General features: G+C 42.1%; 1 long non-coding RNA gene across 2 annotated transcripts; it reads right to left on the minus strand.

The window, feature by feature from the left end:
- Positions 1-35413: 35413 nt before the first annotated feature.
- On the minus strand, positions 35414-47735 carry LOC307025218. 2 transcript variants are annotated; one of them, XR_013804120.1, is made up of 4 exons: positions 47563-47735; positions 45155-45315; positions 37119-37188; positions 35414-36760 (listed from the first exon to the last, which is right to left on the minus strand). It is a non-coding gene; the product is annotated as an uncharacterized lncRNA (long non-coding RNA). The 2 variants fall into 2 exon arrangements; XR_013804121.1 differs by having other exon boundaries at positions 35414-37188.
- Between the last annotated feature and the right edge of the window lie 24354 nt (positions 47736-72089).

A 72089-nucleotide genomic window follows, 5' to 3' on the forward strand; every position in this document is an offset into this window, starting at 1 on the left:
AAAACTACAACATGTTCCTTTGCGATTACACCTTCCTGATCCTTGCCTGAACGAAGTTTTTCTCAGGCTTTTACCACCCGTCAAAGAAGCCTTAACATTGTGGCAGGATATCTGTGGCACACACTTTAAAAGCAATCAAGTATGCATTTTTATATTTCAAGCTGTTCAGCACGGGTCTTCTGTGCTTTTTTGTAAAGAAAGCACTGCTTCCTATGTTTCTCCACTTGAGTGTCACCCACGACTCATCATAGAATAGGGAACGCTGGCTTGAGATTAAAGGTATCTCACATTACTTGAATGGACCCAACATGAAACAGCAAACAAAGCAGAATTATGCTTTCTGTAAAAAGCATGCGAGCATCTTCACATTTATTAGTGGCGTTTCTGCTGGTATGGTGGGGCTCTCATCTTGGCCTTTCTCGCTCTGTTCAAAAGGGACTTATGGGAAATGTACCAGCTTTCAACACATGGACAATTGCTGGGCGTTGTGGGGGAGTTTTCTGAAGTACCTTGTGCTCTAAGTGATGCGCACCACTTCAAAGGCGCATTATTTTTCGGAATCCTTCGACATTATTCCTGTTTGCCATTGAAACAGTACATGACCACAACAGCCTGTCCTCCAACAAAAAACGACCATATAGGTTGATTGTTCAGCAGCGTATTACGACCCAGAGTCACGTTTTAAAGTGTAGCACCTCTAGTGGTCGTGTAAGAAACAACATGCTCCCGTTGATTGCAAATGCTCCGGAGATTCTTTTATTCACAAATAACCCTCTCTGGAAAATCCTAAATTGTGCAATAGTTTGGCCATTAAAATGCTTTTTGATTAGATTCCTAGCGAGAAGTGTATATTGTGCTTCTATAATCTACGTCCAGTGGGTGTGTAGGATCTATAGTTTGATTAGATATTACGAAGATGACTTGAGGTCTCGCCAGGAGAACGTGTAGCAGCAGCTTCCATGTAAAGTTAGCGTCAACCAAGCCCCCAGGAAGTGCGCCGGACTCTGAGGAAAATATTCGTTCTGGCCAAACGGCGGTACTACACTTCCGTTAGGTTGCTGGGCCCGGAAACACTTTTTCCCATTGACTTACATTGGGAAAGAGACGTCTGTAAATCGTTGGATAATTTTTTTGAAACTAAATAAACAATCCAGTATGAACATTTGTATAGCCCTTATTAAAAACATTCAGTCCTCAAGTTGTAAAAGGTGCTAATAACGTTATTCTGAGAGTCATTTTCCTCTGCATTATGAACGTGCATCTAACCCACGGAACTGCGCCACCGGCACGTTCATGTTACGTGTTCAGTACTACATGCGTTTTACCTTTACCCATGGAAACACAATAAGAACGGACCCATATCCAGGGTTGCCAACTCTCATGCATCTGGCGTGTGACACATGCTTTCACTCTCAATCTCACGCTCTCACGCTGCCCAAACTATTCTCACGCCAAAAACAAGGTGAACAAGGCCTCTCACGATAATTAATTTTATTGCATACATTTTCCCGGAAATTATTGCGATAAACGATAATATTGTCTGCACCGTTGTATGACCATTTTAGACACCTGACATAATGAAAATATATAATAATAATTCAAGTACATCCTTTCAAACTGCTAGTCACATCCTCATGTAAATGGCAATTTATCGAAGTCAGAAAAGTTATCGAGTTTATTTGTATTTATCGTACGATAAGTCAATTATTTGCTTATCGCGACAGGCCTATGCACACAATAAAACAGTGGAAACAAACATGTGTTTGACTTTCATTAGTAAATGAAACTGTGTGCCCTTTATAGTCTGTGTCCAATATTGTGTATTGTATATACATCCTATATATATGCTGAGGTCCCGCTACTGACACGATAGCAGTCATTTAGTGCGCATATGTGTAATTAAACCCATGATATCAACATCACACTACAGCCAGGTACCCAAAGTTGGCAACCCTGCCCATATCGCCTTACCGTTCGGGTGTTCAGAGCAGAGGTTCCTGTTGGAGCGGCAGAGCGTGATGTGAACAGAAAAATGTTTCTGTCGCAATATTAAGGAATCGTTGAGCTAGCTAACTAGCATACATTGTCACTATCTGCTAACGTTAGCTTTCGCCTTCGTTTTCTAATAGTTTTTTTCATAAGCTATAAACAGCGGTGGTATAAGTATAGATCTTGTACTTGATTAAAAGTAGAAGTACTCAGATCTTGTAGGCCTACTAGGGTAAAAGTAGAAGTACTCAGATCTTGTACTAGAGTAAAAGTAGAATCTACTCAGATCTGGTAATTTAGTAAAAGTAGAAGTATTCAGATATTGTACTTGAGTAAAATTCGAAGTACTCAGATATTGTACTTTAGTAAAACAGAAGTACTCATATATTGCACTTGAGTAGAAGTAGAAGTACCAGAGTGTAGGAATACTCTGTTACAGTAAAATTCCTGCATTCAAAATGTTCGTCAAGTAAAAGTAGAAAAGTATTCTCATCAAAATGTACTTAAAGTAGCGACAGTAAAAGTAGCCATTGTGCAGATTGGTCCATTTCAGAATAATATATATGATATGTTTTATAATGATTGATCATTATGTGTTCTCAAAGCTGGTAAAGGTGCAGCTAGTTTGAATGACTTTGTATACTGCAGGGTAGCTTGTGAATTTACTCCAGGTGGAACTAAAGTCTGATTTAACACTTGATTATATTTCACATCATTCATCCACATCTGTAAAGTAACTAAAGGTATTAGTTTAGTTCAGTTACCTCTGAACTGTAGTGGAGTAGAAGAACAAAGTAGCAAAACATTGAAATACTTAAATAAAGTACAAGTATCTAAAAATTGTACCCAAGTATAGTATTTGTTGAGTTTATGAACTTAGTTACTTTACACCACTGGCTTTACAGATAGAAAGACTATGCCTTGAACAGAGGCATGAAAATACATTTTCAAAATGCTCAACAGTCCTGCCAAAATTATAAACTGACTGCTACACAATTAAAATAAATGCTTTTATATATTTCTATTAGATGTGACTCTTTGGCGTTTCTGTTATTATTAACATTGCTGCTTTGGTTGTTCTGACTGCTTTGGTTGTTCTGACTAATCAAATTCATTTCTCACTTATTCTGACAATGTACTTAACCCCAAATAAAATAACCCAATAAAAATAGTTGTTAAATAATAGTGAAGTCACGTTGTAGTAACAATAACTCATTTCGCTCTCGTTTTATTTTTGAGCTTTGCTAAAAACCACTATGTCCATCTTGGGTTGCCGTCCGGAGTTGTCCAATATGGCGGACCATCTCTCACATGCGCAGTACCGATCGGGCAGGGGGACGGATCGGGTAGTGACAGTGACAATGTGAACGAGCCTTTTGGGGTCCGTGGTTAAAGTTGCGCATGCGTGAGCGCACATACGAGTACTTCTCAGGCATGACGGGTAATCTATGACGTTTCGCTCTTTCAAAAGTTGTGCCATTTTATCTTCATGCGCCAATGAGCAACTCTCATAGGAAGGAATGAGGCCCCGCCTCCCACGCTGTATCCAGTTCTTATTATACATCCATGGTTGGTACGGCCGAAAAGACACGGCGGTGCGGGACACCGGACACACCAATCTGAGTAGGGCGACAGGACGTTCATTGACGGCCAGACATCTGAAAACAGTATTTCCGGTCTAAAAGTTTTCATAATAAAACCGGAAGTATTCCCTTCACTGTCAAATAATTACACAGTGATATCTGGATTACTCATCCACTAATGAAAACATCAGTTTATCCTTGTTAATTACACAATATTGATTGGTTTAAATTGTGTACAATGCTTTTGTGTTTTTAACCTTCGATTCGGAGAAACACATTTTTTTCCCCGAGTTTAGACACTACAGAGTTTCCGAAGACACTACACTACCCATAATCCCCAGCTATCGTTTGCGACTGCAACATCCGCCTTGCTTTACAAACCCTGTGATTAGCCCTCAAGCTTTGTGATTGGATGTTGGAGTGGCAGTGCAACAAGGTTACGCCGAGCGTCAAACAGCTCTTTGAAATGGAATGGAACCACAGCAGACTATCCAAAACTGGACTCGGACGGGTCCAGCCCAGCCCTCCCCCTCCCCCCAGAACTACACATGCTGGCTATTTTGTGTGTCGCAACATGTTCTATGGCACGCCTCTACTGGGAATTGTAGTTTTAAAAGACGTTTTCGTATTTCCCACAATTAGAAGTTGCCAGTATTAAACTGTTTACACCCCTGGAGGTTTAGGGGATACGAAACACATGGTGTGATCAAATTTAAAACATATAATTAATAAATGGGTGAAAATTGCTTGTGTCCATAATGGGCAGCATTAATATATACTCACATGACAGCTAAGGTCAGAATAGCTTTATTTAGTAGCTGGTCTTATGTTTGTGACCCCTCCTGTTGTCAATTGATAAGCCTAAAACATGCACTTGTCAAGGTTCAGAGGGACATTTTGCAAATATGGCAGTAGCCATCGATCATCTTAAGATAAGATAAGATAAGATATACTTTATTGATCCCAAGTTGGGAAATGTTTTTGGTACAGCAGCATGTACTACTTTGTTCTACTCCACTACAATTCAGAGGTTAACCTGGTATTTTTACTCCACCACATTTATTTTGGTTACTTTGCAGATTCTAATTAATCATGTGAAATATAAACAACCCTTAAATCAGACTTTAGTTACACCTGAGTCAAATTCAGGGAAGGTGATTGTCAAGTGCCAAAATAAACTATGCAATATATTAGACGTTAAGTACTTTGTCAGACTTAATATTTATCTGTTGATTCCCCCAACGTTTAGTTCTTATTCAAAAGAAGACCTTAAAGGTAGGTAATTTTGGAGAAACCAGCTCGAGTGCGCTAGAATTTGAAAATTCACGGCCGGAACAAATCTGCCACTTTCTTACAGAGCGCCTCCTCCAACACACACGAACGCGCACATGAACAATGAGGGCAAGAGATAAGTTTGTGCACAGATGGAAAGCTGACAAGCAGGTAGGCCATCCAGTTATTTTAGCCGGCCGGCTAAAATGATTGGTCGTGCTTTTTACAGTACTACGGCTTCCACAGATGACATTTTTTTATGGATTTTTTGTCAAAGCACTTAAGCTGTTCATTGCTATTGGGATGTTAAGAGCATTCCATGGAATATAACAAACAGTGTATCTCGAGCCGTTTTCTCAAACTTACCTACCCCACCTTTAACTTAAAGTATTCTTACATTTTTAAATAAAGCCTTATTAGTTTGCCTTTTTTGCACATCCTCCTATTAATATTTTTGGACGTCCTGCACTAAACTGTTTTGTTGTAGAGATCACTACAGTATCTTCTTGATATTTTCTATTCTATATTTATATCATTGACCTTATACTTTCCCCTTATTTTGTATGTATGTTACTCTTAATATTTAAATGTTTTCATCAAATATAACTTATTCAACAACTAAATTCAATAACGTGCTTTAACCGCTAGGCGGTGCGGGTTAAAAAACCAGTGGTGTAGTTAATAAAACATAATAATATCAAACATAATATTACTATTAACTTTATTGTGAAATTAAAACAGAACGGTAAAGGAAAATACAGTTTCAGTCTCTCGATTTGAAGCTTATGCATTGTACCATGAACCTGTATAGACATGTAACAGTCAACTGCATGAGGAGTTGGAAAGGTAGTTCAGTAAATCAGTAATATCTTTAAAAACTACAAGTCCCTTTCTATCAGCTGTGCACCGTTATGTTGTAAATATAGCCTATCTACCAATTGGATCAAATCTAAAAGTCAGCCGAATTAGTGTTGATACTGCGAGGAGACGTATTCTGTGAAAAGAAATGGAAGATGTTGTGTAATTGCTGATATATTTATGATCCACGTCACGCATTCAGTTTCGGCGGCATTTCTTACAGTTTGTCCAGAAGTCTTCTCATCAGGGAGAACTACGGCCGATGTGTAATATTTAATGCAGCCGAACCGTGAGAGAAAAAGCAAGCACACAATTTTTTTTCCCCGATTTCATATCGCTTAAACACCATATCCCATATCCATATGCGGCTAAAACATCCAGGATTGTGGGTAATTCGATGTTTTAGCCTATCAAAACCTCTGAAAAAAGAAATGTGTCTCTCAGAATCGAAAGGGAAAAACCTATGGGAAAAACACAAAAGCATTGTACACAATTTAAACCAATTAATGTTGTGTAATAAACAAGGATAAACTGATGTTTTTTTTTGGACGAGTACTGCAGATATCACTGTTAAATCATTTGATCATTGGTTTTACTATGAAAACTTTGAGACCGGAAATACTGTTTTCATCCCGTGAGGGTTGACGCTAACTTTACATGGAAGCTGCCACATATGCACATTCTCCTTGCGAAACCTCAAATCATCTTCGTAATATCTATCAAACTATAGATCCTACACATCGACTGGGCGTGGATTCTAAAAGTACAATATACACTTTTCGCTAGAAATCTAATCAAAAAGCGTTTTAATGGCCAAACTATCCTACAATTTAGGATTTTACAGAGAGGGTTATTTGTGAATATACGACCCACCGGAGCGTTTGCAATCAACGGGAGCACTAGAGGTCGAAAACTTTATCTTTTTAACATGATTATAGGTCGTAATAAGGGCTTGAACAATCGACCTATTTGGTCGTATGAATTGGAGGACTTGTTGGACCACAACCACCTTCTCTGACACACACACACACACACACACACACACACACACACACACACACACACACACACACACACACACACACACACACACACACACACACACACACACACACACACACACACACACACACACACACACACACACACACACACACACACACACACACAGAGCCTTACTGGGTGTTTTTTCTCAGTCCCCCTCATTCCCTCACTATTCATCGGGTCCAAGGCTAAGAAGAAGAGGAGACCGTCCTCTTCTAGTGGGAACCACTCAAACCTTGCATACTTCTTCCGTTGACAATAAATGAAGAGGAAATCAATTTTGGCTGTGTTTCTCTCGTAGTGGGCATGGATTATTTGAGAACAACCAAGGTGAACGTGCTCAGCAACAATGCAGGCCTGAAAAAATACACACATTGTGAGAAACATAGAATGGCTAACCTTGGTCCGAACACCATGGTAACAGGGCACATGGTGATATTTTTATAAAAAATGGGAACTAAACACCTGAAACATTGATTATTACAAAAAATTGTCGCAGAGTGAGGAAAAAATGAATGCTAACTGCTAAGCCCTACAAATAATTAACCCTATTGTATGTTTGTGTTGCAAAGCACCGGTATTGTAAGCAGAGATACTATACTACACATTTTGACAATTGTATACGGCCAGTACAATAAATACTGTCACAAGCTGCACAATTTACCCCAGAATGTTTATCATAAATACCAACTGAGATCATAAAAAAACTTTTTTTTTTACAAGATGGCTTTTTCCTGCTACAAAACCATTTCATCATCCGAGGGGCCTGTTGGGTTTTATCTCTGCCTGGCTTACTTTGAAGCACTTGATCCTCGGTCATGTCTGCCATTTGGGGCTCATTGTGTCATGGAAGAGGTCACAGAGAGGGCGATATTGCTGGTTGCTCTTCCTCCTCCAATGCATTCATCTTAAACCACTGTATTCCCTGCGTTATAGAAAGATAGATAGCATGTGGAGAGAAAAAAGGGGAATTGAGTGAGGAGGAGGGGGCAGACAGATAGTGGCAGGCTGAGCTGAATCAATTAAGGCACATCAAATCAAGAATTCATGCATGCTGAAAGTGACAAATATTGGCTAAGGCGGTCAAAGCTGTCAGGTTCTTGCCATAGCTTACCCCCCCATCATCATCATCCCGATTGTCATCATCTCTGTCTCTCTATTTCCTTCTTTCTCTTGCTGGTGTCGTGTGTGTGTTCCTTTCTCACACATCCACAGAAATATACGTAAGTGAACCCCGAATCCAGTCTCTGCCTGTGTCTTTAAGGAATGATATAATTAAATCCAACTGGTTAAGCCTAATTTGAGAGCTGAACCTGACCCAAGACTTAAAGCCATTTTCCTACATTTTCATTCCGTTGTTGACGATTAGCATGCCAAGCTAATGGAACACATTGACTTTAAATTGATGATCAAAACTTTCTAGCAGCGGCTTCACCAAAAGCTATCTTCACCCCTTGTTGGAATGCTTAGCAGTGAATCAAAAAAGCATGTAAAAGGAAAATTCTGTGTAAAAAGGAAGGATACAATAAATCAGTTCAGGCCCTCAGATCCAGGCAAACTGCTGAACTCAAAGTATCAACCATTACAACATTTGTGGGATTTATCAACCCCTTTGTGCCCCCAGTCTCCTCTTACTCCTCCAGGTCATCCCGGTGTCATCAGCTGGCGTGAGCATATGTCTGACACCTCCGTCTGTCCGTCTTTCTGTCTGTGTCTCTCTTCCTTGTCTGCTCTCCAACCCCCAACACTCGTGTCACTGTCCCTGTCACTTCTGTCGGCCACGGACCGTGTCAACATGTAGCCACCACTTGATATGTTTGTACGGGGATTTCAGGATGAATGTTACCGTGTTTTGAGAGAGGAACATCTGGCGGGGGGAAAAGGTTACAGTATAGGGATACCAACAGAGCCCTGTGCAGATTTCCTTCTATCAGATAAATCAAGCCAGCAAGTCAGTGCAAAACGGGAGGGGCAGGGGAGGAATGAGCGGGTGAGAGGGAGGGAAGGGATGTTAACTCAATCCTGCCTGAGAGGAATGGAGTGCTTTGTAGAAGATGGGCCTCTGTAAAATGTCCATCTCTCTTTCATTGTGCTTGTCCAACCCCAATTATACATTTTTTTCCTAATGTACCATTGGGTTTTATTGGGCAAGCTTGGAATTTTGCTTCAAAAAGATCTGTATCATCCACCCGATACAGTATTGAAACATGAAACAACACCATTATGCCATCAATCGGTGTCCCAGCTGTTTTGAAAATACATGTTGCTATTCCAATTCCATTCACATTCACTAAAGGGAAGTGGAGGCAAAGATCTCTTGATGAATATAACAGCCTCTCCTCATATGTTGTCTTTGAGCATTAGGAAAAGCGCTATACAAATCCTATTTATTATTATATTATTATGTCTTATCGAGATATCCTCACCTTGTGTGCAAAGTGCTGCTGTGGTGCAACAAGACCCAAACTGCTCATTTCGGCGCATCAGATCTTTATGACCTTATAACAGCAAAAAACTTTAAAACTGGAAAATACTGGGAGGGCCATTCAGTACAGCATTGGCTGAATGATTTACTCTTCACCTCTAAAAAAATCTGTTTTTCTCCAAATGACAAACTTGAGGATTTTGGGTAAAATGTGGCTGTCCTTCTAGAGAGAAGTCCATATTGAAGCACTTATATCAAATGTATAAATACTACAATAAAGATTTGTATGGCAGGTTGAGTTATATAGGTAACTAGTTTATTTTTCATAACCATTTCGCAACACTAACAAATGTCCTTTCTCAGCCCCACTGTAGGCGAATGATACAAATTGTGACCACTGATAGCATCAAGCACTTGCCATCATAAAATCCCTCCATCCATCTCAAAATCTCCCTCCTATCATCTTTCCGTCATATACAGAGAAGCGAGGCAAGGATGAGCAAAGCACATGTCAGGAGACGTAAGGGCTTCTGTGGTGGCCGACGAGATGAAGCTGTCAGAGGAAATGCTGTCAGCGCCGACACCCAAGTATCAAGGGCATCTCTGTGTCTTCTCCTCCTCTGTGCCTGTCCTCTGTTGCCTTGCTTAATTACACTGCATGTACGCTAAGACTGCTATTGTCAGGGGCTTGACGTGCCTGCACTGTTGGCATGCATGAAGCCACGTTTTGACACAGTGCCCTGAAGACTGTGCTGTGTTGTTTTGATGTGCTGTTGAAGGCTCGTGTGCAGAGGCAAGTGAGCTGAGACCAAGAAAGGGGTTGTGTGCTCTTTGTGATTGAAAATAGTTCAAACCTGTTGTTTAATGGGAGAGTGATGTGCATTCATTTCAGTCTGTTTTGTATGTGGGTTTCCTAGCATGCTTGTGCATATAGTTGTCACACACAATATATACCTCCTTGGTGTTAACTCACTCCTAAATCAAGTCAATCCACTCAGGTTTCAGTTTGAAAATGTCATGCTGCTCAAGTTTTTCGTAACCATGTAATCAGGGTCGGCGTCATGGGGGGTCATTCGCGGGCCATACCCCCCTAAATGAGTCACTGTGCCCCCCCCAACGCAGGGTGGGTAAGCCTTGCCACTTTGCCGTTTTTTTTTTAATCATATAAATGAAAACGTTTCCACTAAAGTTTTTTTGTGTGAAATACATCAGAAATAAAGAACACTAATATAAAACACAGCCTGAGGTGTGCTCACTGCTGCTCTCTGATTGGTGTGTTGCTTGACCAATGACCCCCGACCTTTGTTTTGTTATCATTACGTGGCTGTGTGTTTAGATGAAAGCCCAGTGGCGATCTGTTCATCTGTTATACTAATTATACAGTAAAGCCATCAAAAATAATATGATATACAGTACAGTACAAGTACATGGGTCTCTGTGTTTCATTCAAGCTCGGCTCTGTGTGTGTGTGGCACGAGCGCATTTTGTGAGTGCGCAAGTGGTAACGTGGAATGTTGTTGTTAGCATCTCAGTGGGTCTCAAACTGTTCGGTCACCATTTATGTAAACAAGAATTTGCGAGGAATACCTTTATATGATCATTATAGTTATACATCTTCTGTGTCTTATAGAGCTATAAAGGAATGGAACTCATTGCCAAACTACCTTGCTGAAATAGAGTCCAGAGCCTCTTTCAAGAAGAGATTGAAGGGCCATCTACTAATGACCATGTAGCCTACCCTTGTGAGCTGTGAACCCAAATTGAATTTGATCGCATGTTGTTGATGATATTGGTGATGTTTTTAATGTTGTTAATGATGTCAGGACTTATGTCCTAAATGTTGCTGTATTATTGTTGTATTGGTCTAAGTGTCGGACCCCAGGAAGAGTAGCTTTTGTCGAGAGCAAAAGCTAATGGGGATCCTTAATACACATAAACATAAACATAAAGAATAAGAGAATAAATGAAAAATAGGTATGAAATACTATAGGACAGTAACACAATAATACAGTTTAAAAGGGGAGTGATTAGTAAAATATCCAAAAAGAAAAAGTAAATATGTGTACAGTTCTGTTTCATATGGATGCTGAGAGATGTAGGCTATCCATATCTCTTCATTTTGCTTTCAAAGTGCACCAGATTGATGCATTTAACTTCAATATTTTAAAAATAATCTTCCCGGGGGAGCATGCCCCCAGACCCTCCTAGAGGAGGTTAGGTCCACCCCCACCTAAAACATGTTCACATGGATAGGATACTAAATACATTTCAGTCAGACAACTCACGTGTTTCTTTAACATGTTTATTAGAAGCAGCATATATTTGATTTTGGCGATTAGGCTCGGGCATCATCACTCTCTAGATATACATAGCACGATGAGTGATGATCAAATAACTAACCCCGAGCCTATAGGTGGAAGCTGGGGTGGAAGCTGGGGTGGTGGTGGGGCAGGCAAGCAGCAGCGACGTAAAGGTAGCTGCGGCAATAGCAGCAGCAAGCAATGCATGGAGAGAGAACTGGCAGGTTAAATAGAGCGGCATATTAAGGAGACTCTGTTTGGTTGGTTGTGAGTGACAAGGGGCGTTATGTATGAATGCAGCATAAGTGCTCGAGTTGACCGCCTGAACTAGCTTGCAGGCTTCGCCCCATTTGCACACTTTTTATATGGTGGCCTATGTCCATATGTTTCTGTTTTGGTGGTCGTGCCACAACCGTGCATGTATGCACAAGCCATAGGTGCGCTATACAATAGCACTACACCCCTGCAATGTGTGTGAAAGACAATAGACTTTACAGCATGTTTTTTGAAATTGAAGTTGCGTTGGTGTTTGTGTGTTGGTTGTTGACGGCAGTGTGTGCCCCCCTTTGGTAAATGATTTCCCCCCCATTCGATTTGTTCTAGAGCCGACCCTGCATGTAATGCTGTAAATGTACAGCTCCTGCTTGTTCCAAAAATGCTTGTCTTTGAGTCTTTTTTTTTTTAAATGCGTGTGTGTGCAGCCAGTAAAAGTGGGCTGGCAGTGGACGCATACTTCACACCCCAGATTGACCAGGAAGTAGTTGACAGCTCTCGGTGCCCTGGCCTGCCGCTAATTTCTCCACTTCCTTCCTGCTAGCCTAGCTTAGCATCAATCACCTCTCTCCACTTGCAGCGCTAGTGCAAACCAATTTCCTTAATGCTGATTGCACTGTAAACCAACTCTCCGTACCCGCTCTGGCTCTTGTTCCGTTTTACTCGTTCTTTCTTTCTGTCTTTCCTTCCACAGCTTCCCGTTTGACTTGACAAAGCAATGATTCAACTTCTAAAAGCTACTTAGCTGGGATACATGAGTGCAGACTGCTATACATTCACATTTTATTTTTAAGATTTCTTATCAAATCATGTTATGTTCAGTTAGAAACTTAATATTTTTTTAAATGTAAAAATACATTTTGGTTAACTTCAAGTTACTTGATAAGAGTGTGTTCCATTTTAAAATCTCTAAATCATACCCAAAAGGTTTTCCTTGGCTTTACATGACTTCTAAATCTATCCGTGTGGAATGCAAAAGGCTCAGTGAACAAGTGAGAGGCGATCCTTGCTTGCCGCTGAGGCTTGAGAAATTCCCTAAATGTTTCTCAAGTTTTGGAGTCAACATCAACTCAAGAGGAGCCCAGCTATTTCTCACCTTCGCTGAATCTGTACACCCAGCCCTCATCTGAGGTCAGGGACTCAGCCAGAGCATGTGTGTTTACATGTGCCTCTGTGTGCTCATGCTTCCCTCCTACTCAAAGGCCAAGGAAGTGAGGTCCCCACTGTTACTGAACTCTTCAGACCATAGCAACCTAAGTGATGACAAGCAAACCAGACCACATTTTAAATGTCTCTTAATTATTTTTTAATTTATTGTGTTAGCCTCATGTGGGACGTAACCACTAAAATCATGACTGGGATTTTGCCAGAGGTGCAACTAGACAAAAGTATATCTTACCGTGAGAAGACTTAGGTCTGAACTCAGCAGCTATCAGCCCTCACCTCATCAATGTCATTCCAGCCAATTATGGGATAAAGCACCAGAAATCTCCGCCGCCACACCCTTACACATTGCACTGGCCCTCCGACCTATAGGGAGAATTAACACCACATTAGTCTATAAAAATATATAAATATGCCTTCATGTTCTTATTTCTTAAGCCTAGCAGATGTTCAATATGTTAAAGATTACCCATGTTGGAATCTAACATTTAACTTGTAGCTTGTCAGCTGTCATTTATGACGGGATTACTGGCTCTTTTGCCTCAAGAAAAACGTGTGTTCAACAAATTGTTTTCTAATTTGTAAGAAATTGCATTTTGACCGCGAACCTGCTTAAGGTGAACTTATTTGTAGAGTAATTTATGCCAGTTTTCCAAAGAAATTAGAAAAAACATAATTATGAAAAAATAAAACCACAAAAATCTAAAATGATAGTAAATGAATAATTTGCAAATAAGCAGGTTAGCAGGATAAGAGATAAGATTACATCTATAAATGCTCGCAAAATAACGTCTTGATAGATGTTGCTCAGAATGACACAAATCTACTTGAGTGAGTGTTAGGAAATACAAAACCAAATGTATCCTAAGTGTTTGGCTAAACATTCTAAACACTCCACCATATTCCTCAGTTTCTGTATACATTGGTTTGTTTGCTTCCTCTCTCTGAGTGATCACAATCGTGTGTGTGAAACTCTTGCAACCCAGTGGCAGTTCTTTCCCAGTGGAGAGATTGATGAAGTGCAGTGGCCCGGGGGCCAAGGGAGAAGTAGTCCCCTGCTGGGACTTCTCTCTGGCCCACTGAGCACACCACAGCCACACAGGATACATCACTCAATATGCTGCTGGCACACTCTGCGCTGGACAACATAAGGGCTGGATGGCTACGACGAAATCGTAGCTGCGTTTACTCTTGTCCTAATGGCTGGTACAGAGCGGTTCATGTTTCAGTCCTGCTCCAGGGCCCACCACTGACATGCTGCTACATTATGTTAGCCTGTGTTTTATTTGGCTCTGTTTGGTATAGTGTAGTGGGTTAGGAAGTGAGGGGGGGGTGGGGGTGCAATTGAAAGCCCGGCATGAGGGCCACTCCAACACAAACAGTAGGAGGCTGAAGCCTGGGTGCCTCGCTGCATACAAACTTCTGTGTTACGTGCAGTCCCAACCACAGATGGAGACATTTTGTCACTATTTTTTGTTTATGTGTTTTTAGTGTGGTGGGATTTGCAGTGTCAATGTCAACAGGTTCAGCTTCCAAAATTATCATGGGCTGTATGGTCTCCATTGTATACCGTGCCTGTGCATGTAATGAATAAGTATTTAGGGGAGGGGGGCACAAATGCTGCTTGGTGTTGGGTGGCATTCACGTCACATCGGGCTGATGGATGGCTGAGATTGCCATGACCAGGATGCCATGGCTTCCAATTCAACGCTACTAGCATAAGCAGTGCTTACGCAGCCACTGACACTGAATTGTCTGGGACTGCCTGGACTGGAGACATGGCCTGAGAGATTCCTGGAGAAAGCCCCTGTTGCATACACATGCTTGTATGCTCACACACACACACACACACACACACACACACACACACACACACACACACACACACACACACACACACACACACACACACACGCACGCACGCACGCACACAAACACACACCTACACACACACACACACACACACACACACACACACACACACACACACACACACACACACACACACACACACACACACACACACACACACACACACACACACACACACACACACACACACACACACACACACACACACACACACTATATCATTACATTATTGTAATGATTGTATGTATTACTTGAATTTTACTTTTGTCTTGTGTGTCAAGTTTTGCTTTTTGTCCTTTTTCTTTATGTATGACTGTAAGTTGTTGCTATTGTCGGGACCCCCTTGAAAACGAGATGGTGCATCTCAAGGGGTTTATCCCAATTAATAAAATGTCTCTATACACACACACACACACACACACACACACACACACACACACACACACACACACACACACACACACACACACACACACACACACACACACACACACACACACACACACACACACACACACACACACACACACACACACACACACACACACACACACCATTACACCAACACAAACAAGCATGAAAAGTGGGGGTTGGGTTTCCCTAACAAATTACCCACATCCCCGGCACTCCGGTGTCTCAGCATGGGAGAAACTCAATGGCCTGGGAGGAGGTGGGTGGATAAGTGGAAGGTCAGGGAATTGAGTGGAGAGGGTACCCAAAACCATAGCTTTCTCTACATAAGGCAACGAGGAGGAGGAGTACTTGGGGCCAGGAGGCACACATTTATTTTAAGTCTCCTCATCCAATCTATCACCACAACCTGTGCTCATTTGCACAAGGGGCACAGAGACTCACCATAGAGTATGAGAGGTGTATGTGTGTATGGGCATGCATGTGTGTAGTAGTGAAGGCCGCCATTACAGACTGCAGGGAGAGGATTAGGAGTCTGGAATGCAAGACACTCCTTGACCCCAGTGCGACCTTTGAGGCTAAATCCCTTGCCCATATCTGTCCTTCATGGTTCATGATCCAATTGGTAGCCCCTTTAGAATGCTGACCTCCTATGCACCTCGTCACTCAGTCTGCTTGAAACATCTCCATTCACTGACAGTGGGGCCTAAGCCAGGCTGGCTAGGATAACAACTGGAGGGTTATAGTTGTAGACCTGTTTTTCAGGGCACCAGAATAACATTTGAAAGCTGAAATTCAGTGACATTTCCGTTAATGCAAGCCTACTTAAGGAATAAAAAGATATCACTCTTGTTCTGCCTTTCAAGTGTCCATGTACATCTAAAACATAAATGAAGTGTTTCCCTTTTCCCTATTTTAGAGGCCTGTATGCTTTTCCATTTGCGAGCGTGTCAACCAAGAATGACGTTAATGGAGGTGGAGAGGAACGAACACATCAGAACGGCGGGTGAGTGGCAGTGACACTGAGCAGCAGCAAAGAGCTGGGTGGCAGGCAATCAGAGGGGCTCTCTTTCTCTTTCACTTCAGTCCCACATGACATGGCTCACTAGAGAGATGAGAGACAGATGGGTGCCCCGCTCGCTACTGAGGCCCCTTGAATAAAATATCATACTTCTGATTAATTCATATTTCATCTGCATGGAGAAAAAGCATTATTGTTTTTAGCTGCCATTCAGATGGCGTCTGTTGTTGATTCAGGTTCATTTATTGAAATGTGTGTTTACACTTTATATGGTATTATTAAATCAATGAGCATTGATGTATTAATTGGCTGGTACACTTAAGTTATTGAATTTGAGTTACTTTTGCTCCAAAGATGACAGTATTAACAGCTTGGATTTCTACAATCGCGACAATACGATGATTGAGATAAAAAAATTATTTTGCTGCATTCTGTTTTTCCCTTCATTCTCTTTTTTGTCTTATGTTATAAATCCAGCACACCCCTTTCCTTGACATAAGAACCCTTTTTCAGGGGCCACGCTTGGTGTGGTATAGGAACTCCTTTGTTGGACCTTTTCCCAACAATAGGTGGCCATCCACAGGCTCCATCCACTCATTTTAGCTGGCTCTAAGTCTTGGGACCAATTGATATGAGAATTATGATTTTGGGGTGAAGTTTTCCATACCCTCACTTACCCATGTTTATCGAAATAGAGATTTTATTTTTTAGTGGTCGACAAATACAGTATTTTGCATAGCCAAAGAATGTACTTCCACTACGTCTACCATCCACACAACAGTACACTTACATCAGGGTGACCACATATGGTTGAGATGGCTCCACATTAGTTAATTCATAAGAAGGATGATGTCTCATTTTAGGGTTCTGTGAAGCGAAATGGAAAGACAATTCAATTACAATGGGTATAGATGGACTTTTGGAGGGGAGGGTAGAGTAACACGGGCAGTGATTCACATTAGGCACCTGTTAAGAAATTGTGGCAGCAAGTATGGAGATAAGGAGGGGGTAAAAGAGGAGAGGAGGTAGTAGTAAATACTTGGTTGAAGCCATGTCGAAATGAATAATGCAGTTATAAGAACAATCAGGAAAGCTGGAATTGGGTTTGTTATTCTGCTCTGTGTTGCCTGAACTTCTATAAAAGTGTGTGAGAGTAAGCGTGTTTGTGCAAATGAACACACATGATTGTGTCCTCTTCAGTGTTCGCCTGCCTCTCTGTGCATCTGTCTCACAGGAGCAAATAAGCAGCTGTGAGGAGCCTGGAAGGTGCCCCGACACTGCCACTCACCTGTGTCAAATCTGCCTGCCAGTCACATCAAGGTGCGTCAATCTTCCACCCTGGCATCTCTCCACCTGTGGCACTACGCTGCACCTTCCTGGCTAGCACGCTCCTACCCTCCTTTACCCCTCCCATTTCTTGTTCCTCAAGGCATCTGTCACTCACCTGTCATTTCTTTCATCAACTCCTGCCTTCGTAATATCTCCTTGCAACGGCCGCGGCTAAGGCGGGAAGGGAACCATCGAAGCGAAAATGGTGACCACTTTGCCCCAGTTCCATGTTTAGCTGTTACGAAGGATAACACATCAGGGAGGTGTTGACTGACAGTGGCAGCAGACTAAAGCAGGTTTCTTTACGGGGTCACAGGAGTTTGGAGAATGTACAAGTTAAATATTTGACACACTTGAGGAATGTGACATGTTCCATCTGTAACAGAAATCCATGGTTTGCAATTGAATGATTATATCTAGTATGAATGCTAAAGATAAAGTAATGTAAAGTCTACACTGATGTGGCTTGGACTGTCCTGTCTTAAAGGTAGTAGAGTATAACTTCTGTGCCAGTGACAATTCACCTGACTAGAGGGACAAACAGATTAAAGATTGTGATAATCAGTGCGATTGGGTTGAAAGTAGCTAAACTCTTGGATTATTTTCCTATCTATTGTTGTCGTGTCATTGTAGTAATATAAATGTTTTAATCTCAAAATAAATAAGGAGAAAAGTACACCCAACGATTTTTCTCAATTAAAAAATAGATAATGTTTAATTGCAGTGAGTTAAGCCTTATTTAGTATTACAAGGGAACTCAATTGCTAAACATGTTCTACCACAGTAAAACAATCTTCATGTTGGAAACAGAACCCGGAACATGAGTGTTGAAAATGATGACGTGTCACTCATCACCCCACCTGTTTCCAGTCATGTCCCTTCCTCGTAATCCTTTCAAAGTGAGAAAACATATTTCGACCTCTAATCTCATATATCATATTCAGTTTGATAATTCCCCATAATTTGAGGAGGCCAAGTATCACACACAGGTAGCCTATTCCCACACATGTATTCCTTTTTGGCAGCTGTAAACACACACCTTAGTTTTCGGAAATGTGTTAGTGGCCGGAGGGTTTACTGTGAGGCAGATGATCAAAGCAATGCAAGGCTCCTTAAGGGTAAAAACATCAGCAGCAACAAATTTGCCTTCACCAAGACTACCACTCAGGTACATTCTAAACTATTGACAACCTGACTCGAATTCCAGTCCTCCACTCCGCACGGAGAGACCCCACAGGTGAAGCCATGATTGATTAGCTATACTGAAGACTAACATGTCTTGAGGCAAATAGAGGGAGGGGAAAGTTACTTCCTACCAGATTTGTTCATTTTGGGAAAAAGTGTTTTCTCGGACTCTCCTCATCACGGCAAGTCTCCTGTGAGCTGGGGAGATGCTTTTCCAGCTATCAATGGCTATCGTGAGTACTGTCTGATATATTGCACAAATAACGATCAAAGCAGCTCCCTGCAATGGCCGGGCCCAGACAGTAAATCCTGCCTGGTGAGGGCCAGACAGTGATTTTGTCTCACATTTCCGCCCAAGACACAGGCACATGCAAGGAAGAAGAGAATAAAACAGATAAAAAAGAGCCTTTGGCTGTGGCCCAAACTCCGGCCATATCAGTTAGACTTTGCTGCCACGTGGCATATGGTACAAGACAAACTGTCAGCCTTTTTCCCTCCTGTCTGTGCTTGCTTAGAGATGACAGGAGCAAGAGCACGTTTGTGTCCCGGCAGCAGGCATCAGGCTGGCTTAGCAGTGATTTGGGGGGAAAAGGGGTGAAAGGCACAGCATCTTGCTGTGGCGAGCAATGATGCGTCTGCATGGCTGGGCGTGGGGGGCTACACAGTAGCTGCGGGGGACAGCGCAGTGGCTCCGATTGTGAGGAAACTGCAAATTGATCAAATTGTAGAGGCAAGACTTTAGGCCTATTATCTGGGTCATGTCAATGTCTCTCTGGTCTCCAGTTGGTCACAGGGGCAAGTAGAGTGTGTGTTTGTTTGTGTGCAAAGAGTCTAACCTTTAAGAGCCAAAATTCAATTTTTGTACGTGTGTCTAGTCGAACCTTCATGCACATGTTGTTTACACTGTGCCTCTGAAACAAATAGATCCAACAAACACAGTGACCATTAACACCAAAGTGATACTTCCCAACACTATGTGGTGAAGGTAAATCTCAGGTCAAGTCCTGCTGATCACCAATCATCTGCATTAACATCCTTACTCATTTTATTCTGGAGTTTTTCAAATTATATTTCCAGTTCTTATTGCTGGATACAGAAACTCATCTGGAGACAAGTACAGCTGCTATTTCCATTTATGCAATCTGACATGCACGAGTCACATTGTTCCCCTATCAGCGGTGATCACAGAGCCATCCCTATATCAGAGTTGACTTCAGCAGAGCATATCGTGGCTATTAGGCTAGCATGGTGCGTGATCTCCGTCTTGTCTTGTTGCTGAGGGTGCCGTCCTGTGCAGTGCGGGGACACATCAATGAGGGAGGGCGGCGTTGTCACTTGTCACCACGCTTTTGTCATAGTCCTCGGAGTTTCGATGGCTCCCTCCGGTCCCTTGTCACTCTGCCTGGCTGGAAACAGCTGGTTCCCAGAGCCAGTGCCATGCTAGTTAACATGAAGGGGTGTATGCTACATGCTGGTATATCAAGTGTGGCACTTGCAGCATCTTATTCTTAAAAATGTATATATAATTGTTGTTATTTTATCATGATTTAGAATAGTATTTTTGTATCTTTTCAGCTGCATGTTCATACCGGCTAATGTCAACCAGGTTTGATGAAAGCAGCTCCTGACTCCAACGACCACACGGCCCGATTCCTTGTAAATCAGCAGTGCTGATATTAGCTGTTGAAGGCTAAATGGCCATTATGGATCCTCAACACTCTGACACGTTGTGACCTGCCTCCTCTGGTGAGGTATGTGGCGCTGTGTGTGGGAATCACATACACACATACATGCATAGTCACTCACTGCTCTGTGTGTGGGCCATGTTTTCCACCACTTACTGACAGGTCAGACTCCCATAGTGTGATCAAACAGCAGCCACAACTCTCTAGAGTTCCCACAACACTCCGCCTGGTGGAGAGTGGACAATAAAAACAAGAGTGGTGGGCTTTCATCACAGGCTTTACCAAAGCCTGGCCTATTCTTGCACACTCATTTGGCCTACCTTCGTAAAGGTCAACTAAAAAGGGTACTAAATGAAGCTTTGTGCTGGGAGTGGCTCCAAACAGCAAATACAGACACTGTACATGCAATACAGTGTCTACCAAAATACTATAATTTGTGTCATTCCAAAAGGAATAAAAAAAATGTGAAGTGCCCTATTGGTTGAAGTTAAAGTGGATGGATACTAAACAGTATGAGCATTTGAGCAAGTTTTTCGGGCTTTTGCCTTTGTTGAGCAGTCATTGTAAAGAGAACCTTTGGTCGAGGTTTAGTGGTGGAGGCTGCTGTTATGTGCTGGGCGCCTTATTACATTGGCTACAAGGTGTCCTAGGTTGTTATTGTGATAACCATAACTAATCAGCTTACCTGGAATTGCGATTTAAATCTGTGTAATCTTTTAAGACTTATCTATAAGGATTTTATCACCTTCCCGAATTTTAGCAATTGACTTGGTGAATACCGTTTGGTGAATAATAACCAATACTTTAAAAATGAGACTCAGGTCGGTTCTCTTGCTGCAGTCTCTCTAAGGTACAAACCTACTGAGTCAGGTACTACAGCTCAGGTACGTGGGGCAGATTTATTACGACTTGTGCAAACAGTGGTGATTAGCTCCATAAAACTTCAGGTGAAACAGGCTGACGGCAAGTCAGCCATGCGGTATTGTAGTAAGGAGGGGGCCCTATATCCGTAGAGCTATCAGCCCCAGCCCCTGTCCTCCACTAATGGAATTGTCCTCCACCCGGGGCTGTGTATTACCATAGATCTGTGGGATAGTCTCACTCCAGCAGGAGAGCCCAGTGATTTAATAAAGGGCCCCTTTCTGACTCACTTACAACACAACAACATCAAGACAGGCTAGTTCAGACATATAGCAAATAAATAAACAGAGGCTTCCTTCGGAAATGGGATGTGCAACTCAATCAGTCTGTGTGTGCGTGTGTGTGTCTGTCTATGACCGGGATGATTATTCAAATAAGCTGTACCTTTTAGGCTACGGAAGAAACCAGAAACGACAAGTAACTCACAGTGTTTAAGCGTCGTCAGGCCTCAATCTACGCTGAATGTTTTCTTTCATTTGAAGCAAAGGGCCTGTTAAGATATTAAATATGATATGATAATGCATTTCAAATTCTGCGTTGGTTTTAGTTGAGTTTAGATTTTTGATACCTGGAGAGAACATTATTATTTGTCATAAACTATTTTTAGAATGTTTATTGGCTGCCTATACTGTACATGCTAAATGGGGGAAGAGAGATGCATCTACAGCTTTAACTATCATGCATTATCCGACCCATATCTACCCCTACAAGTTCTGTGAATACAACCGTGGCGTTCAGTATCTGTATGTATCTGTGTCTTTTCTGACTTTGTGTTCAGCTGGCAGACTGCCAAGGGTGAGTGACAACTAACAAAACAAAAAGCTACAGACAATGACATAATGCAATTTAATCCTTCCCACTTGGAATCGATTGTTACACCTTGGGGTGCAACATTTTAAGATTATGTTGCTTTATCCAGGAGTGTAATATATTATTTTTGAAGAAGCAGCAGATTTTTGCTCATTCTATCATTGACTCAGTAACCACAATCTGGCAGTCAGCAGAATTTGGACTGTGTTCGAGCCTGCTTTATTACATCAGTGGTGTGAAAGGTATGGATTGTCTTGGAGTTACTTTCTTTTAGCTACATTTGCTCTAAGTTTTTATTCCCATTGCCAAGCAGAATTATATACTTTTAGTGAGAATTAATCCACTAATCTATCCCCATGTCCCCAATCTAATTGCGTGTCATTCGGAAATTCTCCTAACTTCAATAAAAAAGCACAGAATGAGATTATGTTACAGTGGCTCCTCAATAAACGCTAATTCTGCTCATATAACTGGAGTTTATACAGAGGCATACCAGTGCAGTATCTGTGTGGGCTGGGCTGGCCGGCAGCCGATGGGCCTCTGGCTGTGTGTTACGAGCTCCTGGGCCACGGTGCCATTACCTCCGCACACACCTAATGAAGTTATAGCAGGGCTGGGGCTATAGGGCAACGACTCCCTGTAGATTGCTGCGTCTGGCCCACACACACAGCAACACATGCACACATAAGTATACACACAAATACACGCATGGACAAACACACGTGTTCAGTGGATAGTTATGGTGCGTGCAGTCCCAAACTGCTGCATGGTGGATTGGGCAAGCACCACTCGTTTCTGAAACAGACCCTTTCTCTCTTTCCATCCATCCCTCCTTCATTTCTTCCCTAAATTGGAAAGGTGGGGTAGATTGATGTCTTATCTGCTGTCTAGTTGGTTGTTAGGTATAGTCTCACTGTCTCTGTGTCATGGTAAACACACATTAGGTCCCCTTGACCACCCTGGAGCACTCGTTGGCTCACTCTTAAAAAGCCCAGGCAACGCAATTATCTTTTATGACCTGCCAGAAAACACTGGCTGTGGGGAGGGCTATGGAGGTCTAAATTTGGAGGAGGGACACAAGTTATCACCTGAGACCCTATGTCCTGCTGGATGGGGACAACAACACATTTAAAGGGGGGTCTTAAACATCTAGTACCTTTTCATTTGACACCATTGTTTTTCTTTAGTTTACTTAAATCAGTCTTTTTATCTTCCTGTCTCCACTTTTTCAGCATTTGTTAGACTCATTGTCATGCACCTTAACTTGAAGCTCGCTCACCAGCAGTGATTCTGGTAGTGGAGGTCCTGTTCAAGTTGATAAATAATTTACTTCTCTTTCATGTATATTGTCTGCCTGGACACATTATCAAAGTCCAAATATTTTCTCCCGGCTATTTTGAGTTTGAGTCTGTCATATGCCCTTTTACATACAAAACAAATTGTGTTGGAAATGCATAATATTCAAATATTCTGCCAGGCCACATGAAACGTTTGAAGCACATTCTCTAATAGTTTCTTTTTCACTTTGTTCCAGATATAACACTCTGTCTTCTTTCTTATTCTAATTGTATAATTTGTGTTGGTAAATAGAGCTGATCATGTTTGGTTGAATATGTCTGTCTCAATAACAATTAATGATGTCCGCATCTTTTCTTATCCATTAGCACATTTACAGAGATAGCTGCTATAGTCCATAAAACCAAATGAGGGATGGTGACAGCCAGTCCCTGGGATCTGTTGTACGTTCCTTTATTGCCCCATGTAGAGACTATTGTCTCTGCTCTAAGGGCGTACCGAGGGTCAGCACTGTAAATCAGTACACTGGGGTTGGTTATTATGTACAGCCTTTACCTCCCTTAAATGGTGTACAGAGGAAGGAGCAGGAGGGAACCTACAAGAATGTCAGCTATCAATTCCTGAAGCCCTCCTTCCTGCTCATCTCATTAAAGGGCAGATAGATGGAAATGTTGACTCCAGCACATCAATCAGGAAATGACCATCGGGAGACTCCAGACGCTACAGGAAGTTGGGTTTGTTGAACAACCCATTGAAGGGGCGAGATTAGATGGAAAAGGATTGAGATTTGGCAACCACTAACTTTTGTTACTTTCCTCTCTCCTACTTCTCTAACCATTTCCTCGTCTTTGCTCCAATATGGTTCATATGCTCATTATATTTACTACCTGTTTGTGCTTTGACCTGAGTGGTTTGTTGTATTACTCAACTAATTAACAGCGCCCTTGATAGGTCGTGACAACCCCAAGCTGCGGCTCCGGATATACTGTATGACCCTGAATCAAGCATGGCCCTCTCTGTTAGTAAAACATGGAAGGATTACTCAGAGGAACAAGGGGGCATTTTTGTAATTCTCAGACAAGGGTTCTTAATAGGACTGCGTTCATTATTTAATACAAAATTATTCAAATTAAACAGAACTTTTATCCGTATAATTATTTACTTGCCCCCCAATGAGATCTTCCTTAAACATCCGGAGTGGTACAACTAAGGATGTTATTGTCATAATGCCCTGTATTGTATATAATGTTTTCAAAGAGGAAACACAATCTAAACACTCTATTGTTCCAAGGTTATTTCATTACTGTCTTCGCTATATATAAAACACTTTTGAAACCCCCTTAAACTTTTAACCACTCACTCTATTCACTTTTAATATAGGTCAGTGTTTGTGTTACTATATGGCAATGCAGCTCTCAAACCCACAAATTGTACACTGTTATCGTGGACCATTGTGTTCATCATGGCCCTGATCAGCGAATGTTCCTCTGACCTTTTGTTGCTGTCCACTGGCAACAATCTTTCCAGATAATATCCCTGATATCAGGAGAGCTGCGGCCTTCACTGAAGGACCCTCATTGTAGTGATGTGTGCATATGGAGGCCGTACGACTGCAGGGGAAGAGCCTGGTGCCTGTGTTGGTGTATCGTATGGGACAGGCGGTGTCACACCAGGGCCTTAACAGGCCTACTGATCGCCCCTGTAGAGAATAAAGATAAGGGGAAGGTCTGACTCCAACGTGTCCCCAGGCCTTGACTTCAACTGGGGAGCCTGCCTGCAGAAGCTGGTGTGCCTGTTTACCATCTTACCAGGGGTCCCCACAGTCGGCAGCAGCGCCTCGTCTGCACGGACTAGAAATGTCTTGTGAGAACGGGCAGACACGCTGTGAAGACAAGAATATGGAAGCTGACAGAAATAAACGCGGGTAGGGGGAGAGGCGAGAGGCAGAGAGGGAAAGGGAGATGCAGCAAGCGACGGGGGTCCTGAAGTGCTGAAGAGATTGTGCTGGCATGGTGGCCAGAGGCCTTTCAGCTGAGTGGGCACCACTACCTCCTTTCTCCCTCTGAGAAGCGACTGTGCTGGTGCTCAGATGCTGGAAAGTGTGTTTGACACACACACACACACACACACACACACACACACACACACACACACACACACACACACACACACACACACACACACACACACACACACACACACACACACACACACACACACACACACACACACACACACACACACACACACACACACACACACACACACACACACAGTCAGACACCGCTGTGTCCTCGCCGCCTGCATTCACTCGCCACCGTATTTATCTCTGTCTGTGTGTGCCAGTTTCTGTGTTTGCATGCGTCTGTTCACTTTAAATCATAGGCATGCATTTATGTATTTAGTGTGCTTGCTTATGTGTATTCATTGTTTATTTTGTTACCTCAGATCAGTCGTCAGATCTAAGCATCACTTAACTGATGAGATTTCCTACAGTGCCAGTAGGCACACTGTGCATGATACATGATATATATGATATGTTGGTAATACTAGATAGGGACTGTTTTTTGACAGAAAAAATACAGTAGCACAGAGAACACATCCACAGCTCGTTTAGAATTCATCTTTTAACATACTGGAGTATTTAGTATATTTTTTTCTCAAATTGTTGCAATCTTTAAAAATAGATGAATGTTTAAAGTTACGACTGAAAGAGATCTGCCTTAATTTGCGACATTATAAGATGTTTTCAATTATAGGTGGAAATGGAAGTGCTTCAAGCCAAAGAAATGTCAACACATCCTGGATTAACTAGTTTCTTTTCTCCACTGGGGAATCCATTCCAGTAGCATGCTCATTCTCGAGGTATTAAGAACTTCGGTCTTCGTCTAGGCAATTAAAGTCATTTTTCTCCCTTGTGTTTTCTTTACTTTTCCGCTTAACTCGTTCCTTATCCCTACTAAATCTATATATTTGAACTGTATCTCACCAAAAACATCCTTTGTGACCTTAAAAGTAAATAACAAAAAAAAGGAGGTATTTTAAATGAAGCGAAGAAGTATTGTGTCTTTTGGGTGAAAGAGGAGAGAGTGATATAGAATGTGATGAATGGTAATGGAGGCAGGGTGCTGAGAAGTTTAAGAACTAAGGATCATTTAGAAATACATATTATTTTCCTCTTTCCCCTTTTTGCTTCTTCCTATTTTCTCTCCTCCATACTAATATTCAACTCTCTCAATACCTCACTTTCTGTTTTTCCTCTTGCATCTTTACTTCTCATGATTTTCCTACATCTCAACCTCAATTTAGGTAAAAAGCAAAGCAGAGGGCAGAGGTTTTGGACCGGGCTTAGGGAGTGCCTGGCGTGGCAGGGGCGCCGCCGATGCAGTAAAGCGATTCTGATTTGTGCCCACAGCCATCAGCGTCACTCTGCTCGGCTTGTCAGTCTGTAGGATCATCAAAGCTCGCTGTTCGGGACTGCTGTCACTAACAGCAATAGATATCATTTCAAAACCATCGGTCCTGCCCATTGTGTCTGGCTTAAGTCACTGGCTGGGGCCCACCTTGGCCACGGTTGGATGGGCCCACTCCGCGTGCGGCACACAGGGGCCCCGGCGCCGGGCTTAACTGTTGGGTCACGGTCTGATATGTAGACATTCATGGATGGTTAACTCAGTAAATGTGTTGATATGTCCAGAGAGCTGGATTGTTGAGATGGTCAGGAATAAGAACTGTCATGTAAGGCGGGCTTACTTGGGTGAATAACGTTCTTGGCATACATTCACTGACATGGTCTGTGTCGGGTTTAGTGGCTCTTTAAACTAATAAGCACATGAACATGTCATTGCTGTAGACACACACACACACACACACACACACACACACACACACACACACACACACACACACACAGACACAGACACAGACACACACACACACACACACACACACACACACACACACACACACACACACACACACACACACACACACACACACACACACACACACACACACACACACACACACACACACACACACACACACACACACACACACGCACACGCACACATACACTAGGTCACATTGTCCTCCTGCACCAATCAGAGTCTCCCTATAGCCTCTAATGGCCATTAACTACCCAGCCGGTGGTGCAAAGAATCTGACATCACATGTGTCGCTCTGCATTAGGCCCGAGTTACATCAAGACTCCCTCCAAGATGGCTGTTCTCACTGGCTTTGTGTGTGTGTGTGTGTGTGTGTGTGTGTGTGTGTGTGTGTGTGTGTGTGTGTGTGTGTGTGTGTGTGTGTGTGTGTGTGTGTGTGTGTGTGTGTGTGTGTGTGTGTGTGTGTGTGTGTGGGTGTGTGTGTGTGTGTGTGTGTGTGTGTGGGTGTGTGTGTGTGTGTAATGGCATTTGTGAATCTGCATTAAGTTTGGTGCTTATTTCTAATATGTCATTATATACGTGTGAATGTTCACTCTCATCTGGTCTCCCTGCATTGCTCTGTCATGCACATGCTTTCCAATGCCATAACGTTATATTCCATACAGCAGACACAGAGATCTTACCCTTTGATAAGCATGTTGTGGCAGTTTATGTTACTGGCTGGCCTTGACGGACCACTGTTTATAAAGGGTAAGCATCAACATCATTGGCATCATCAATGCCATTTGCCAAATGCAGTCACAATGGCTACTATGGTGCACCACAAGAACTAGGGCAGCACATCACAACGTCTCCGTGCAGAATCGCCAAGTTACAATATGCTACAAGAAAATAGTAAGGTTGTTCATTGTGTTAGCAAGCTTTACAATTAGTGGGGCATTTGTTTTAATAAACATTTATAAGACACAATCTGTGTCCATTATCACACTGTGCTTGTTCACTGGTAAATTATTTTTGCCAACATGTTTTGAAGGAAACACATTTTCTGCTACATTTATGTTCAATGGCAATGAGTATAGTTCTTAAAAGGCTCAGAAGCTTGTGCATGATGGGCACCAAGGAGCAGGATTTGAAACCTGATTTGGTTGTGACCTAATATTGTTGGGGTTACACTTTTTTTTCTCAGTTACAAATTGGCAGACACTTCCAGTCCAAACATTTTGCAAATATTCTCATTAATTATTTTTATTTATCCTTATGTAGTTAATGTTTTAGGTGTTTTTTTACGTACTGCTTTTTTTTATTGTCAAAAAAATACTCTAATGTATAAACTACTTAAAACACATAATTTAGAGTTTTCAATAGGAATCTTATAACCTGTAATTCAATTTCAAGTAATATTGAAAGTAAGTTATAATGGAAAGAATAAAGAGAGATTATTTTTTAGATTATTTGGACCCACTACTGTGTACTTTGAGGTCTTTGGCATTACATGAGGAGTACATGTGTCATCACTGGTCCCTGGAAAGAGATGTGTAAATGAGGTCAGGTGAAGGAGAGAGGGAAAAGGAAAGAGAGAGAGAGATTTGGATGGATGGATGCGAGAGAGACAGCGAGAGCGAACAGAGATCAACAGTAAGTTGACAGAAAGTGCTTACGACGCACTGCCACTTTGCCTCAGCTCCCCCTGTCCCTCCCCACTGACCCCCTCCCCTCTTACATGCTCTCGTCAGCTAATTATCCAGAATTAGAATCTTCTTTCACACCAGTGGTGTCAGGGAGCCTTAGCTTGATCTGTCAAGGCCCTCATGACTGGGTGCTAAACTCACGACAGCTGATGAGTGCGAAGCCCGCCAGAGCTAATTGTAAGTGAAAAGCAGGACAGGACTGACAGTGCAGGAAAAATAAATGAAGAGAGGGAGTGTTCTTTGTTTGAGGACAGATGAAGGAGGGAGGGTTTGTTTGCCTTCTGCAGGTGGGAAGAGGGTGGCATTGTGAGCTGGTGCCCATGTTTGATGACCGAATAGGGGAAGAGGGAGGGACAGGGCGGTTAAAGGGTCCCGCAGCACTGAAATATATAAGAAAAATAGAAGTTGGGCTTGAGAGAGGGAGGAGGAGAGAAAAGAAGAAGCCAAGTGTGAAAAAACAGGTAGGTGTGATGAAGGAGGACAACAAACCCTTTCTTTCAGGGCATGTCGGCCAAGATCTTACTCATCAGTCCCCATAGCCTGTGAGCAGCATCAGCATTGGGCAGTTTGTTATAAATACATTTCTGTGCAAGCTGTTTTTGAAACTTGTGTGATAGCATGTAGGTGTCACATGCTACAGTATGCTTGAAGCCTTCTATGTGCACGTATGTGTTTGCCTGTGTGTGCTTTATGTGCAGCAGCAAGAGCATGATTTGCATTTTAGTATACGTGGGTGTGTGTCAGAGCCTGTTTGAATCAATAAAAACAATTTCAGAATTATACATAATGTAGGAATATATATTGTTGGATTGGTGGCAGATTAAGATTAATAAAACAAAGGTCAATCTTTTTTTTTTTTTTTGTACGTTTAGTTTGCCCTAAATCCTTATTGTGTGTGTGTTTCTGTGCGGTGACAGCATGTGAGGGCATGCTATGTTCCACTTGGCCTGCTTTGAATGTCTGCTAATTTAATCTTAGGTTAAATGCTTACTTGCCAGGCCAAATTAAGTGTTTCACCAGCACAGAAAGGGCGTGATGTGGCATGATGGGAGATTGTCACCTGTCTCTCGAGGGCATTTGGGTGTTTACGAATGGCAGAGTCCAATCTCTGTCAGTGGTTGAACAAATACTCTCGTAACATCTTGAAAAATACACACACCCTGAAACACATGATTAGTTTGGTCTCATAGTGATTACACTGAATTATATGATAGTACAATTCATTTTGATATATAATGAAAGCTCAAATTAGACAATTTTCCTGTTTCATTTAAACTTACTGTTATTTAGTTTAGAATTTGTTAATTTTAGGTATCAATGAAATTGCTTTCTGTTTTTAAGTTTCACAAATGTTACCATGATTTTTTTTATGTAGAGATGAAACATTGAACTTGAAATGATCAGAGTTCAGATAGAGTTTAATTAACTAAAATGTAATTCCAACATTTGATTTAAAAATGTATTGGTTTTGAGGAAAAATGGCAGAAGTTAATTAAATATAAGGGGTTCAGATAAAGTTATTTAAAAAAAAAATGTGTTCAGAATATCTTCAATAGTCTTCTCTTGAATGTTTTTATTTAAAAAATGTTCTTTTATCCCTACTAAGAATAATTGTGATAATTGTCGAGTACATTTCATTGTTAATGATTAAACCCTTTATTTTATAAATCCAGAGGGGCTGTTGACCTTCCATTTATGTGTTTGCTCGAAGGCTAAACAGGCAGCCACCAGGATTCAGTAGTCAGCCAGCAGCGTCCACTCGAATAGTACTCTCACCCACTTGAAGACTGGAAACAGCTTTTCTCCAGCTAGTGTAGATTTGTGTGGATTAGGCCTCAGCTCTGCAGACGAGGGCTTGGAGAGACTCCGGGCCAGAATAGGCCAGGAAGCTGTTTGGAATTGGATGTTGTTCCTCCCCTCTCATCATTACCCTCAAACCCTCACAAAGGGCCCAAATCTCCCAGTGCCTTTGAACCTGTGTTTCAATAAGAAAGACGATGTCCAATAGAGGGTCTTTTCTTATTCTTCTTTTTACTGAAAGGAGGAGAGGGAGAAATAGAGGGGGAAAAGGAGCTTTAGAGCCTCATTTTCCCTCCTGCTCAGCCTCCTTCATTTTCTTCCGGCCTTGAGCCACTTGTTGGAGGAAAAGGCACATTTCTGGAAAAATTCCTAGAGTTTTTTTTTCTCCCCAATCAACCAGTGCCCTCGTCTACTATTTTTTGGCAAAGAAGGAGAGGGCAAAAGAGCGAGGGATAAAAAAAAAAGCAAGGGGAAACATTGTTAAAGAAGAGAACGAGAAAGAGGGGACTCTGGAGACAGCTGTTGGAGAGGTTAGTTAGAGATTTTCAGCCATTAACTTCAGTCCTAGCCAGCTCGCCCACTTGAAGCAGAGCCCCAATATGAAAAGAAACGGGACACAGCTTGATCTTGTGGTGGGGAAATTGTCTACAAGTGGGACCCTCAATTCCACAATAGAGCAGAGCCCAAGAAAAAGGGGCAGCAAGGGAAACGTAGAGAAAGGACATAGGAACGAAGGAAACGTTTATTGAAAGAGTGAAACAAATCTGCCAAAGCACGGGAGCGAGAGTGATTAAGGATGAGCCAATGAGGGCCTCAGACGGGTGCTGTCGGTGTTGGGGGGGGGGGGGGGGGTCAGCGGTTGTGACACAATAAGTGGAGGACTTTTGGGGGTGGAAGGCGGCGGGAAGGGGGTCTCTCTTTCTCTTTTCAAAGGCAGGATAAACAAGGAAATGAGTCTGTAATCATTTCCAGAAATTGCCTTCCTCTTTGCTTCTCCTCTCCAGGGCCGTCTACCCGCCTCCGTTCATTAGCAGGCCATGGCCTGATTAAAGACTTTCATTGTCCCAAGGAGACACACAGAGAGAGGATCCTCAATCCAGTGCTGTGAACGTGAGTGATACATCAGGTATGGTTTGTGTTTTCACCATCGTCATGGCCCTGCTGCTTTGTTCCTATTTCATCTGAAGTGTGTTCAGCCCTAAAGCATTTGTTATGAAACAGAGAAGTTGATCCCATTTTTAATGCACTTTATTGTTAAAGAGAACTTTGCCAACATATTTTGTTTTATTCATATGACATCTTCAGGTTAAAATGAAAATGTATTCCAAAAGAATGACGTAAATAAATGGCAAAAATACATGTGTAGTTGTTTGCCCGAACTAATTGTTGACACCTTAAAAGAGATAGAATAAACTTCATCTTCATCGTGTCCTTTCCTGCTTCTCTGTGACCAGTGGGACAAAGTAAAACTCAGGCACACAGGGCACTTCTGCAATGAAGAAAGATTCCAGTTACCTTGCACGGCTTCTAAATTCTCGCGATAGAAATATAGATCATGTGAAACTACAGTATATCTTGTCAAAATTCAAGCAATATAGTTTTGTCAAAAGCACATTGTTTTTGCCCTGTGAGTAACTGCTGGCGTGCAGCTACAGGCGTGGTTTGGACGTTCGTGACGAAACGTTGTTTAAAACAACAAAAGGCTCATGAAGAGGTTAGCATAGATGCTGTAATAACATCGGTTATATTACAATACATAGTACACACATAGAAACATTGAGCAAAACCTTTTTTTTTATTTTATAAAAATTACATTTTTCCTTTTCTTTTTTTTTCAATATGATGGATTCCAAAAGTTCACTGTGTAGCCTGTAACCTGCACAGATATTCTTTAATTAAACCTGGCTATACATAGTGTAACAAACCTGATGTGATAGCATGAATAATAAAAGTGTTTTCTGTCTCTATAAAGAAATATGCACCGAACCTGCAGTCTTCGGAAACTGTGTGTGTGTGTGTGTGTGTGTGTGTGTGTGTGTGTGTTTTTATCCACTGAGAATTCATAATGTAACTATATAGGATCAATGTTTCATTATGAAAAACAGACTTAGAGCCCTCTTATACTTCCTGTGAGCTCATTATTCTCTTATAATGGACGGGGTGCTGATCAATGTCATCATCAGAAAGGAAGAAAAAAAAGTGAAAATGGGGAACAAGAGCTACATTATTTTCCTCATGATGGGCAAAAGGTTTTAATTCTCTTTCCTATATTATTACAGATGTGTATACAGTATGTTTATTCATCTGCATGTCTGCGTTTTAAAAGAGGATAATATGTTAAATAGTCATCTCTGTTTTCTGCTGTTTCTCAGTTCTCAGAGCCAAGTTAAGTGCATGTGGTATTTTTGCCTCATGTTGTTAGCTTATTAAAAACTTCTGCTGTTACTCAAGAGAGAGCTGGCCGTTCCTTTTCACCTTAATCCTCTCAAGACCTGAATCAGCACCCATTTCCTGCCACAAATGTACAGTATTCTCCTTTGCTTGCTCTCACATATGAGTCAAGAGAGTGAAAGACTTAAGAACAGGAGAACAAGCAGAAAGAAAAATACATTTAAATCCAAGTTGAAAAATGGCACCAAACAAAGAAAATGAAAAACAAAAAAGAATGGAAAAGAATGAGCGTGCCTTAAAAGCAAAGGGCAGTCTGGCAGGACGCAGACAGTGAGTTGTGGTAGGTTAGGAGGCCTTTCTCTGTCGGGGAGGAAGTGTTTGGGTTTTATTGGTTTCATATGACACGACAGAACCTTTTTAAGATGTTGTAGACGCGCTGGTAAAAAAACAGTCTGCCCACCCCTGCAATAAGTGCCCCTGTGATCTCGGCCATATTTATAGGCACTGTCTTGTGTCACATGGCTTCCATTTCTTCACTTGTTGAGACCCCCTGTGGCTGCTTTTACAAGCACAGGTATGAAGAGGTCAAGAGCACCGTTGTCGGCCGCTGACAGTCAGCGGCCTGGCCTCCATGTTTTTCCATGACAGTGTTGGTTTTAAAGAAGCAGTTAATAATCAGATTACATATTCTTTATCTAGTTTACGACCGACACATTGGTCAACACACTAAAGTTGTTTGTTTGTGTTGTTCAGTGATGAAGAAAACCTCTTTTGTTTAACAGTAAGTGTTTAAAGACCTGTTTCCGACCACTGTAGACTTTGTTGTGACTCGTGCAGACCTGCTGGCATCCAAAGCAAGTCCACAGTCCATCACCAGCATAGATCAAAATCATAAATATTTGCATTTTGAGTTTATGATTTTAATACTCACAACACCCTGTTGGTTGTTATCCAGGAATCTCAATGTCATCGACATCATGCGCCAATGACATCAACCAGAGACACGGAACTGACACCTATTTTTTCTTTTATGTTTGTTGTCATGCATGCGACTATCACTCAATTGCTTGAACTGTCAGTTGGTCGGTACACAACAAATTCCAAATAGTTTGGCAGCAAATGTTTAAATAAAGTGTGTTTGTGAATGGATGAACACATGGATGGGTATGTTGTTGCACTACTGCCAATTTTGTAATGCTTGGTAGTTATTCCAAACACAAAAGGGTGTGTACTTTTGAGTCTGTAGTTATTGTAGGCCGTGTGCAGGTAAATCCTGACTAAGAAGTATCTTTTGTATATGCAGTGATTTTACAAGGTAAAGCCAGTAGTTACCTTACCTGATGCCTGGTCTGCTACTTTATGACAATAACTTGGCCACTTTTAAAAAACAATCTGACAGGTAGATGTTGAAAGATGTCAGGGCCTAGACCTAGTTCTGGAAGAATACATAAACAGCGGAATTGAGCAATAACTGACGGACCAAAAGAGCTCTGTCGCTTGTTGAGTAAAACCAAGCCAATCCAGGTCTGGAGTCAAGAAAAGGGCAGAAAGTTAACACATTTTCCTCCTCTGCTCTCTATCTCCCTCCATCTATCTCCCACTGTTTAGGATGTTGCATCTCTCCATCTTGGCCATGTGGTGTGGTGTGTTGGTTTTAGTGGGCACTAAAAACACACTGTTAAACACAGTTTTAAAAGTTCCTAAAAGCATTTTTCCTCTCTGGGGTTGGCACTTTAATCTACTCTCAGGTTTCATGTGCATTATGGGCACACCTGGGGAGAGGAATGAAATAAGCTGCCTCAGAAAACTCCCACACATTGTAGACTCCTTGTAAAAACGCAGAAGGAGAAGAATAATCAGATTTATTGCTTTAATCATAGAGGGAGGTGTCTCTTTCTTTTGGTGTGGATGACTTTTTGACCTCTGAACTATCCTGGCTAGAGTCCTTTGTAGCTTCAATCCGAAAGACAGATATTAAATCCCCCTTGCTATTGAATGATAAGACTGCATTACATTTTCACATTCCTTTATGATGATCATAGCATAGACCATTTGAAGTTTTTCCAAGATACATCATCAAATCAGATTTCTGACCAAGGTTGTCTTTTTGACTTCAGCATTATTTTTGAACGGCTGCTGTTCATCGTTGCAGACACTTACTTTACCGAGGTTCAGACAGAAGGGGGTACAATAAGGTCAAATCCAAACATGACAAGGCTCACAGAGAGGGGGGCTTCCTCCTTCTTCTACCGTCTTGTAAAAATGATTTTTATTTGCACTTTTCCACTTTTTACCATCCTCTCTGCGTGTGCTGGCAGGCATTTGAAAGCAGGAGGAAGGTGTAAAAGAAGCTCTGTCTTTCTGTCTGCAAGGGACAGGACATGGTGCTTTTAAGGGGTTGTGGGTGAGTTCAAGGGGGTTCAGAATTTCCAAAAGGCCAAAGGTCAGGTTCAGAAGGTGTAGAGGTGAGCTGTTAGGAGTTTTAAACACTTCTTTTTATTTAGTGTTTGAAACAGAGATACTGTTAATATGTTAGGTGGGGTTGCAGTAAATGAAGGGATTTGGACACGGAATAGAAGAACAGAGCCTAAACCGTTTAGTTGTAGTGGACAGATAATGTTGTGAAGAACTTAAAATGAATATACTTTTTTGTTTTACTGGTCCCCTTAATATCCTAATCTACTGACAAGAAAAGAAGGAGAGCAACAAACAGCCTCTGTGAGGCTGTAATGCAAAGCGGTACATTGAGATAAAGTTAACATGCTTACATTTTGGCTACCATGTTTTATTATGTTATTTTTGGCAGGTTAACATTTGCTAAGTAGTACTTAACAGGAAGTAGACATGATGAAATTGTTATTAGTTCCCCGGTATGATCATATATCCAAGTATTAGAAACATGTTCAACTGATAATGCCTGTACTGTTCAAAATGGGATGGCACTCCTTCCAATATTTGTCTAGACATTTTTATTCAAAAACATAAATTCATAAGTTAAGGTCAGAGGATCAAACATTTAAGTAAGCATCATCTTCTGGGGACCATAAATGTCTGAACTGAATTTATTTGCAATACATCCATCCATCCATCAGGACCAAGGAGTCAGTGATTGAATGATAGACTGACTTCACTTTTGCCAGAGCTAGGCACGATTTCAAAAAGACAAAAATAACCGAACATTTTAATTTTGCTCTGACAATCTCCAGACTGGCTTGAATGGATTATATGTATACCTTGCTTGTCAAATAAAAGACGCTTAGTGTTGCTATTCCAGAAAAGGCTTTTATTTACTGTTTTGGGAATTGTAATAAGGACCAATCCAATCAAACCCACAAGCCATAACTCTGCTTTAATATATTTTTTTGGGAAAGTTGATTGTCTCAGATTTTGGAACACAGGTTGATCATCCCTGTCGTCAAGAGTGGCTACATCTGTGTGATGAAAAGCATCTCATAACTGCTAAGCCGTTATGATTGGATCTGGGAATCAAAAACGATGGGGCACTTCACCAGCCTGCAACATCCGTACATGCCGTACTGCACAAAGAGTACAAGTCCTATGGAGACACACGTATAATGGAGAACAAAGTGGATTAGTGTGCCGGGGGGGGGGGATTGAAAAGGGGATTGGAAATGATCATTCCTGTTAAACATTGACTCAAATGTACAGTGTACGTATGGCATTGCGTTAGGAGGAAGGCATTTGTATTTGGGTTGTAAGCTTCCATGCAAGTTCAGCTACAATTGGAAGATAGACAACTTCCCAAAACAAAACACACTTTTCTGACAAAATTATTGCAATATTGTTGTAAAAAATTGCACCTTACATTACAAAAACACCAATCTGCTTTTTTGTTTTGACTGAAACCCAGTAAGCAGCAATCACATAAAAATGTCAAAAATGACCCGCTTCACCTCTCTGAGGCAGTGTGTAGGGATGTGTGGACGGGTGTGTCAGGGAGGTGATCTCCCCTGTCCGTGATCACTGTAGATGGGATTAGATTAGGATAGATCAGATTAGGACTTGTTTGGGAAATAAACATTCGATATGACTCCGAAACTAATCCTTGCACACAGCCTCTGGCCCTATAATCTGGTGGCAGGCAGAGGAGAGGAGAGGATAAGCCATATTCAGCTGGAATGTAAATTACATACAGAGACGAACACAGACTCCATCCTACAGTGTGTATCATGTCTTCACATCACACAAATAGGATGTCAAATGCAACAAATTCCTATCTAAAACGTTGGATGTCCTCCTCAGAAACATGTCCAAAATAATGGTGTTGGCTTTCTTATTCCACCCCAGCCTGAGCACAGTATATTGGATGGTTACAGACAGAGTTCTTTGTAGGGCTGTTATTCCTTTTTCTCCTTCTTCACAGGGGATTTAGAGCATCTGGACCCAGCGTGGCTAGCTTACACTTGTAAAGGCTCCTGTTTCAACTTCCTAGAATCAGTGGTGGGAACCAAAGGAAAATCTTAATCTCAAAATGTAGAAATGGTTAGAAATCTGGAAATCTGGACCAAAGACCGAAATGGATGAGAATTTAGGAGATAATATGATAAACTAATCATACACAGCTTCACATAAATGATAGTCATATGTCATCAGAGAGAACACTTTACTATTCCTTTCTTTTACCACATGACAGTACTGTTTGAATGTTTGTAGAATGACAACACAGAGAGAGGGAGACAAGACTTGGTCTGACGACTAAGACACATTGTATTCGATACATTGAAAGGAAATCATGGCAGCAGCTGTCCTTGTCCTTCATTGTCCTTAACTCCTCCTACTTTCCAGTGATTTCTCATTATTTGTACAATAACAAAAAACAAAATAAAGAAAGAGAAATTAAAAAGACTGGTCAATTTGAAAATATGATGTCATTTACAGTATGGTCTTTCATGGCAACATTTTATAACCTGGCCAGTGTCCAAGTCTAGCTCAATCAAAAAAGTGTTGGCTCAATAGCTGTTGCACCCCGTCTCGTTGGCTTCTGTTACTCACACAATCTGAAATGAAATGTGTAACTTGCTGAATTGAAATGGACCGGCCGGCTCACGTTTTGAGGCTGCTGTCACATGCAGGCACACAAAACACGCACACACACTTCGATCAATTCCTGTCTCCGCTATCAATCCATATCTCGATCGTTGGGCCTCCTGATGTGAATAAACTGGGCTATAGACCTAACAGCAACCCAATACTTTATATATTTCACCGATGTCAAAGTGTCAGAATGAAGTGCTGCTTGCTGGCACTTGGCAAATTTCTCCTCTCGACTTTCTAGCCAAGTGTAGCTCAAGTTTCATTCGCCCGTCGATATACAAATGTGTGAGGATGAAAAGTTTTGTGACCTGTCAGATATGATGCTATTTTCAACCATTCAGTGATCGTGCATTTTCTTCAAAACAAAATCCCATCGATTTTCCCGGAAAGACAACTGAAACTATTTGTTCCCAGCATATCACCCTTTTGTTTGACTTTTAAAATATATTTGTTGGTGACAGCAATGTCCTCAATCAGTGGGAAATAGAGCACCAGGGTCCTCGTTCAACATGCAACAGTAAAAGGGGTAAGACTCAGGTAGCCAGCAAGTGTAATTACGAATACGCCTGATCCCTTTGAAAGCTCTTCCCGGCCACTTTCTCTCCTGCACTGAAGGCTTTGGCACGAGTGGCGGAGAGGGTCACTGTTTAATAATGAACAGGTCGAGCCAGCTGTAACTGATACATACACCTGCTCTATACATCAGTCAATTACCTAATTAGAACTCTCCCTCAGGGGAAAGCTAATACCTCGTCCTGAAGCAGGAGGACAGCCCCTTCCATGTGAACAGAGGCGCTCACAAGACAAACAGATACCTGTACGTGTGTGTGTGTCCGCGGTACACCCTGTGTGTGTGTGCGTGTGCGTGTGCGTGTGTGTGTGTGTGTAGCTGCGGTGCATGTGTGTGTGTGTGCATTTGCACGTAAGTGTGAGGAACAATAGAAAGGGGGTTCAGTATTTCTTCGCACAGATCAGGTACCCAAGGACACTCATGGGAAATTGTGCGCTATGCAACTGTCATCCAATAACACTCCTTTTCTCTGCCCACCTCCTCACACACGCTGCCCTCAGCTCCCCGCCATTCATCCTACCATGAGAAAGTGATCTATGTAAAGTCACATGACAGTCTTTCATGGCCAAACGTTTTTGTACGGAACATTTCCTCGAAAAGAAAGCAGTTAAAATAAAATCTCTTCGGAGCCTGCAATCACAATATCACTTAAAAATGGAAGTTCCTTCTTGCCACAGTTGCACTGTTTGCTCTTGGATGATGGTGTTGTCTGTTTTATTTAAAGGATACCATCTAGGCCTGCTCTTCATGAGAACTGTTCTGGGATGACTTCTTTTATGATTTGGCACTTTTTAATAAAAAATGGACATGACATAGTTTGACTCCTTTACACTGATGGGCTAGAGGCCACCGTGGTTGGATGTGGATGTTTTCATCAATAGGTGCGTGTGCAGAGGTGTGCTGATTATTAATTTGATCAGACAGTCTGCTTGCATGGACAATATGGGTTTTGCTTAGGCCACCAGCAGCTCTGAGGCAATCAGGGACACTTCAGCTGTGATTAAGTCACATACTTTAGCCTGTGGGGGATGGCAGGAGGGGGGGGGGAGAAAAAGAAAAGAGAGAATGAGTGATGAAGCTCTCACTTCACAAAGAGGGAGTGGACAAGGGTTGAACGTTCAGGATCACTAATGTTAGTCTATACATCCTCATCTAGGTTTCCCTCATGACCTCTGCACCCCCCACCCCTCTCCATCAGGCAAATGCGAAACACCACCCACCTCCCGGACCTATAAGCAGAGAAGCCCAGTCACCAGCCCCCCCCCCCCCCCTGAATGCTCACGTAATGTTTTTACAACACAGCAAAATCAATTTCTGCTTATTAATAACAGCTACGGTGTAAATATGTGTACTGCAAGGGAGATGGATGGAATCGAAAGAAGAAAAAGAGGACTGAGATTGTGATGGTGGTGGAGGTGGGGGTCGGGGTCATGCTCCTAAAAATCAATTTTCACAGGAGGACTATTAGGTTATTGAGAAGTGGGATGACTGATTGAGGCCTGCATTGTGTGTGTGTGTGTGTGTGTGTGTGTGTGTGTGTGTGTGTGTGTGTGTGTGTGTGTGTGTGTGTGTGTGTGTGTGTGTGTGTGTGTGTGTGTGTGTGTGTGTGTGTGTGTGTGCGAGTGCACATGTACTTACTGTAAATTACCTAACAAGCTTCTGACTTTAGACTCTAGCATGACATTTTTGGAAAATGATATTCAAGACACCTTTCCCAAAATACACTTCAACTCACTTTTCTCAAGATACAACTTGAATAAATGAATGATCCTTCCTTCAGTCCCTCTGTCTTAAAAAAAAAAAGTGAAAGCATGCCCACTTCCGCGTAGTAACCAGAAGGGAAGGAGAGGAATGTGGCCTGCCTCAGCGAGAAATCCCAAAGTGCTTGCCGACTCCTAGCTGCTAATACAACTAATGCAGTAATGTAAGGGCCAAGGCGATTAATGAGAGCGCTCTGCCCCTGACATCTCAGACACCCTAATGTTACTGCAGCGTCTCCCTAGCCGTGCTTTAATCCATCACCGGTCCCTATAACCCAATTATGGCCTGACGCTTTACTTTTAGCTCCTCTGCTGGGTCCTTCACACACATCTATAAAAGGGCAAACATGCACACACACACACACTCAGACAAGAGTGTTTGAGCATCGTCAGACAAGCACACTTTATAAAAAATAAATAAAATTTGTGGGATATTTGCGCGTACACATACATACACACAAATGTGAATACAAGGGACACTTGCAGATCTGGGTGAGGCATAAGAAAGGACACTTTAAGAGAGGGATGAGGGCCTTTTAAGTAATAGATCTATTGTCAAAACACACACTCATTTAATCTGCTGTTAACTCCCGTAATGCTGTTTGCATATTCAGAGTTAAAGCCTTTAGATCTGGGCTGATTTTAATGAACCCTGAATGTTAACGAACTTCCTGTATATCTAATGTCATCCCCATAAAGCTACTCTCTTGTTATGGTTTTAATCGTAGCATGATTCTACACTAACATGCTCCATTCCCAGAGCACCATCAAAGCTCTGTTTTAGGTAAGGGGGCGTATGTAGTGCATTTTTCACGAGGTCCCCCGTACAACATTTATGATTCACCCTCAAGGCTTTAAAACAATACTTGACTGCTTTTTCCACCAGGTAAACCCTATAACATCTGGAACATACTGTACATGAGGGCGTCTTGCAGGAACTAGAAGAGCGGTGTTGGTCTTCCCCAAACCCCTCCCTCCTTCTCTCTTCCTCTCTGTCCGTCAGTTATGTCACACGTAGAGTAACAGCTCTGTCAATCAAGAGATCTATGTGCTGGCTTCCTCTAAATCAGGTGGATTGACTCCTTAAGAGTTACTGGAGGAGCCTACTTCCATTAGCCACTCCCAGCGGCAAATTAACTTAAATGTACCCGCTCAATAAAGTTCAAGACAATCATTTGCATGTCAATGTCTTTTTTTTCTCTCTCAAGGCCTTCCCAAACATACAGCTGACTCGTGCAAATCCTGAGATTGCTGTTATTTCATTGCGCTGATACCAATTAGCCAGAGAGCTGATTACTGAGAAAAATTGGTTAGTGAGAAGAAAAATGTTGCACTCTGGTGTTAAAAAACAGAAAATAAGACTTTTTTTATTTTAAACTGACTTATTCCAGGGGTGTGGTGAAATGTGGCCATAATTAGTTACTCACCATGCTCTTTTATTGTTTTTCAACTCATTTGCAAATATACCGTAGCGTCCTGCATCTTTTTGTGTCAAATGTCTATAACGGCATGACAACTGAGTTCAGAAAGAAAGTTGTGGACAACATGAATTTAAGGGGCATTAGTCAGATCTTAGTAATTCATGTTATTTTCAAATTAAATGACGAATGGGTCTGAAGAGTGTACACATGTTTACCGATTACAAATATTGTATATATATTCCTTGTTAGTGGTCATGCTCCATTCAATTCACCCCAAGTATCTGATGGTTATCTGCACTCACATCAGGTGCTCCTTTACCCTATTCCTAAATCACTGTATAGCTAAAGCTGCCCCATCTGTCCTCTTTATCAGGATATGCTCTACCTTTGGTCCTTAAAGCCAGAGTAATGTCACTACTGGGCTATGTTACATCATCAGTGTTCATGTTTATACAAATATAGGTTGAATAATATGATAAATAGGGATGTAGGGAGGATTACTGCTGTTGAAAACCACTTAAAGGTGGAGGTCAGAGTGGTTTATAAGACTATTAAACTATCCTTTCTGTCTTCCTCTCTCCTTCCTCTCCTATCCTCTCCTCTCCTCTCTCTTCCAGCCCCTGGGTGTCTTCAGCATCAGATGTCATCCTGCTAGAGACAAAGTAAGTCAGACAAACACACAGGCTGGACCTCTGAGGAGAAGCTTGCCGCATGCTCAAGTGGTATAAGTGCCCGGGAGTCGTCTTACAAGAAACACTTATTGCATTTTGTATTGAGCATGATGTTATGAAAAATTAATACAGGGATGGTGTGCCTTCCTCTCCTTAGCCTTCTCAGTGTGAGTCTCTGTGTCCACTTGCATGCATGCACAAGCACTTGCATTTACTTTCTGTATTTATGTTTTGGTAAATGCATGTCCTTGTGTGTAAGATGGTGTGACTGCATTCATGTGAGTTGGGCAAGGGTCTAATTGTAGGATAATATGCATATCACAGAGGTTTACTTCTCCAGAGACCTGGTGTGTTGGTGAAAGAGCAGCTATCTGACCCAGCTTCTATATTGTCAATAGTTACGGCACAGTTCTCCTTCCGTTTGCAGCAGTTAGGCTCTTTATTTCCCCCGGTTAGTGCATATATTGACTGGACTATTGGCAAAACAATAGTGAAAATATACTAGCCTAAAGGACTGTAAATTGATATGTATACAAAAACAAGAACAGCAGGAAACAACCGATACCTGCACAAATCAAATGCTTTACAGTGGTTTATATAAAACATATTTTGATATATTACACATTTTGTATTTTCCCGGGTATCATGTTGCTGACCCATTTTGTGAATTAGTTTTAGCTGTAACCAAAATACCTTTTCCCTAAGCTCATGTCAGAAATCTCTGTGAAATTTCCACTTGTTCATTCCCTTTTCCTATCCCATCTTTATTTAATTTTGTTTTGGAAATTAATGCAGCCAACCTGTGCTCTTTAAATTGTGATGGATTATTTTAAGAAGATCAACGGAAATCTTTTTTAAAAGGATTGTGAATCAAAACAATGATTTATACAATTTTCCTACATTTGAGTTTCCAAATCTGTGCTGCGGTATCTGATAGGATTAGGGGCTTTTCTTTTTTAAACATTTTCTTTTTCTAATTTGATTGTTAAGGAACATTTGATGTTTAAATATATGGTCTTAATCCCCTTAAAATTCCTACAGGGTAGCATTTATTTTTCCAAGCTTACTTGTGGCAGATCCGGTCAAAGGAAAAACATAGTCGCGACAATCTATGAAGTTTCAATTATGTTGAGGAATCAAAGTCACTAAGATCAAGCATTCGATAATATGCTTAATGATATGGTAATCAAAAGTAGGTAAACTGCAGAGGGTGACTTTTGTTAAAAGCCCATGTTTTAGATCTTTTACAACTGAGTATGTACTTAAGATGTTGGGCTGGCCATGGGGAACAGTGGTTGGTGACCCCTAGGTGGGATATAAGAGGGGGAAAAGGCCACAGAAACCAGATCTGGGTGACATGGGAGCGATCAAATAATAAATCATCCCACTGTAAGCTGACAACATACATGCTTCATGATCCTCTCCTCTCCTCTCCTCTCCTCTTCTTTCCTCTCCTCTTATCATTCTCTAAAAATAGACACCAAACCCCTATGGATGTTGATGGATGGACTGTGAACTCCTGACCCGATGAAATGTAACCAGAAAGGGTATCGCAGCACTGGTTAGTTAACAACCCGCCTTTGCATTGTGACACTGAATACCTCACAGTCTCATCTATAGCTTTGGTTATCCGGGTTTTAGGCATGACAGATGTTTCACATTATAAAAAAAGGTTTTAACCATATGTTTGCTAGTTGTGATGTAACGTCGAGGTCAATATTAGGGAACCTTCCTCTGAGCACTGTACCAAATCTTATCACATTTGATTGCGGTTTTTCTATTCGTTTTTGAAATATTTCATTCTTGAGAGAATGGTGGATTATGGACTAAAAACAGAAACATACTGCCATCCCTAAACCCATTGTCATGGATGAAAATCGTTCATTTAACCTAATTAAGTAAAATTCAGTCTGGGAAATGTGGCTTGTTGAAATCACCACAATGATTTTTCAATTATTTGTGCTTTTTGTGTTGCATTATGATTAGAGCCAGAGGGCCCGGAGAAAGAGGAGAGAGGGGTGCACTGACACGGAGCTTCTGGGATGGAGCCTAGTATGGATCACTGGGATTTACTCATCATTCTGCCCTCAAGGTAAAATATTATGAAAATATAACATGTCAAAGACAAATAGCTAAACGCTCGGATATGCCACTTTCTCTCCTGTGTGGTGTGATGCTCCATATATGATTCCATATATCTGCATTGTGGAAATGACCAAAGGCTTGAGGCACTTACAATATCGCCGCCTCAACCCCCGCCCCAAAAAACCATACACACAGTAACACAGCAATAATCTTAATGACCCTCTCATATACTGTATACTCTTTTCTATTTCCTCGCTTCCTCCACCCCTGACCCCTCCCCTCTTTCTGTCCATTTGCGCAGTCTCCTATCCCAGGTTACTTCCACCACAACGGAGATGGCTAAACACACCCTCTTCCAACTCCCAAACCCCACACACTCATACACACCCTGAGGGTGAACCCAATAGGTCCACTGCGTGAGTCGTAGCATCTCCCCTCTCGACTCCCCACCTCGGCGTGTTTCTTCCTCCTGCCTCTGGGGCTGGAACACGGGCATAGCTCTCTCTCCCTTCTTTATCCAGTCCAGATAACCTTATGTGTTGGACAGGCTGAAAGGAAACCCACAAATAATAAGTTGACTTTCACCGAGAAGACGGTGGGCAGCTCGCCTGCTGTTGGCATCGTCTCAGGGTTATTCTCTGAGCCAAAGTGATGATGAGGTGTAAGGGCAGTATACGGGGGCTGTCGTCAAGGTAGGCCGAGTCGTTGCCGAGTTTGAATGTATCACATCCTACGGGACTGCATTCAAGTTAAGCATTAAAGTGCTGCGAGGCAAAAAAGGCCAGTATAACGAATATGCAAGAGCCAGCGCAGGACCATGTGTGAGTGTCTTGTTTTTTTATATCTCAATGAAAGGAAGAAAGTCATTTTCATATATAATTAAGATCACAAAGTCACAGTTTGTTCTGCGTCAAACCCTTTTCATATTGTAGTTTACCTTTTGAAAGAGATACTCACAGGGAGAATACCTTGTGTTTCTTTATGCTATTGATTCAAATGTTCAGGCACTCAAGCCTCTCAAGGCCAACATTAAAATGTCTTGCTTCTTATCTACATCTTTAATTGATGGTGGATAAGGCTCTTCTCCACACACACTACATTTTTGTCTCTTCACTCCTTGATATTAAGTGTGTGTGTGTGGACTTTAAAGGCTGCTTTTGTTTCCTTCACTGGTTTCATTCTTGGCCTGACATGAATAAGACAGTTATGGCTGCCTTAAGAGCTTATGGATTAAAAGCAGGATGTGCGTCGTTAGAGCAAGACAAGACATTAGGAGCTCTTTATTAGCTAATTACACAGACAATGGGTTTAAAGCACTTGTATAAAGAAATATAATGACAAAAGCTGAAGATTATTTGAAAGACGTAATGCCTGCTTGCTCAATTTGCATTAATTAAGTAAGAGGGTGGTGATCTGTATTGCAGCAATTAAGAGAGTGCTGCTGATAAATTGAGGGTAGAACCCAGGGGCGGACTGGCCATCGGGACGTTCGGGACGAATCCCGATGGGCCGGTACTGAAGTGGGCCGGTCGGACGATGTGGGCCGGCCGGTAACCGGCAGGGCTCGGCATTATAAGTGGCCCGCTGGCCCGGAAGCACTATTTAGACACCCCGGGCCAGCATAACGTACTTTCCACTTGCCCGCTCGGGCCACTAAAAATATTGCTTTAAAAAAATGTGTCCTGTGGTATTGGTATTTTGACTAGCAATTTAGTTAAATTGTTTAGTTTATCACAACATAGCGTTCCGTGAGTCGGTTGCAGGTCGGTTGTCGTTGTTTGGTGAAAAGCAAACAGCTGTTTGCTGCAGAGCGCAGCGCGAGCAGGCTCCCGTGAGTGGGAGCGCGCTCCTTCACTACAGACTATCGCGCCACCTAACCATTCGCCAAAAATGTTTTTAATACCAGCGGTAACCGGCCAAGCACCGGGCAAAAAACAATCTTCAAATAAAAGAAAGTCACCGGAGGAGTTAAAGGAGAGTGACAGGGAGCATGAGAAGAAGAGGGAGAGAAAGTTTCAGCCAGCTTGATCAATGGAGTTGGCTTCTAGTGGTGCAGTGACGCGTCCTAAAACTCTTTTATAATCTATCGATTAGATTTATGATTCGAAAATTATAAAAGTAGGGTAGACATGTGGAGATTATCCGGCTGAACAAAACATGCATTTATCAAACAGGTTTGTTTTCCACAGACCTTATTTCCATCTATTTTCCAAAACCCTGTGGAGAAATCCCATTGCTTTTTGTCGAGGGAACCAGCGGCTTACTTCCTGGTTTTAGGACGCGTCACTGGCTGCACCTCTCAATATGATGCCAATATAAACAAGGTCTTATGTCGGCTCTGTATACCAATGCCGATCTATGCGTACAAGTAAGTGAAGAGTAGACAATATAAAGGTATTGGCGAAATGTCCCAGCAGTTTAGGATAATGAAGGTTCTAATCAAATCAATTACATAGCCATTACATGTCTAACTCCTAATGACAGGAAGGCAGAAAGTGCATTTTACAAATAATAATACTCATAATAATAGCAGACATTTTTTTAACAATGACCACAATATCATTATTTGAATAAACCAAATATGAACAATTGAGGAAAATGAGGAAGAACTGATGATTCCAATGTTGTAGTACAAGTAGTAATGTAGTTAGTGCATACATTACTATTGCAACAAATGTGTTAATTTTCTTCATTATTAGTCGATTTTTTTTTTGGACGAATGCTCCGGGCCAGTGGTTACAATGGTGGGGCCAGTGATAATATAATGCCAGTTGCATTTTACCCTTAATGTCTACCTCTGCGGTAAGTCACGTGCACCGCGGTGGGCCGGCGGTACCGAAGTGGGCCGGTCGAGAGTCCCGTGCTGATTTGTAGTCCCAGTCCGCCCCTGGTAGAACCTACTTTAGCAGATGATAAGATGGAAGATATGAGTGCATGAGAGTCTTGTAGTAGGACATTACATTCATAGTGTTCAAACAAAGGCCAACCTAGGTGAGGCTAATGTAATTGTTGACAATAAAAGCTTTAATTGATATGTCAGCATTTGTTGGACCTATTACCCAAGCTAGAGGTGGCCTCAGCAATATCGATCATTTCACCACTTGGGTCTGGACTGAAATAGCTTAGTTTTTCCATCTAGTGCTACCAATATATCATTTATTTAAAGGATATTTCTCTAACTATTTGATGAATTGCAATGGCATTTGCTCTATGAGATCTATGGGCCCCAGTGAAAAGTCTTGACAAATTTGAATTCGTCACATACCTTTTCCCCAAAAAACGTATTGCATGTTAACACACAAACCGGTACTTTGGGTAGCAAACAGTATACCTTCTAATTATCTGCATAACATTGTGAGCATGTAAGCATGTTAATGTAGGTCAAAGTATGTTTAGCCCATTGATACATGTATATTAAGAAATCTGTGTATGGCTTGACCAGTCTTGCTTCCTAAAGCTTCCAAAAAATGATCTGCTGCTGCCCAGAGGAGCATTTTTCTCCAAAGTTCCATCATAGAAAACAGAAAATCTGTAAAATGTTTGAAAGGACTAAACTGCAAACAAAGTGAAATAATACAATACAAATGAATACAATATGTTTTTAAATCTTTGACTTTTTTATGTGCTTAACTTTCCTAAAGCGGTATTACCCATACTAATATGTTAATGAGAATAGTGTGAATACAACGTTTGTGTGGATTATACTATAGTTTAGAATAGAACATATACTTTAAATATTCCAATCTAGTATACTCTAAGTAAGGGATAATGGGCAGCGAGGCGGTCATTATCAAGATCGGGCTCCTGATCTGCCTATCGGGTGTTCTTTTCCCCATAATGACCAAGTTGCTGCACATTATCCCACTTATTACATGGCCACATTCTAAACAAAGTAACGATATGACTCCCAATATTAATTTAAATGCTTTTATAGATTTAGAAAATGTTTTTATTGTTTTAAAAAATAGTAGGCTATTATTTATTTAAAATGACATGCATCCGCTAAGAAAAATAGTCCAATGTTACTGTTTGAACTATGTAGCAACGGCAGGAACTGCTTCAATAGCGTTTTTTGAGGAGCTTTTTGATTACAGATTTGAAAACATCGTTGCTTGCTTTAAAAGTAGCACAGTTCATTATGTCAAAGCCATGTAATAATGTTAATGGTAGACTCAAATAGGCATTTTAAATGTGAGACATTTCTCTTGGTCACCTGTCAATCTCTCAAAATGTTCTCTAGCTGTCAACGGTCCATCAGCTGTTGACAGGGTGTGGATGGGAGGAGATGAGAGGCGAGCAGACAGATGTGTGGCCATTATATCGCTTGTGTTTTTATCATCTTTTATCCCCCCTGCCCAGCAATGATTAGAGAGCTAGGAGGAAGTTTAGCACACATCCACGATGTGTGAAAGCCTGTCAGGGCCTGCCTGTCTTCACAGGTCCTGACACCATGTGCACGCCAACGGAAGTTCAAACATTACGTGACGTGTTCATGAATTTATTTTATGGGATTTTGTAAACTTGAATCACTGGTGTGTGACCAGCCTTTAAAAGCAATTACATACATTTAGGGTTGCTTTACTTTCCAAATTAAGTGTATCTTCATATTAAATGATACATATTATAATTTTGCATATATAATTAAATTCAGATTCATAAAATACACAACCCAGTCGCCAGAAAATATAATGGCGTTGCAGGATTTTGCACAACTACAGATCTTATCATGATTAAAGGGACATACAGTATTGCCACATGACTAATGAGTCACATGACATGACAAATGAAACTAAAAACAACTCAGTTTTTGGTTTCAAAAGAGACAGAAACAAGGGTCTCCTTGCTATTTTGACCCATCCACCTCCCCTCCCATTGTTACTGCATTACTTGCTCTGCCTATTGCCTTTGTATTACATTCCTTGCTAAAATGTTCAACATCTTTTTGTGGTTTAAAGAAACTTACAATAGCAACATTTTTCTCATGCTGCCTGAGCTGAATAAAAGCATGCTCTGTGATTTAACCACACACTTCTGAGTCATCATTTCAGCAACAGGAAAGAATCAGGTCACCTAACTTGTTAACAAACAGTTATCACCAATGGTGTACGTACGTGTGTGTGTGTGTGTGTGTGTGTGTGTGCGTGTGCGTGTGCGTGTGTGTGTGTGTGTGTGTTTGTGCGTGTGTGTGTGTGTGTGTGTGTGTGTGTGTGTGTGTGTGTGTGTGTGTGTGTGTGTGTGTGTGTGCGTGTGTGCGTGTGTGTTTTGTGGTACATTTGTATAGAGTGTTGGTGTATGAGTGTTCCTGGAGGGCATGAGTGCAGTAATGATTTACTAAATGTCAAATGAACAGTTGTGGGGAGAAAACACCATAGAGGCGCGGTGGCTGGAAGCTCTTTAGCATTTCACGCCCTGATTGTGAGACAGCTCCTTTGGTCAGCGCTAAAGCAGCAGCATGTCCTGAGAATCAGTGCCCCAGAGTTAAATGCACACAGTCTTGGTCCCTAAAGCATCTCAGCTTTTCATATGGACACGCAAACAAATGAACACACACAATCTGACAGTGGACACGATTAGGTCAAGATGAGTCTGAATGGACGTGAACTTGAGCATTCGCTGCCTCTTTCCAGAACCACCAAGATTTTTCCTCCTTTCGCCTTTCTAAATTTGCTCCTATAGTTGCCACCAAATGCTCGACTCTGTCACTGACAGTTTGTTAGTAGGAAAGAGCACAAACCATCTGCGCAATAATAGCTTTATGAGTTTGTTCCCTCTCAGAAAGAGCACACTGTGGTCTCTTGGGTGGGCATCACAGTCGGTGACAGCCTGATGTGGGCTGAGAGGTTGCCATGTTGGCTGTCTAACCCCTCTCAGGCTCATCTCCAGGGTCCACAGAGACTGTGAGGAGAGGCCTATCACCAGCGCTTCTGTTGCCTAATCACTTTCTTTCTCTCTTCTTGTCCTCCCGTTAAAATCTCAGCCCGCCGTTTGCATTTGCACTCTGTTCCCACACCATCATTTATTTATTTATTCCTTTTTCCAGTGTTGTTTTTCCTTTCAGCACTCTGATTTTTCCCGATTTGTGAAGGAAAAGACCCAGATGGCACCAAAGGCGAGGTCTTAGACACGCAAAATGGAAAAGCACACATACCCACCCACCCACCCACCCACACACACACACCCCCACACACACACACACACACACACACACACACACACACACACACACACACACACACACACACACACACACACACACACACACACACACACACACACACACACACACACACACACACACACACACACACACACACACACACATACTAAGAAACAACACAATCAAGAGCAAACATCGGACCTGTCTGTAATCACAAGCACTTCTTCAACAATTAATCCTCCTTCTATTATAATCTCTTCTGACAGGTGTGTTTGTTGACCACCAGGCTATGTTGACCAGTCCAATCTGCCAACAGAGACATTATGCAAATGTGGGTCATCATTGCTCATGCAATTGGTGTGAAGGGGCAACATGACAAAGAAGCAAGCAGCGAGGGGGTGTGTGTGTATCTTACTGAGGCAGAACCACAGATAGGAGTTGAGCGGTGGGTTGACTCTGGAGACTGTTTACAATCTTGAAGTGACAGTGGCCCTCCCTAATGAGAGTGACCTCCTAAAGTACCTTTCATCCATCTACCATACACACACATACACTGAGGCAAACGCGTCATTTGGGTCCCCTTCTTGATGCACCCCGACAGCTTGGTTGAAGAGTGGGTGGGGTTGGAGGCTGCTCTGTTGGGAGGGTAGATTGGTGAGGTCCAATGAAAGCCTGATAAGTACATCAGTTTGCAGTAACAAAATGAAAGGGGGCACACACATCTTCTCAAACTCAGAAAGTGCAGACCACCCAGGCCACTGCTGCTTTCACATGCCATTTACAGAGTTGGGAATTTGTTTTTCTTATCAAGGTAAACTCATAAGCCTTGAGTCATAATGTGGAAGCCACATGGACCGAAAAAAAGGAGATGTGTTATAATGTTCACAATATTTAAACAACATGTTGATTGTTTTTTTCTAGTTCTGGTTCTGATTTGAAGGAAAGCAGATGCCCCATTGAAACAAAAAAAAGACTTCCCATAATTCTGTTGACAGATAAAAATAAACAGAGCCGGAAAAATCCTTTGTGATCCTTTGAGTAAAGCTATAGATGTCCTCTTCAAATTTACATTCAGGATAATACAGGCCTGATCATCATGTTTGCTGCATATAAGGCACTACCCTGACCTTATCACCTCCACCCACCATCCTGCAGCCAGACCCTCTCACTAGTCAGGTTATAAACATGTTAGACTTTGATCATACATGTTACACATTTGTCTGACATGTAAGGCCTTTCCTTCAACTAGTTTGGCTTTTTTTTGCACTAGTGAGCAACTGTATGCAACTAGTTAGATATTGATTCAACATGTATGGCTTTTTCTTAAACTAGTGGATATTTTCAGCCCACTATTTGTGGTTTTCTTCTCTCTAGTTCAACAAAATCACTTACTAGTTGACATATGGCAAGCCACTTGAGTATTTATTCCATATCCTTGATATCAGACGGCAGCTGCCTACACTAGTTGGCTCTTTGATTTCACTTGTTAGATATATGGTGTTTTCAAATACAGTCATATGACCATATATACATAAATATAAAACAAAAGTATTGTTGTAATTATGATCATATGACTGTATATCAAATTAGGTAAGAACATTGAATACTTTGTTTAAATTAGAAAGTTGCTTTAGGACTGCAGACAGGAATATAGATTCTCTTTAAAACATTTTATCAGCCGCAATTTGAGAGGTGCTTGGATTAGAATAGCACTGTGATAACAGAGTGACATTATTTATGGATAGAAAGAGGAAGTAACCCTCTTCGGATCACAGCTTTCCTCAGAGGCTGATAAATCGCCGTGACTTCCATTAGGAGGCAAATATGGAGAGGTTGTTTATCTTCATGCGGATCTATCGTTACCCTGATTTTAAGATCTGTCCAGTTTTTCAGCTTTATTAATTTCATGAGCACCACTGATAAAAATGCTACTTTTGTGTCTCGAGTGCCGGTGTTCTCACATGAGTATATGCACCAGCAAAAAAACACACAAAGCGGAGCAAAGCAGAAACAGAAACATGTATTTTTTCTAGGCAAAACACACACTGACTGACTTCCCACAGACAATATTTTAACAGTAAGCACTAAATACCCGACTATGGCAACCATTTGAGTATGTATTCCATATCCTTGATATCACACGGCAGCTGCCTACACTAGTTGGCTCTTTGATTTCACTTGTTAGATATATTATATGAAATATATGCATTATATGGTCAAACTAGTTTGGCACTCTGCTTTACTAGTTAAATAAAACATTACACTAGTCCCTCTTTTTCAGCAACAAGTGGCACTTTTGTCCGACTAGTTACCACATAAGCCTTACTAGTGACGCCAGGAGCACCACTTGTAGCACTAAAGTCCCAACTTGTAAGATTTTTGATGAACTAGTGACCCTCTGACCGTACTAGTGACGCTAAAAGTCTTACAAGTTAACTAGTGCACTGCAAAAGCTCTGACATGTTAACTAGTTACAAAAAAGAAGCAGAACTAGTTAACTAGTGGCATACATTTGCCTGCACTACTTAACTAGTAGCACCCAGAATCACTCACTAGTTAACTAGTAAAGGCGAAAGGTTCACTAGTTAACTAGTTGACGCCTCTTTTGACCTTACTAGTTAACTAGTGGGGCTCAAAATGTCTACACGTTAACTAGTGAACACTTTGCCCTTTACTAGTTGACAAGTGAGATACTATGGCAAGCCATTTGAGTATTTATTCCACATCCTTGATATCAGACGGCAGCTGTCTACACTAGTTGGCTCTTTGATTCCACTTGTTAGAGATATGGTCAAACTAGTTTGGCATTCTGCTTTACTAGTTCAATAAAACATTACACTAGTCAGTCTTTTTCAGCGACTAGTGGCTTTTTTGTCCGACTAGTTAGCACATAAGCCTTACTAGTGACGCCAGGAGCAGCACTAGTTGCACCAAAGTATCAACATGTAAGCTTTTTCATGAACTAGTGACCCTCTGACCGTACTAGTGACGCTAAAAGTCTTACATGTTAACTAGTGCGCTGCAAAAGCTCTGACATGTTAACTAGTTACACAAAATAAGCACAACTAGTTAACTAGTGGCATACATTTGTCTGCACTAGTTAACTAGTCGCACCCAGAATCACTCACTAGTTAACTAGTAAAGGCAAAAGGTTCACTAGTTAACTAGTTGACGCGTCTTTTGGCCTTACTAGTTAACTAGTTGGGCTCAAAATGTCTACACGTTAACTAGTGAACCCTTCGCCCTTTACTAGTTAACTAGTGAGATACATTGAAATTCCACTAGTGAACTAGTCGGGCTTAAAATGTTCACTAGTCGCACTAGTGGATCCCAAATGTGCACTAGTCGCACTAGTCGCACTAGTCGCACAGAATGCTAATGAGGAGGAGGGGAAATAATGCATCGAGGTCTCCTATTGGCCCTAAGATATAGAGCGCCACCCAGCCCAAATTGTTTCTTTAAGAGCTTAAATACACTGTGTTTTAAAATACAGTCATATGACCATATTTACAAAAATATAAAACAAAAGTATTGTTGTAATTATGATCATATGACTGTATATCAAATGAGGTAAGAACATTGAATACTTTGTTAAAATTAGAAAGTTGCCTTAGGACTGCAGACAGGAATATAGATCCTCTTTAAAACATTTTATTAAGCTGCAATTTGAGAGGTGCTTGGATTAGCATAGCATTGTGATAACAGAGTGACATTAGTGATGGATAGAAAGATGGAATAACCCTCTTCGGATCACAGCGTTCCCGACGACGCTCAAGTTGGCTTCCGATTCAGAGCTTCCGATTCGGCAGTTAAGGGGAAAGTTAAGGGACATTTAATTTAAAGCGCTGAGCGAACAAACCTCCGTGTGTGTACCTCTTAAATCGCTGCATAGCCGATGTATTTGGACTAGATGATCCCAGAGAGTCTAAACATTCTTTATAACACAGTTTTAAATTTGTGAAACCTTTATTCTATTTGTGAAAATACAAAAAAGGGAGATTTCGCCGCATTTTTCGCATCTAGACCACAGTAAACCTGGTCCTGATCTAAAACCACTATACCTACACTCATCAAACACAACATAAAAGGTTGCACAGGAAAGTGGTTCATGCAGGATTAAAAAAAAAATAGGATAGTTTAAAATCACAATTGTAATCAGGAGACATGATACACAGTATGGCAAATGATTGGGCTGCTGTGAAGGTCTACAGTATAAACTCTATGGATAATGGGGTAATGGGGATCATGTCTTATTGTGGAAGTTGTCTTGGCAAAATGGATTCATCAATCTTCTCATGTCACCACTTATTCTATTATAAATGTTGCACAACTTGTCAATGTTTGGTTGTCGTGCTGCGCAGTTCTTGTTATATTGATACCAACACAACACCAACACCAAAAGGGCTAATTTAATGACACAGGATCACACATGCTACACGGCTTTTTTTGTGAAGAAGCCCTGCAGCAGAAAATAATAATAGTGTAAATAGGAGGAAGAGGAAGGTGATGGAAGGGGTCATAAAGCCAAAAAGCAAGACATAAAAGGGGAGAAGAAATTCACGTTTAAACACTTTTTGACAAAGACCTGGCACGAATTGGTAAAACAGTGTAATTATTACCAACTTTGAATTTGTGAGTTGAATGGAAATGTGCCACTTCCCTCACCGGAAGTGAAGTCATCTTTCATCAGAGGATTCAAACACAATGGGGAATTTACAGGAACAGCTCAGCAACCTGTATACTATGTGTAAGACAGGACTACTAGGGGTATTTTGTATCTACTTATGTCATGCTAATGTTAACAACTTCGATTAAATGGGTATATTTTTTCTATATTTCACCATTGACTGTATGTCATGAGAAGTCCGGTCATACATTCTTATGGAAAAATGTCCTCAAACCTCCAAGGATGAGACAGGCCTTCCTGACAGATTCAGGAAGCATTAGTCACTAAACACGTTTACATGAAATTCTCCTGAAAGAATAACATTCTGATATTTGATAGCATTGTTCTGAATTAGGGTCTTTTAAGGAAAAATCAATGCCTAATGCCCATGTTCAAAGATTTGTAAAATTTCTGTAAAAACCTTAAATTGTCTTTTTCTACACTTGGGTTTTATTAGTGAGCTTTAGAATACGTCCCCAAATCTATTATACTTTTTAAAATCACTTTTCATTTTCTGGGGAAAGAGTAATAAAACTTTCTACCCAGTCTCACTGGATTTCGTGTTATAGTCACAACATTTAATCTATTGATTCGTGTTCACCAACACGATTTTCCCCCTTTTTTTCGTGTCACACAGAACGATTTTAAAAGCAATGTATTTCTATTGGTAAAGTGTTTCTGCACCACGTCTTTTTGTCCGGTCGGGTCTTGGAAGACTGTGTTGTTCATAAAAACATGTTCTTACTCAATATCAAGCCATGATTATAATTTATTAAATATTAAATCTTATACTGTCTGACTTTTTTTGCCGTCCGCGAAGAAATGAAATCGGGCTCAGAGCCTCAGAATTCTGAAATCTGTATTTTTTAAATATTTTTTTCTTTCTAATTCGTTATTCTTTTCTAAATAACACACTGTTATTTACTCAACAATAACACGCAATTATCCTTGTTTTTATTCATTTGTTTCATTCTATAATCTCTGGCTTTTTTGGCGTCCGTCAGGAACTGAATTTCAAAATAAAATAACCGGAAACAGATACACACCCACTGAACTGATTACCCAAGATCCTTAGCTATGGTTTAAGCTCGGTGATTGGATTGTTTAGCCGCAATGCACGTTGGGATATGGTTTTAATGCGATATGAAATCCGAAAAAACATAAACAAAAAAAATAATACTTTAACCCGAGTGTGCTTGTTTTTCTCTTTGAAAGTCATCACAACGGCATCTACCGTAATTATTTATTTATAGATCCCTGATTAGAAGACTTCTAGACAAACTGGAAAAACTGCCACCGAAACTGAATACGTGATGTGGATCATACATATATCAGCAATTAAACAACATCTTCAATTTCTCTTCACACAATACGTCTCCTTGCAGTATCAACATTAATTCGGCTGACTTTTATATTTGATCCAATTGGTAGATAGGTTATATTTACCCCATAACGGTGCACAGCTGACATAAAAGTACTTGTCGTTTTTAAAGATATTACTGATTTTCTTTGAATATAAGAATGTAAATACTGAGTTGAGAGAATAGGAAAAAAATAGGTTTTGGATGATGGGAGACACATCTATGGATTCAGAATTTCAATAGCTTACCATTAAATGACAGATATACCTTTCTGTCTGTGATGTGGGTATATATTAATGCTGCCCATTATGGACACAAGCAATTTTCACTCATTTATTAATTATATGTTTTAAATTTGATAACACCAATGTGTTTAATACTGGCAGCTTCTAATTGTGGGAAAAACGAAAACGTTCCCAGTAGAGTCGTCCAATAGAACATTTTGAGAAACATTTGGGGGGGGGGGGGGGACTTTTTTGACATGGAAATGATTTTTTAAGATTGACAAACATCATATGTTTAATTCGTGGCACAATTCAAACGGGATCGAAAGATAAGTTCTCTCTCCATTTACTTCAATATATAATTTTACCGAAATAAGGTCCCATGGACCGGAAGTAGACGGGCGTGACTTCGCCACTCTATATAAATAAAAGGGTCGCTGTTCTTTCATTCTAATGACTGACATCTATCTCCTTGACTGCTATATCCTTAGTGGCCTCTAGGGACAGGCAAGTGCGTTCCTAGTAAAACGTCTGTGTTAGGTTTCCGTTCTGCCATTTCGTTTGAGAGCCGCATGGGGACTGTGGTTGCGTTTCACTTCTCTTATTTTTCATTTCCTCGCTCCTCGGTCTCGGTCTCACCGGAAGTTGATTTGTCTGCGCCATCTTGAGTAGCGTCCCAATGGCCTTTATTTTTGCCGGAGGAGCGAGGAGCGATAATGGAGGAACTATAATCGAGGAACCACCAGACAATCCTTCGATGAAATCCTCAGACACTCGCCCCGCCCCCTTACTGTGTATCGCTCACTGATTGGACGATGCAGTGCATGCACTGATCTGATGCCTCTTGACATGAGAGCAGTTTCCCAGCGGAGTGAAGAAAATACATGAACCTCACAGGAGTCACTCCTCAGTTTATACCGTGTTTTGTTTCAATTAATGTATCATTTAGTTACAAATATGTGATATATCTGAACAACAAAGTGGTCAAAAATCATTTTATTCATTTTTTGGAAACATTTTCATGATCACTTTTTTCGTTTTACATTTTCATTTATTGTCATTTCCATTCAGTCAGTCATTAAGTGCTATTTAAAATGTTAATTTGCTACATATCCAAACAAACAAACAAAGTGTACAATCCAATGAATCTTAATCTAACTGGGTTTTGATAGATAACAGCTCTTTTTCTTCTCTCAATTATTTTATTTCTATTGTGCACTCTAATCAATATTAATCCAACCAGGGAAACATGGAGAGACGCAAGGAAACCACGGTAATGGGTACTTGTTCTTAACAGTGATGTTGTTTAACCCACGAAAGTCAATGCAAGGTCGCAGAGACTTATCCTTCTTGCCAACGAAGAAGAACCCGGCACCCACAGGGGAGGAGGAAGGACGAATAATCCCAGCAGCCACTGAGTCAGTGATATATAGCTCCATAGCCTCTTTCTCAGGACAGGACAAGTTGTAGAGGCGGCTGGTGGGTAGAGGAGCCCCAGGAAACAGATCTATGGAGCAGTCGTAGGGCCGGTGAGGAGGAAGGGAGAGAGCCCTCTCCTTGCTGAAGACCAATCTCGGGTCATGGTAGGTCGTAGGGACTCCAGTTAAGTCTACAGAAGTAGCAGAGCAGAAGGCAGGGTTTGGGGCGACAGAGACAGGAGGCACGGCAGATAACAGGCAGTTAGCGAGACAGTCCTGATCCCATTTAATGATTTTTCCCTTAGCCCAATCAATGTGTAGGTTGTGGGTGCGAAGCCACGGATAACCCAATACCAGAGGTGTGGAAGGTGCAGAGATTACCTTTAACTGGATGAGCTCTCTGTGGTTGCCGGAGGTGATCAATGTCAAAGGAGCTGACTGTGCTGTTACTGAGGAAATTATTTGCCCATTAAGTGCATAGGCTGTTAGAGGTTCATCTAAAGGCTCCAGACAGAGTCCCATCTGTTCAGCTAGCTCACGGTCCAAAAAACTATCCTCAGCACCAGAATCAATGAGGGCTTGGAGAGGCAAAGTCATAGTGTTAACACAGATCTTGGCGGGTATTAGAAAACGACTCAAGGAAGGGGGTAAAGATGATGGCTGTGGACTCGTCAGGACCCCCAATCTCACTGACGAGCTCCCACGTTTGGGCGTACTGGACAGTTGGCAATGACATGCCCGGCGTTGCCACAATACTTGCATTGGTCAGCACACATTCGGCGCTGACGTTCCTCCGGAGAGTCTAGCACGCCCCAGCTGCATAGCCTCCTCGTGAGAGGAGCTGCGCACGCTGGGCGGCGAGAAAACGGAGGGAGACTTAAACACTGAGGCGACAGGGTAGGTGGAAAAACTGGGCTTACTGTGTGAGACTGGTGGATTCCTCTGTGTCCGCTCAGCTCGGCGCTCCCGTAAACGACAGTCTAGGCGGGACACATTACATTGCATTTAGCTGACGCTTTTATCCAAAGCGACTTACAATAAGTGCGTGAGACCAACAAAATACAAACTTGAAGAAAACTGAATCATATAAGTACATCAGGTTTCATAGAGCTAAAACATTTCAAGTGCTACTCAACTGGCTTTAGATAAGCCAGTCCTTTATTAGTATATAAGTGCTTCGTTAGTAATTATATCGCTCGAAGTGGAGTCGAAAGAGATGAGTTTTCAGTCTGCGCCGGAAGATGAGCATGCTATATTCTGTCCTGATTTCAATGGGGAGCTCATTCCACCATTTTGGAGCCAGGATAGCAAACCCACGTGTTTTTGCTGATGGGAACTTGGGTCCCCCTTGCAGTGCGGGTGCAGCGAGCTGTTTGGCCGATGCAGAGCGGAGTGCACGTGCTGGGGTGTACAGTTTAACCATGTCCTGGATGTAGGAAGGGCCAGATCCATTCGCAGCATGGTTCGCAAGTACCATTGTCTTGAAGTGGATTCTAGCAGTTACTGGAAGCCAGTAAAGGGAGCGGAGGAGCGGCGTGGTGTGGGAGAATTTAGGAAGGTTGAAGACCAGACGAGCAGCTGCATTCTGGATGAGCTGCAGAGGTCGGATGGCACATGCAGGTAGACAAGCCAGGAGGGAGTTGCAGTAGTCTAGGCGTGAGATGACGAGAGTTTGGACCAGAACCTGCGTCGCTTTCTAGGTCAGCCGGGGACGTATCCTCCTGATGTTGTAAAAAGTGTATCTGCAGCAGCGGGTTGTAGCAGCTATGTTTGCAGTGAAGGACAGTTTGTTATCTAGGGTCACACCCAGATTCCTTGCAGTCTGAGTCGGGGAAACAACAGAGGGGCCAATGTTGATTGTTAGGTCAAGAGTGGGACAATCTTTTCCCGGAAGGAAAAGCAGTTCAGTCTTGTCAAGGTTGAGCTTGAGGTGGTGAGCAGACATCCACTGAGAGATGTCAGCTAGACAAGCATAGATGCGTGCGACGACCTGGGTCTCTGAGCGGGGAAAGGACAGAATTAATTGGGTGTCGTCAGCGTAGCAGTGGTATGAAAAACCATGCGGGCTAATGACTGATCCGAGCGAGTTTGTGTACAAGGAGAAGAGGAGGGGACCAAGAGCAGAGCCCTGAGGGACCCCTGTAGTTAATTGACAAGGGTCAAACTCCGACCCTCTCCAAGTTTCCCTGTAGGTGCGGTCTTTGAGGTATGAGGTGAGGAAGGAAAGTGCAGAGCCTGAAACTCCAAATTATTGGAGGGTGCGAAGGAGGATCTGATGGTTCACCGTGCCGAATGCAGCAGACAGGTCCAAAAGGATGATGACAGAGGAGAGGGAGGCTGCTTTATCCGTGTGCTGTTCCTCAGTGACAGCAAGGAGGGCAGTTTCTGTTGAGTGACCTGCCTTGAAACCAGACTGGTGCGGATCCAGAAGGTTGTTCTGATGGAGATAACAGGAGAGTTGTTTAAAGACAGCGCGTTCAAGTGTTTTAGACAAGAACGGGAGGAAAGAGACAGGCCTGCAGTTTATAACATCAGACAGGTTGAGAGTGGGTTTCTTAAGGAGAGGGTTTACTCTTGTCTCCTTGTGACTGTTTGGAAAGTGACCAGAAGTTAGAGAAGTGTTGATGAAATGGGTGAGAAAAGGTAGAATATCAGGAGCGATAGTTTGAAGGAGGTTTGAAGGGATAGGGTCCAGAGAACAGGTGGTAGGGCGGGCAGAGGTAATGAGGGTAAAAACCTCACTTGGAGAGAGAAGGGAGAAGGAGGTCAGTGTGTGGATGAAGGGAGGGTCTGGTATCCCAGCGGTGAGTAAAGGTGAGTCAGAAAAAGAAGAGCGAATATCAACCTTTTTTTCAAAGTGGTTAACAAAGTCGCTTGACAGAAGGGAGGAGGGGGAAGGGGCTTTGGGGGGGGGTCCAAGAGGAGAAGATGGAAAATAGTTTTTTAGGATTGGAATAGGAAGATTGGATTTTATCTTGAAGGAAAGTGTTTTTTGCCTGAGAGATGGAAGCAGAGAAAGAGGAGAGGAGAGCCTGATAGGTTAGGAGGTCGTCATGGTGTTTGGATTTCCACCGTTTCCGCTCTGCTGACCGAAGGATGGTTCTATTAGCACGTAGTGCGTCATTTAGCCAGGGAGCAGGAGGGGACTGACGAGCCTGCCGAGGACAGAGAGAGTCCAGAGAGGATGAGAGAGTAGAGAGGAGAGTTTCTGCAGCAGAGTTTGGAAGCAGGAGTTGGAACGAGTCAGAGGAAGGGAGTGCTGAGAGCACCGATGAGGCAAAGGTAGAGGGGGAGAGGGAACGAAGATTGCGGTGGACAGGTGCAGGATGAGAAGAGATTAGTTCATTATGTTTGGAAAGGGGTAGAGAGAATGAAATGAAGAAGTGATCGGATGTGTGGTGCGTGTTTACAGAGAGGTTAGAAGTAGTGCAGTTCCTTGAGAATATGAGATCAAGGACATTGCCAGCTTTATGAGTTGGTGGGGATGGAGACAGTGAGAAAGCAAAGGTGGTTAACAGAGATGTTAGTTTGTCTATCTTCCCTGTCTGGAGGTTGAAGTCTCCGAGAAGTACAGCGGGATGGCCAGTTTCAGGGATGTGTGAGAGGAGATGATCTAATTCCTCCAAGAAGTCCCTCAAGGCGCCTGGTGGACGGTAGAGAACAACCATGGTTAATTGTATAGGATGGGTTACTGTGACAGCATGGAATTCAAAAGGTAGAAGGAGTGAAGTTAGGTAGCTTGAAGATGGAAAAACTCCAGTTGGGAGAGAGCAGGAGACCAGTGCCACCTCCTCTGCCAGTGGGTCTGGGTGTGTGGGTGAAGGAATATGCTGTGGAGAGAGCTGCTGGGGTGGATGTGTTGGATGGAGTGATCCAGGTCTCAGTGAGAGCAAGGAAATCCAGAGATTGCAGGGAAGCGTAGCCAGCCAGAGATGAAGTCAGCCTTAGGAACAGCTGACTGGCAGTTCCACAGGCCACCTGAAACTAGATGTTGGATCTCAGTGGAGCATGTGGGATAGACGAGAGCAGGCCGGTTATACCGATTAGGAGATACACGGGGCCAGTGATAATTGCGAGAAGACACATGAACAGGAATGGAGAAAATACACATGATTATAGCATGAGGGGCTAAAAAAACTAATAAAACACCAGCGATACTTAGCTCGATCAAAGTAGGATTTGCCTCCCTCGTGACTCCCGCAGGACTCTAATGTCTTTGTCAGTCTTTGACTCCAACAGGACTCCTTTGTCTTTGTCAGTCTTCGTCTGACGCTGAAGCTGACGCTCCAGGAAAGAGCTACCTAAAATGGACACCTGATTGCTGAGTTCTCACAGATGTGGGGCCACGCCCCTTTAATTAGTTAACTCTCTGCAGCTGGTGGCCCTCAAAAGGAAATCTAGACTGGCCCCCTCCTGAGTTGTTATTGTGTTTTCAGTGGCACAATGGTTTTACAATTACATTAAAACCTAAGTTATAAAGTTATGAGTTTAACCCTTAATACAGTTACGCCTACTCAATAAAGCTCTTAGTATTCTACAAATGTTTAAACCAAAGTTAACCCTAGCAGTCAGTTCAGTTTTAAGGTTTCAGTCAAATTACTTGTCCCAAGTTTCTGCCTGACAGATACTATAGCAGTTTTGCATTTATACAGAGTACACACACTGAAACAGTGAAGTCTAAAAACAGAATGTTACTCAGACAATTCTAGAAGTCACCAGTTGTTATCCTGTCAAAATCGAGTTACACACTGACACCAAGGAAATTAGATCTGGGAGATCCGCTTGAACGTCTCGTGCTGCCAATTCATCCCAGAGCTGATCCTTTAATCCTCTCAAAAACACCGCTTTGAGAGCCGCCTCGTCCCATCGAGCCTCTGCAGCGAGTGTGTGAAACTCGATGGAATACTCAGCTACAGTTCGGTTTCCTTGTTGTAAACTGAGCAGCTGACTCTCGGCAGAGCCAGAATAATTGGGATGATCAAAAACAGCAGAAAAATGATCTGAGAAGCATTCAAAACGCATAATCCACTGAAGAGCTCAAAGCCTCTGCCCAGGTTAAAGCCTTGCCACGGAGCAAACTCAGAACGTAATTCATCCTGGTAACATCAGCGGCAAACGAAACAGGACGCTGGCGAAAAACCTTGTTGCACTGAAAAAGAAATCCTCTGCATTTCTCTACCTCTCCGTGGAATGGCTCAGGAAAAAGTAGGAAAAATAGCTGGAATGGGAGTGGCATGAGAAGCTGCAGCCGAGGTAGTTAGAGCTGAGATCTGTCATGGTAACTCAGAGACATGATGAGCCATGGACTGATTGCTCTCTACTAACGCCCGAATGAGCTGGTCGTGTTGACCCAGGAGGGAACCCTGACTAGACAGGGCATGATGGACTGTGGCGGGATCCGCTCCAGTGCCTGCGGGGTTCATTCTTGGCCAGTTCTTCTGTTAGGTTTCCCGAGAAGTGACTGGAGATGAGAACCCGCTATGCAAGCACTAAAACAGAGACAGTGGTGAAGTGTCAAAAAAAGGCTTTATTTTGTCCACGACACTGACAAGGAGTTGACGAAGCACACGTAGAGGGAAGACGTGGAGCTGGGCTGATCAGGAGGGGAGGCTGGACGTGGCAGGCAGAGAGGCTTGAATATGTGGATCTGGAACAGGAAAAACAAGCAGGATTAGGAAATAATTTCCTTTCACAAGGAGCATGAAAAAGTCACTAGAAAAAAACACTAGTAGGCCTGGACGATAGTTTACCACTGAAGATTAAACGAAGAACTGCCTGAGTCTGAGGAAGGGAACCAGGGTTTTAAGCAGGTGCAGGTGAGTAGTGGCAATCAGTGAGATGAGCAGCAGCTGAGGAGGTGAGTTGGCGGGAATCGGAATGTAGGTAGCCACGCCCAGCCAGGGAGACAGACACACAGACGAACACAGACAGGGGGGAAAAAGAAGGAGGAAGTACTGCAGTCGCTGCATAGCCATGCATACACGCATGGTGAGGGCAGAAGAGTCGCGTTATAAAACAATTCACTCACCAATTCATAATCATGAAGGTGGAATCTAACTATATCCCGAGTAATTTTGTATTGCATCTAGGGCCAGAAACATGTTTATTTCTGCTGTAAAGTTGGGCATTTTAACATGGGGGTCTATGGAAATTGATCCTTTCTGCAGTCATCGCCTATCGGCCAATAGATGAACTGCAGTTTGTGTCACTTCCTTATTGGTCTCCCAGCTCTGCCCCAGAGTTTGCGGCTTGGCGTAACCTTGGCGCACTGCCACTACCCATCCCAGAGCTTGAAGATTAATCACGGGGTTTGTCAAGCAACGGGACTGTAGTCCCAAACAATAGCTGAAGATTATGGGTAGTGTAGTGCAGTGCTTGAATTGGAATAAAAAAGGTGCCAGTACTCTAAATCAGCAACAAGTATTTGGCACAAAGTCATAGTATATCCTATAATGCTGGTGGGTTTCTCTCTTTTCTGTATATTTTAGAAAGGCTCACTGTACTTAAACAAAATGACTCAGGGTGCATCTGAGATTAGAGGGGGTGCAGTGGTAAAGTGCTATTTTTATAAGTGGGGAGTGGACCTGACACCCTCTAGTCTAGGGGGTCCGGGGGCATGCTCCCCCGGGAATTTTTCTTTTTTAAATATTGAAGTTAGATGCATCAATCTGGTGCACTTTGAGAGCAAAAGGAAGAGATATATGGATACCTCTCAACATCCATAATGAAACAACGGTAAACAGATTTACTTTTTCTTTATGGATATAAAAGAAAGTAAAGCTTGACTCCTACTGGCTGGTTAAATGACTCCTCATCCCTGAGGCCACTACCAGTTTTTTGTGCCATTTTGCTGGATTTATTTGTCAATAGCATTGCTGCACAAAGTGATAGCCCTCTAGTTTAAATCTACTACCCAAAAAGAAACATATGGAGATGGATTACTATTTAAAAAAAATTGCAAATCTATTTGGGAACAGTGGGGCCGGGCCTCAAATCTTATAGGGGGGTCCGGTGGCATGCTCCCCCGGTAAGATTTCTTTTTAAATGTTGGACTTAAATGCATCAATCTGGTGCATTTTGAGGGGGAAATAAAGAGACTACACCCATATGAAACAAAAATGTATACATTTAAATAATCATACAATCATAAGTACATGGCCATAACCAATAACATACAATATCCAATATGAAAAAACATTGAAACTTGTTTATTTATTTGTTTTTGGTTCATTTATAGTTGTGAGTGTGTCTGGGCTCCTGAATCAGCCTCTCCTGTCTCCCTCCTCTCCCCCCTGCTCCTCTTTGAGGCAACAGCAAAGACTAGTTTTAGCTCTCAACAAGTTTATCTTACCTTTTTTCACCTAGTTAACATTTTGTTTGTATTATTCATGCATATTTAATCTTGCTAATCACTACCCCCTCAAATGGAAATATGTGTTTACATAAATGGTGACCGAACCGTTTGAGACCCACTGAGATAACTTAAACTAAGTTAACTATCTAAACACTCAGAGAGTAATTTACCTCACCAGAGCTGTAGTTATCAGCCTCTCAGTCTGACAGCAAAGGACTCTCCCTCCACCTTGTTGTTGAAACAGCTCCTTATATCCGTTAGCGCAGCTAGCTAGCACCAGATGCTAACAACAATACACATAACCGGTGCGCGCGCTGTCTCGCTCGCTCGCGCCATACATACACCAACACACACCCTCCCGAGATTGAATGACACACAGAGACCAATCGAGGGCATTCGTATGATCTGTATGAAAGTGGCAATGTCGGCAGGCCACCTCATGTAGACAGCCAGTCACCCTCTGTGAGGCAGAGTCAGACCCACATTTGCGCTGCGTTGCGTTCACAATATATACGTATAAAAAAAATCCTCAGGCCAGCAGGCCACTTAACAGGCCAGGCCATTGGGAAACCTCCCGGTCCACCCGATGGCCAGTCCGGGCCGTCATGACGTGCCGGCGGCTGAGTACCGGCACCTTGCCGGTACTCAGTAAGAAGTGCCGGTACCACATGGGTAAAAATCAGAAGTGCCGGTACTGCGTACCGGTGAGTACCGGCCCAATTCAAGCACTGGTGTAGTGTCTTGTAAATGTTTTTCGGATTTCATATCGCAATAACACCATATCCGCCGTGCATTGCGGCTAAAACATCCAATCGCCGAGCTTAAACTATAGCTGAGGATCTTGGGTAATGAGTTCAGTAGCTGTGTATCGCAATGATGCTCGAAATGTCCCATAGAGGCCTACGTCTGTTTCCGGTTATTTTATTTTGAAATTCAGTTCCTGACGGACGCCAAAAAAGCCAGAGATTATAGAATTAAACAAACAAATAAAAAAAAGGATAATTGTGTGTTATTGTTGAGCAAATAACAATGTGTTATTTACAAAAAAGAATTAAAAATTAGAAGTAACAAAATATTTAAAAGATACAGATTTCAGTATTCTGAGGCTCTGAGCCCCATTTATTTTCCTCACGGATGGCAAAAAAAGTCCAACATTATACGATTTAAAATAAAAACAATAATTGTGGCTTGATATTGAGTAAGAACATGTTTTTATGAACCACACAGCTTCCGGTCTTCCAAAACCCGACCGGACAAAAATACGTGTTGCAGGCACGAACCAATAAAAATACATTGCTTTTAAAAATGTGTTCTGTGTGACACAAAAAAAAGGGGAAAATTGTGTTGGTGAACACGAATCAATAGATTAAATGTTGTGACTATAACACGAAATGCCATGAGACTGGGTTGAACCTTTGGACCAAGCTAGCTGTTCCCTGCTGCTTCAAGTCTTTGTGCTAAGCTAAGTTATCAACCCACTGGACTTACATTTAGCCGAGTGAAAATAGAGAGGTCTCAGCTAACTGTCTGAAGGACAATGAAACACCAGATTTAAAATATCTATCAATCTATATACTCTAAGTAGGATAAAGTTGTGCATCCTTTTTTGGCCATTACTCATTTCTTTATCTGTGCACATGTGTTTGAATGGCCTTAACCCAATGTTCAGTCTCACACACTTGTTCATTTCTTCTCTTTTGTCACCTCTTATCTTGATTTCCTGGCACAGAAGCAGACAGGTGTTCTTGATTGGTGTGGCTTTCCGAAACTGAGAGTGGTAAGACAACACCTTCAACTCAACTTTTATCCATTTATCCTAAACAACTGTGCTACAGTAACACAACCACTGTCCACCATGTGGTTGCGCTTGTGTGTTTGTGCGAGTGTGTTCTGTTCTTGCATTTGGGGGCTGGGGGTTAGATTTCATCCTGATAGCACGGGCAGCCGTGGAGGAGGGCCAAACATATGTTCCGAGGGCCAGGAACAAAAGCACTGACACGTTAGCCTTTTCACGGAGATGACCTTTCCGCTGCTCCCTATCCCAGCCTCGCTGCCTGCCGCTGTCCTTTTGTCTGCCAGCTTGCCCCAGGCCCAGCTCAAGTCGAGCGCTAGAATTTCTCCTCGTCTCCCCAAATCTCCCTTGACTAAATGTCAGGATTACATATTTCTCTGCTCACACTGAGGGCTTTAATTAGCACTACTTTGTTCATGTACGTGTGAGCTTCTGTTTATGTGCAAGTGGCGTGCGTTTTGTATGAGAAAGTGAATAAATGTGCTTTAGTCTTTATCAGTTCGCTGTTAGGAGGCGTGTGTCATGTACACCTTTGTAACCATGAGCTCTTGTCTGTGTTTACTCAGGTCCAAAGCAGATTTGTCCATTCAGTCAACCCGACCTCCCTGACTCCAGGCCAGAGGGGGCTGACATGATGTGGGAGGAAAGGACGGGAGGAGGAAAAGGTGAGAAAAAGATGGAGAACCACACTTAACAGTGGTAGCAGATCTGCTAATGTGAAAACGCACACACGGACATGTGAACACATGATACCTCAGGCCACAAGAAGGACACTATTACAGATGTCGTCATTTATCCTATTTTGAGGGTTTCCAAATATTCATAAAAATACTTTTTAATATTTAGTTTAAACATTTCAGCCATGGTGATAACACGTTTTAATGATGATCCTTTTTGCAGCTGGCCTTTAGGAGAAACAATTTGCATGTGAGAATGAATAATTGTAATTATAGTATAGTATTTAGGATGGGCTGTATGAACTGGACAATCAGCTGCCAGTAATCTAGGTTGCTAACCCCTTTGGGGTTAAATATGCTGTCCCAAAAGTCCATTATGAGCCTGCATAAAACATCTGTAGCTAAAAAAGTCTTGAGGTTCAGTAGCTGTAGGATAATGTTAACAAGTTAACCCTTTTTGCCGCCCTGCTTGTGCATTTAATGTATAGCACCGTAATCCTTCTTTAGATCATCTTACCATAAGACCATGAGATATTACTTTCCCAATGACTATCAAATATTGTTGCTATGATTCTTTTTGTAGAAATACAATTGATATTGACAGTGATGGGAGTATGTCTCGCTACTATCTGAACAGGAGGCCATTGTTTGTTTCCTGTCTCCCGGAATTATTCATTTAATAATAGTGGGAAATTTCAATGTTTTTCAGCTCTAGAGGCTATTTTGTGTCTAAGGCCTGATGTTAATTAGGAAACAATGATTTAATAATTCACGCTCTTCTACCCTGCCCACTGACACTGTTCTCAGCAGCCACACGTCGCCATCTCAGCTTCACGGCATCATATGAAATCAACAAAAACATTCACACTACACTGGCAATACATCACACCACTGAGAGAAAAAAATCCATTGTTCCAGGGTTCTTATAAATATCTAGAGGTTATGCTAATAGATATGGGACATTGCAGAATGATTAATGTGTGTGTATGTGGGGGAGACTGTGTGAAGGCACGTCACATCACACTGTCAAGATAGGCCCTTCCTCTCCCTCGTGCACTTGGAGACGCTGGCAGTTACCCAGTCCTCCACGAGCGCACGCCTCGGACTGGTTCTGAACTGGTTCCCTCACTCGAGGCTAGCCTGGGACCAAACCCTGCGTCGCCTCTAATTAGGGGAGGCGCCCAGGCACAGGCATAACGAGCTGATGAATAATTAGAATTGGAGGAAATTGTGCAGCCAGGGTGGCAAATCTGGAGGGACAAGTGCTGAAAACAAGGCAAGCGGCATTAAGTCCACAGTCAGTCAAATCTGTGAACTTGGCCAGCAGCGTTAACACTAGGCCTGTGTGAAGAGGAATAAAGCTCCAGCACTGGTGGCCAGCCAAGGCCATAGTTAGACCCCCAGGGTCGATTAAGAGAAGCAAATAAGATGTGGGTGATAAATGAATCCATAAATTGCCAGCGATGAATATTAGTTCCATAGTGCTCTGGTGGGAATGCTAGACCATGTGCAAAAGGATGCTGAGTGTTGATACTGTGAAAGTATGGCATCATTTTTGAGGCAGGATGTCAGAGTCCAAATTAATGATTGACTGACATGTTTGGCTGCAAGTGCTGTTCTCACTTCCAACACTCATGCTGAGGAGAAATTAGCCATCCACTCGTTAAGCTTAAGAAGTCAAATCATCCGTCCTGCTGTTGAAATTGCCAAGCATATTGCCCGAATATGTAAATACACTTTATACTAAATAGAATGAACAGTGTAGCTTCACAGTACTGGTTCCCAAGGTGTGAATTTATAAAAGTATAATGCCGAATCATCGATGGAGTGGTAGTAAAGAGAGGTGACAGTAATGATGATAAGGTGTTAGCAGGCTAGCATTTGACTGACACAGTTTTGGGTATGTCTTTTCCTCTCCCAAACCTCCCCCTCATTATCATGCAAGGGGTCGAGGCTGGCGTGAGACGGGGTGAACAGTCCTCCCCAGGGTCTGGATTGGGTTGGTAGCAGGGGAGTGACGAGGACATCCATGGGGGAGATTCCAAGGACTGTGGCCCTGTGACGATGCCCTGACAGCAAACATGGCTGCATGGCGTTAATTAGTGCTGGCCTTCCCCAGTCACCAAGGTTATTCACATCCCCAGGTCATCTAACACGCTGCCTGCTTTCTGCTTGCTGCTTGCTCTTTTCTCTGCCAGCTGTGCCACTTTGTCTGGGAGAGTGGAATCACGCCTGGTGATGCAGGGCATTAGACGTGTGACTTTCATGTTTTCACCTAATGTTTGGTGGCCTGTTTGTTTTGTCATGTGGTGCTGATATGTAGCGAGTGACATGTTTGGATTCATTAAAGAGACATGACTTTTATTCCATGGTTTAAAATGACTTCAGACCTCATTTGTTGTTAAAATAATGACCAAGGTTTTCTTTCATTGAGGTTTTGCCCTTGAAAGCACCTCTTTCATATTGGCTGTAAAAAAAGTTATAAAACTGTTGGCAAGGCAGTCGCTAATAATAAAAATATATCATGAGGAATTCAATCCACGATAATAGAGTAAGTGAATATGTGTCCATGAAAAAAATAGTTTACAATAACAAAAGGCTAAGCATTCAGAACTATTGAGACCATTAGTGGATGTTTTCAAAGATTATACTATACCATTTTTATTTATGATAAGCGCAGTAGATAAAGGTGTGCGTGAGTGCGCGCGTGTGTGTGTGTGTGTGTGTGTGTGTGTGTGTGTGTGTGTGTGTGTGTGTGTGTGTGTGTGTGTGTGTGTGTGTGTGTGTGTGTGTGTGTGTGTGTGTGTGTGTGTGTGTGTGTGTGTGTGTGTGTGTGTGTGTGTGTGTGTGTGTGTGTGTGTGTGTGTGTCAAAGCAGGGACAACATTCGGAAACTGGATTTAAATTAATGTTGTATTTTCTAAAAATGTGTTTTTCAAGCTAGCATCTTCCCTTTTCAAGCTAATGACCATTGTTTATCTTTTCTCTGTGCATCTTGCTCTCACTAATACGATTTTTTTCCTCAATTTCACAATGCATTCACATAAGGCTAGCCTGTTTTTTGTATATTATATTCGTATTACATGATTGCTTATATCTGAAAACATGTGGTTGAAATAATAAGCAGTCTTTGTGCAATGTGGAGCAGAAAACAGAAACAATTCATGCAATGATAAACACGACTTTTCCCCCTTTTTCCAATCTTCCAACTCATTTGAAGTTAATGCTGCATTCATCATTTTGATAAGCATCAGCGTCAGCCAATATGGTAGTTGAGGACGGCAGATAGGAGAGCGAGGCCAAAGCTCGTTAGGGCCACCTATTATAACATTTAGGAGTGTTCTTAATAGAAACATGCCTCAGAGCTGATGGCTTTTAAAAGGAGTGGAGTTTTTGGTTTCCGTGCAGCACGTCATATCATTAACCGCGAAAGGAGGAGTGCAGAGTGTCTCACATCCCTGCTTTCCGTCCCTTTTCCACATACATTAGTGTCCTCATGTCACATTTCATGTGTAGCGGAAGGGAAAACGCGTTGGTTCCTCAGCCGAATGTGGGCTAAGGGGAAAAAGCTGAGCCTTGGGCAATCAGAGCAGGGGAGAGTCGTGGCATTAATGGTGATGAGTAGTGATCACAGACTCTGGTCATTAGACTAATAAGACTGTATTTAAATTAGC

Source organism: Notothenia rossii (assembly GCF_949606895.1).
Source record: "Notothenia rossii genome assembly, chromosome: 11".
Taxonomy (NCBI): Eukaryota; Metazoa; Chordata; class Actinopteri; order Perciformes; family Nototheniidae; genus Notothenia; species Notothenia rossii.